At 41.8% G+C, this 72,089-nt stretch overlaps 4 protein-coding genes across 7 annotated transcripts; 1 reads left to right on the top strand and 3 right to left on the bottom strand.

Moving 5' to 3' along the window:
- Positions 1-23,328: 23,328 nt before the first annotated feature.
- On the bottom strand, positions 23,329-29,425 carry LOC131230939 (uncharacterized). Of its 2 annotated transcripts, none has more exons than XM_058226965.1 (10): positions 29,003-29,425; positions 28,834-28,917; positions 27,927-28,060; positions 27,742-27,839; positions 27,302-27,357; positions 27,110-27,224; positions 26,875-27,029; positions 26,722-26,792; positions 24,665-24,779; positions 23,329-23,677 (listed from the first exon to the last, which is right to left on the bottom strand). In XM_058226965.1, exons 1-10 carry the CDS (start codon positions 29,252-29,254, stop codon positions 23,516-23,518), a joined length of 1,242 nt encoding a protein of 413 aa, XP_058082948.1. In that variant the 5' UTR covers positions 29,255-29,425; the 3' UTR covers positions 23,329-23,515. The 2 variants fall into 2 exon arrangements, with proteins under 2 accessions (XP_058082948.1, XP_058082947.1); XM_058226964.1 differs by having other exon boundaries at positions 27,302-27,390; positions 29,003-29,423.
- Positions 29,426-36,651: 7,226 nt separating this feature from the next.
- LOC131230891 (uncharacterized) lies at positions 36,652-49,356 on the top strand. Of its 3 annotated transcripts, none has more exons than XM_058226916.1 (14): positions 36,652-36,871; positions 37,467-37,560; positions 38,663-38,806; positions 38,930-39,045; positions 39,648-39,802; positions 41,004-41,092; positions 41,239-41,788; positions 41,973-42,149; positions 45,272-45,423; positions 45,597-45,670; positions 46,585-46,696; positions 46,821-46,895; positions 46,972-47,164; positions 48,925-49,356. In XM_058226916.1, exons 2-13 carry the CDS (start codon positions 37,471-37,473, stop codon positions 47,137-47,139), a joined length of 1,902 nt encoding a protein of 633 aa, XP_058082899.1. In that variant the 5' UTR covers positions 36,652-36,871; positions 37,467-37,470; the 3' UTR covers positions 47,140-47,164; positions 48,925-49,356. The 3 variants fall into 3 exon arrangements, with proteins under 3 accessions (XP_058082899.1, XP_058082898.1, XP_058082897.1); XM_058226915.1 differs by having other exon boundaries at positions 45,597-45,676; positions 48,928-49,356; XM_058226914.1 differs by having other exon boundaries at positions 45,597-45,676.
- A 4,070-nt stretch (positions 49,357-53,426) lies between these two features.
- Positions 53,427-55,021, bottom strand: LOC131230873 (leucine-rich repeat extensin-like protein 3). The gene is made up of 3 exons (XM_058226900.1): positions 54,907-55,021; positions 54,132-54,216; positions 53,427-54,044 (listed from the first exon to the last, which is right to left on the bottom strand). Exons 1-3 carry the CDS (start codon positions 54,922-54,924, stop codon positions 53,428-53,430), a joined length of 720 nt encoding a protein of 239 aa, XP_058082883.1. The 5' UTR covers positions 54,925-55,021; the 3' UTR covers position 53,427.
- A 15,018-nt stretch (positions 55,022-70,039) lies between these two features.
- On the bottom strand, positions 70,040-71,984 carry LOC131231118 (major allergen Pru ar 1-like). The gene is made up of 2 exons (XM_058227216.1): positions 71,725-71,984; positions 70,040-70,685 (listed from the first exon to the last, which is right to left on the bottom strand). The coding sequence occupies exons 1-2, from the start codon at positions 71,906-71,908 to the stop codon at positions 70,387-70,389; spliced, it is 483 nt and encodes a 160-aa protein (XP_058083199.1). The 5' UTR covers positions 71,909-71,984; the 3' UTR covers positions 70,040-70,386.
- Between the last annotated feature and the right edge of the window lie 105 nt (positions 71,985-72,089).

Below are 72,089 nucleotides of genomic sequence, written 5' to 3'. Positions count from 1 at the left end.
ACAGATAATAGAGGTGAATTTACTTCTAATGAGTTCAACTAATTTTGTAAAAAATGAATGGATAATACAACATAACACAGTCAGGCATACACCAGAGCAGAATGGTGTAGCAGAACATATGAATCAAACTTTCTTAGAAAGAGCTCGAAACATGTTAAATAACATTGGGCTAGGCAAGTAGCTATAGACTGAGGTTGTTAACACGACCCGTTACTTAGTGAATCGGTCTTCATCTACTTCGATCGGTTGTAAAATTCTAGAAGAAGTGTGAAGTGTCCATGATATTATTTACTTGGGGCTACGAGTTTTTTTATTGTGATGTTAACTCTCATATACCGTTAGTTGAGAGAGACAAGTTACACCAAAGGATTAAGAAGTGTATCATTGTTGGCTATGGTGATGGAGTAAAGAGATACAAATTGTATGACTAGATTACACAGAAGATCACAATTAGTCATGATGTCAGATTTGATGAAGATTCTTTGTTCCGTAAGAAAGATCACAAGGAATCAGAAAAATCAGCAGAAATGAACATTGAAATTGACAAGGATGAAACACAGATTGAAGCTGAGCGACAACAAGAGGTACATGAGCAGGTGGAATAACCACCTGTAAGGAGAAATCCACCTAGATATTGTAGATTACCAGTGAGATACATGGATGATTTGAACATTACATTGGCCCTTATTACAGATGAGGGGGATCTGTCCACCTTTCAGGAAGCACTGGATGACTCAGATGCTAAGAAGTGGATGCAGGCGATATAAGACGAGATGGACTCTTCATACAAGAATGAGACATGAGAGCTGGTGAAGATTTTTGTTGGGCATAAAGCGATCGGGTCCAACTAAATTTATAAAAAGAAACATGATAAATATAACGCAAGGTTGGTAGCGAATGTATCGATTTTAGTGAGATATTTGTGTCGGTTGTCAAGCAGGTATCTATTAGGTTTGTATTGGCACTGGTTGCCCAATACAACCTTAAGCTAGAACAGATGGATATAAAGACTGCTTTCCTTCCTGAGAATTGGAAGAGAAGATTTACATGAATAAACCAGAAGGGTTTGAAGAAAATTGGTCAAAGAATAAATTTTGCAGGTTCTTAAATAGTTGCCTAGATAGTGCTACAAGAAATTTCATACTTTTATGGTAAGTCAGCGGTTTATTATGAGTGAATATGATCATTGTGTCTACTTTAAGACATTGAGTAATGGAAGATTCATGATATTTGTATTATATGCTAATGACGTGCTTATCGCCAGTTAAAGCTTGTTTGAAATCAATATATTAAAGACTTAATTGTTATAAGGACATTTGAAATGAAAGATCTGGAGGCTACAAAGAAGATTTTTGACATACACATACATAGAGACAAACAGAAGAGTAAATTACAGTTATCTCAGGTAGAGTGTCTTGAGAAGGTTTTAGTAAAGTTTGGAATAGACAAGGCTAAACCAGTCAGCATATGTATGCTGCTCCCTTTAAGCTTTTTTAAGAGCAATGTCTCATTATAGATGAAGAAAAACCAGATTCCGATCCTCGGATCCTACAAGGAGGATTTTTTTTGTACATTTAACTCATAATAAGCATAACTACAAGATTACCCAATTCACAAAGGCAACATCATCATCACATATCCACTAATATAATCATTTGAGTACAATCTTGAAAGGGAAAATACATATATCAAAATCAAGCTCAGAATACAACCGCACGCTCCAAGCTCAACCTGCAACCTAATAACACTGCACGCATCTATCGTGCATAAGCTTATACAAAGCTTAGAGGGTGGTGTAAGTGTGTGCACAAGGTAAGTGACAAGTATTCAATACAATGCCATTATCATACAAACTGGAAATACTGATAATCCATAAATCGTACAATATCGGAATAAGCAAGGATACTAGCAAGATCATGAATTATCTAAGTAAGCAGAAATACTCACAAGATTATAAATCATACGATAACAGAGTAAGTGGAAACACGAACAAGTCCATGAGCCAATCAATATCAGAATACACAGTATATAACAGCTACGCAAACGAGGAGTCATAAGGAGCCAAATACCAAATGTCGAGAATGCAATGGGGTATATAATTCCTTATGTGTTCACAAATACATCAGCCATATCTAGACCATGTAAATGCAGAAGTACAGTAACCCAAGATGTCGTATGCCGCGGATGTAATGCAATATGCGGTGCGGATGGAATGACCATGCTGGAGTGTGAAGTCGGGATGGTAGTACGTAGTATCGCAGGCTATGGGGTCCATCACAAGGGACTTCTATCCAAACCAGTCCCATACCTAAATTTGGATAGTCAGACTCAATGTGGTAAACTCCTGATCTCAGGTTAGTCGCGCGACCCAACCGAAATCCTGGCCATTGCGAAGGCACACGTAACAACTAGTTGCGTACCACCAACCCGAGTAGATAGTGAATGAACGAATGCATGAATGAGTATGCAACTCCTGCTCACTAAATCCACATATCAGTACGGTTCATCTCTGGGATCATCACCGGGGTTTAGTACACTCCAAATGGCACGGCCCCCAGCCGCAGTCCAAGTGAGCGTAAGAAACCTCACTATCCGCCGGCCAATAGTCGCCAATACCTATCCGGCACGTCGATAGCGGACCCATTCACGAGCTGGTCAAACTCAGCCTAGTATTGCCCCCTACCCTCGGGCGGGTAAGGCCACACCCCCTCCCAACCGACCACGACACAGTGGGAGACGCGGCCTCCTGGTATTCGGCACTCGGGCGCTCATGCATCCACTCGGTCTCGACGTTGGGGCGTCTCCTGGCCACGGAGGTTTAGGGATTTTCACCTAGGGACATCTATGGCGCCCGTATGCTAAAACCAAACATTTCCGGTGTCCCATTTGGCCATCCACGATATGCCTGTGGAGGCTACGACCCTGATGTCGCTAGGGCGTAAAGTAATCATAATGCGAGATGCATGAGTCATACAATTCAGTCATACATCAATCCTGCGCACACCGCGTGCTCATGTGAGATAACCTCCGCCTATCAGGGAGTTTCATAACATGCTCAATAACATATGCAATGATCAACCACATCTCATAACAAACATGCAGATGATGCGTATGGGCATGTATCATGATGCTATGCTTGTCACATACTCGTGATCAATATCAATAACTGACATCGACAATCAGCCTCGACAATGTGGACATTTAACTAGCATTACCCCCAGGGAATGGCCCACATAGAGCCTAATATATAGTGGACCCATGGCCTCACACGAGGGCCAAATATACGACACCATGGGCCCCACTCAAGAGCTTAATACATACTACGATGGGTCTTTCACATGGGCTTAACATACATCACAATGGGCTCCATCGCCTGGCCCTTAAATGCATCGCAATGAGCCTCATCACATAAGCCTCATATACATCACACATTGGGCCTTAAACACGGGCTGAATACACATTACAACGGCCTCAAATATGGGCCACATATACATTACATTGGGCCCTGATAATCGGAATCGGCAATCGGCCATGAAAAATAAGAATCGGTAATCGGCCTCGATCGACATTTGGTAGTTGGCCACAACAATCAGAATCGATATTCGGCCTTACTAAATGGGTCAGAAACACATCTCAATGGGCCACAATGTATAGGCCGAGTATACATCACAATGGGCCACGACCCATGGGCTGCAACCCATGGGCCTCAAATACAAGTGGGCCACATCAATAGGCCCCATATATACACCTCAGGTGGGCCCTGCTCATGGGCTTCAAATACATAACATGTGAGCCTTACCCATGGGTCTTATACGCATCAAATGGGCCACACGTCATGGGCCCAATACAGGTCACAATAGGCCTTGCATCAATGGGCTGCACCAATGGGTTGCACCAATTGGCCACACAAATGCACAATAGGTAGGCCCTATACACGCAGCAGATGGGCCCCACTAGATGGCTAGTGTGGATATAGCATGCATACATCTAATGGGTCACACGTCCCACGGACGGTGTGGATAAAACATACACCGAGGCTGGCCCTCTATGATCTGGACGGTTAGGATGGAACATATGAGGTGGGCTCTGCTCACGGGCTCTAAATACATACCGATGGACCTTAACTCATGGGCCTTGATATATAAAATGGGTTGCCTGCCCTGGATGACATGGATAAAAATACATCTTGGTGCATCCCATCCAAATAGTTGGACAGTATGGATATAAAACTTATATATCATGAGGGATCCATATATACAACGGATGCATTAAGGTGGGCCTTACACAGATGGACTTCATGGAATAAAATACATATGTCACACGGGTTCCACATCCCACGTCTAGAGATTTGGCGGTGTGGATAAATAAATACATCATGCTGGCTCATACTGCATATGGACGGTATGCTTGTACAACACATATAATAAACGTATAATAGGGAGGGCCCCACTATCTAGTAGCTACTGGACGGTGTGAATATACAATGCATGTATCAAGGTGGGCCATACGTCCATCAAAATGGATAGACAATGTGAATACAACACATTCATCAAGGCAGGCCTCATACATCAAGGTGCGTCCATCTGCTGTGCTGGACGTTGCGAAGATAAAATACATCCAATCAAGGTGGGTCCACACGTCCCACAGACAGTGTGGATCAAACATACATCGAGGCAGGCCCTATCTAACTTAGATGGTTAGGATATAGCACATATCGTGGTGGAGTCCTCACCTTCACAACCTGATGGACGATGTAGATTAATTCATACATCAAGGTGGACCACGTGTATGGGGTCCACGCCCAATACATGGATGGGACGACGTGGATAAAACGCTTACGTCATGGCCAGTCCTACATACAGATGGACGGGGTGGCTGAGTACATACACCAAGGCCCAGTTGGACGGACGGCGTGAATATACAATGCATGTATTATGATGGGGACTACTGTCCACTGGACTGAATGGTGTGGATCAAGACATATATCATAGTGGTCCAATCGGGTAAAACAAGTGGATGGCTTGGGGAAGACACAGATATCAGGGTGGATTTCCACGTGCTTGGCCATCGCACGGTCACACGTGTCACATGTGTAGATAACACATAACTCAAGGTGGGGTCCCACGTTAGTTGGATGAATGGTGTATACAAAACATACTTCAAAGTGGGCCTCCAAGTACGGTGGCGTTGATTAAATCCATTTATCATGGTGAAATCCACCATCCAGCTCATCTGGACGGTGCAGGTATACCAGCCATTCTGCTTCCATGTCAGAGTAGGCCCCACATGTTGGTTGGGTCCCCACCATCCCAAACAATGGACAGTGTGTATGGCCCGCACAAACGTTAGAGGCGAGCCCCACATCTTAGCATAACAAAGTGGAGTCCACACATGTGTGTGGATCCCACACTGCTGGGCGGCAAGGACAAAACACACATAGCATGGTGGTCCCACGTAGGGCCCACCACATTATATATATATATATATATACTAACACCGTCGAGACCTTGATGGCCTGGACTAACGCATACATCCAGGTGAACACCACACCAGGGTGGGTCCCACCGTCCAGCTCATCTAGACGGTGCGTATGCCACATGCATCATGGTGTGGCCCATCTAAAGGATGGACGACTTGAATGGTCCCATGGACCTGCTGATAGTAACAGAGGTTGCACGCTGCAGCCTGCAGAAAACAACAGAGGTGGGTCCCACGGTGCTGGGCTACCCCCCCTTTATAGTATATAATATATTATATATATATTTGATGCAGAGGTGAGTACACCCCACTGTCAGCCAACACTTCACTGTCAGCCCCCATCCACCGTCAGTTCATACTTCACTGATAGCCACACCCTGGACGGACGTTGTGTATATACACCTCATTAAGGTGGGCCCCACATGGCTCACCTGCTTTGGATCCAAAACTTCTCTGAAATCTTAAAAGAATTTCAATGGCAGACGTTAATCTCTACCGTTCCCTGTGATGTGGGCCACCTGCGAACCACATACGGCTGATTTTGGGAGGGCCCACGGTTCTAGATGGGGCCTATCAAATGGACAGTGTTGATGTACGACACACATCATGGTGGGGTCCACGGCTGGGACCCGTGGTCCCAACCCAGTCCTCCCGTCCTTCAGCGAGCAGGCAGCGCTGGCGGCAGCAACTGACGCTGCTGCATTTTTTTTTTTTTTTTTATTTTTATATATTTTTTTTAAATTTCTATGGTTTTTCACGTACATGGCCCGCATCTGAAAAATCCAACCCGGCCATTAGATTCTACGGCCCCTAATCGACCAAATGAGACCAATATGTGATGTATTTTTGACGAATAGAAGAATCAATGTAGGTTTTTAACGGTAATGCCACTATTTCCTATAGTATGGCCCGCCCGAGGTCCAGATAGGTCTCAAATTTTGGCTCAACGCCTAAAATGATCTGAGGAAAATGATGGACGGCTTGGATTTGATTTATATCTCAAGGTGAGGCCTACTTGAATGGCCTACCTAAAAAAAAAACTTAAAAAAAATCTTGTTAGTACACAACCATGCCAGTACAGGCACTCATGTTAGCCGCCTCACGTCCAGCATCCACGGCGTGGATAAACACAGGCTTCATGGTGGGTCCCATATGGACATGGCCCACATTTCATCAAGGTGGGTCTCACATGAACATGGCCCACCTCATTTGAATCAATCTAGTACTTGTGTTGTTTTTTTTTTTTTTTTCCTACCACCATAAGGTAGGGTCTACATGATTTGGACGGTTGGAGAAGATATACATCAAGGTGGGCTCTATCCGAGTGGGCCACACATCACATAAAAATGAAAGAGAGAGAGAGAGAGAGAGAGAGAGAGAGAAGAGCACCCACCTTAGATCTTGGACTCCTTTCACCAATGTGATCTAGAGCTCCAAAGGAACAAAATTCAATGGTTGAGATTGATTTTAGAGGGTTGGATTTAGGGGTGGAGAGCTTACAAAATGGTTGGAAATGGAGAGCTCTAATGGACGTTGGGAGCTCTCTCTCTTGCTAAGAAATAAGAAAGAAAGAAGGAGGGAGAGAGAGAGAGAGAGCAATAAATGCATGTCATAATGAATGTAAGGTAGGGGGTTAGGGGTCTACACTAGCTATAGGTGGCTAGGGGTCTAGACTAGCCATAGGTGGGTAGGAAATTATGAGGATGATGATGTCATGCATGCATAGGGTGGCGTGCCAAGCCATAGGTGGGTCCCACAAATGCGATCAAGGTTCAAATAAAGCGTGGCCTACATCTTTTGATGTACATCTCGGATTGTCATACGAGACGCGGCGTTGGAACCGCAGCGACGATGCGGTCGCAATGACATAGGTCTTAGGTCAAGCCGACTCGAAATTACAGGATGACACTCAAGGTCGCAGTAAATTACAGTTATCTCAGGTAGAGTGTCTTGAGAAGGTTTTAGTAAAGTTTGGAATAGACAAGGCTAAACCAGTCAGCATAAGTATGCTGCTCACTTTAAGCTTTTTTAAGAGCAATGTCTCATTATAGATGAAGAAAAATAAGTTATCTTATGTGCCCTATTCAAGCTTAGTTGGAAATTTGATGTATGTCATGGTCTCTACGAGACCGGATATTTCACATGCAGTCAATGTTGTAAGCGGATAAATGTCAAACCCCGACAAGCAACATTGGGAGGCAATGAAATAGCCACTTCATTATCTACGAGGTATAGCGGACCGCGTCTTTACATTTCAGAAATCAGAGGGAAAGCTTGTTGGTTATGTTGATTCAGATTAAGTAAGGAATGTGGACAACAAAAGATCGACTTTCAATTAGTAGTTTGTATTAGTGGGTGGAGAGGTCAGTTAGATGTTAAAGCTTTAGTTTGTGGTTGCTTTTTCCATAAAAAAGTTCAGCATATGGAAGTAACAAACAAATTCAAGGAATGTGTTTGGTTATGTGAAATGATGAACGAACTCGGAATTCAGCAGGAGGTCGTGACGGTTAATTGTGATAGTGAAAGCGCGATCAATTTGGTGAAGAATTTAGTTTACTATTCTAGAACTAAACATATTAATGTTCGTCACTATATTTATCTGACGAGTGCTTGAGGAAGGCGGTGTCACTCTAGAGAAGATCTACATAAGCGTGAATTCGGCGGATATACTAACTAAGGTGGTTCCCACAGAGAAGTTTCAATTTTGTTCCACTTTTCTGGTTCTAGCAAAATGTTGATAAAGACAGAGTGTGCACAAGAAGCGATAGTGATGGTGAAGCTATAATGGAAACAATTAGAGATTGCACATAGAGTTGTGGTTAGTGACAATTGAAGACATGATGGAAATTATTATAAGATGTCTTAAATTCGTCTATAACTGGATCTATCGATAACATCGACGAACTACTTGATCTCATCGAGCAACTGTTGATCCCATTAACAACCCACTCAATCTTATCGAGAAAATTCTGATTAATTTCCTTTGCTCGCTGGGCATTGATCTAAAGAAAGTCAAAAATGAGCAGCATGGGATGTGCTAACTAGTTTAGCCTTGTCCATTCCAAACTTCATCAACACATTCAAAAGGTATTCCGCCTGAGACAACTGTAACCTACTCCTCTCTTTATCTTTATGTATATCAATGCCAATAATCATATTTACAGTTCTTAGATCTTTCATTTTGAATATCTCTTATAACTGAGTCTTCAATATATTGATCTCAGACATGCTATAGCTCGCGACAAGAATGTCATCAACATATAATACCAACACAATAAATTCTCCATCATTCTATATCTTAAAGTAGACACAATGATTATATTTACTTCTAGTAAACTGTTAGTTCACCATGAAAGTATCAAATGTCTTATATCACTGCATAAGCGACTGTTTCAGGTGGAACAATGATCTCCTTAACCTGCAAACTTTATTCTCTATTCCCTGCATCTCGAACCCTTTTAGTTGCTTCATGTAGATCTGTTTTTCTAATATTCCATATAGGAATGTAGGAAAGTAGTTTTCACATCTGTTTTTTCATGTTCCCAATTATATTAGGCAACCGATGCCAACATAAATTTGACAGATACCTGCTTTGACAACCAATGTGAATATCTCATTAAAGTTGATACCCTCATTTTGGGCATAACCCTTCACTACCAATCTGACCTTGTACTTATCTTGTTTCTTTCGATAGATTCACTCACATTTAATCATTTTACGCCTAACAAGAAGCTCCATCAACTCCCACAACTCATTATTGTAAAAGAATTTATCTCATCATGCATCGCCGCCATCCACTTTTTAGCATCTTTATCTTTCAATACTTCTTGGAAGGTACACAGATCCCCCTTATTCGTAATGGGAGCAAATGCAACATTTGATTCATCTCTGTATCTCGCTGGTAATCTATGATCTCTCGGTGAATTTCTCCTCACATGTGACTACTCTGCTTGCTCATGTACCTTTTTCCACAACTTAGCTTTTACCTGTTGGGATATAGAGTTTGAAAAATTATTTAGATAAAATAAAATTAAAATTAAAATGAGAAAATAGAAAACTTATCGGTTTGTAGAAGTTGAGGCGTGACGTGAGTCACTTCACTTGAAATTAAATTTGCTCCCCTTGGACAACGTCCTAAATGTAACAGGTTTCCAAATCAATCGACCTCTAGGATACAATGAATACGACCCGATCCCAGCGGTGCACTCACTGTACGCGAGCTCAAACCACTCGTAGTCTTAACTCGAAGTAGAAATACTTAAACACATTTTTAAAGAGAAAACCTGATTTTCTAATACACCTTAAAACTAAAAAGTAGAAGTCTATTTGTAAACTTTAAGACGACACCTTTAAGGGTATAGAGACACCCTTTCAAAAAGGTTTGTTACTACTGAGTTTAAACCCAATTGGTGCGACCCGTAGACTTAAAAAAAATAAATTTTCAAAACAAAATATGAAAGGATGCAACCTTTCGGACTGATGTGAAAAAACACATCCGTAGGGCACGTGCTTACTTATGGCCACCGCCACGGCCCGTCCCGACGAAAATCGTTGAAACAGTAAATTATTTTAAAATTATTTAAAATACAACAATTGGTGGGTGGCACAAGAGATCATGTATAATATGTGTCACCAAAATATTCCTCATTGGACAATCTTACATGTCCAACTTGTGGACTGCAAGTGGATGATTTACTGTCCACTTTATGTCTAAGAAATTCAGATGAGAGATTTTGGGAAGATATTTGACTGCCACTGATGGTGGGTGGTACAAGAGACCATGCATAATTTAGTGTTTCAACAATTTTCATCGGGACAGGCCATGGTCGTGGCCATAGGTGAGCACGTGCCTTACGGATGTGTCTTTTCATATCAGTCCGAAAGGTTGCATCCTTTCATATTTGTTTTGCAAAGTTGTCTTTTTAAGCCTAAAGGTCGCACCAATTGGGTTTAAACCCAATAGCCATAACCCTTTTTGAAAGGGTGTCTCTACACCCTTAAGGGTGTCTTCTCAAAGTCTATAAATAGACTTCTACTTTTTGGTTTTAAGGTGTATTAGAAGATCAGGTTTTCTCTTTAAAAATGTGTTTAAGTATTTCTACTTCGGGTTAAAACTGCGAGTGGTTCGAGCCTGAGTACAGTGAGTGCACTGCTAGGACCGGGTCATAATCGTTGTATCCTGGAGGTCTATTGCTTTGAAAACCTGTTGCACTTGGGACGTTGTCCAAGGAGAGCAAATTCGATTTCAAGCCGAGTGAGTCACGTCACGCCTCAACTTCTACAAACCGATAAGTTTTCTATTTTCTTTTATTTTATCTAAATAATTTTCCAAACTCCATATCCCAACATTACCTATGTCTCACCTTTTTCAATTTTAACGTCAATTGCCGCCAACTTTCCCATTTCCTTATATTCATCCTTAAGGAACGAGGAATCCTCATTAAACCTGACGTCACGACTTATAGTGATCTTTCGTGTGACCCAGTTACACAGCTTGTATCCCTTCACACCATCACCATAATCCATAAAAGTATACTTCTTCGCCCTTTGATCTAACTTATCTCTCTCAACTAATGGTACATGAAAGTAAGCGTCAAAACCAAATACTTATAGCCCTGAGTAGTCTACATTATGACCACTCCACACTTCTTTTAGAATTTTACAATCAATCACCGTAGATGATGACCGATTCACTAAGTAAGAAGCCATATTGATGGCGTCAGTCCATAACTCCTTGCCCAATGCAGCATTACTCAACATGCGTCAAACTCTCTCTAAGAGAGTCTGATTCATCCGTTCCATCAAACTATTCTGCTTTGGTGTATGCCTTACTGTATTATTCCTTATAATCTCTTTATCTTTACAAAACTGATTGAATTCCTTTGAAGTGAATTCACCACCATTGTCTGTCTTCAACACTTTCAAGTTCTATCATGTCTACTTTTTCACCATCACCTTTCACATCTTAAAGGTGGCAAAACATCAAATTTATGCTTCATGAAGTAAACTCAAACTTTTCTAGAGTAGTCATATATAAATGAGATAAAACATGATGACCTCCCTCTAAAAATAACAGGCGATGACCTCCATACATCCGAATGCATATAATCAAGTACCACTTTACTTATATATTTTTTAGACTTAATAAACAACCGTGATTATTTACCATATATACAATACTCGCATACATTAAAATTAAGACTTTTAAATGTAGGTATCAAATAATGATCAGAAAGTGCCTTTATGCCGTACTCGCTCATGTGGTCTAGGCATGCATGCCACAAATGTGCCGATGTAGACTTCGCTATAGACATTATAGCTCCACCCAATACGGTATTCCTAATCAGCTTATAAAGGTTACCGCTTCGATGTGCATTTATCACAATGACTGCCCCTTTTAGGACACGATGAAATCTAATGGACTTATACCCAAGTGTCTTGAGAGCTCCAAAGATATCAAATTTTTTCTTACATGAGGAACATATCTCACATTTGTCGGGATACGCTCCATCTCATCAAACATTCTGATGTAAACAGATGCAAGTCCAACTATCTTACAGGCATAATCATTGACTATAAGAACCAAACCACCATCATACTTGTTGTATGTGGTGAACCAACTTTGATGAGGATACATGTGATACGATACCCCCGTATCTAAAATCCACTCATTTTTACATTCATCATATAATTGTTCAACCTTGGACACCGACAATACATCACAATCACTTGTACCTACATTAGATTTCGCTGAATTGGCATCCCTCAGTGATTTATTTGATTTCTCTACTTTTTGGGCTTTAGGATTTCAACAATCCTTCTTTATATGCACAATCTTTCCATAGTTCTAGCACTTCATTTTCCCTTTACCCTTAGACTTGGACCTAGATAGCGAATCGAATTTCCCATCTCCCGCTCAGAATTTCTTCCCCTAGCTAGCAACACATCCATAGAGGAACTCCCACCATTGTGCTTCTTTCTCAACTACTTTGAATGAAAGGTTAAGATAACAGTTTTGACATCAATGGGTTCTCTATTGTGGCACACAATGTCTACGAGACTCTCATATGACTCTAAAAGAATTAGAGCTTGATCTTCACCTCCATACTCGTCAACTTGTAAAATAACTGACTAAACGCGTTGATGTGTTCATTAATATCAGATCCTTCCGCATTTTCAGATTATACAATTACTTCTTTAAATGCAGACGATTTGATAGAGATTTCGTCATGTACAAGCTTTCTAACTTCATCTAAAACCTACGATGGCCTTTTGATCAAGGACATCATAAAGGACGTCATTCGTTAAATATAATTGGATTAAGATTTTTACCGTCTCATCCAGTTCTTTCCACTCTTCATTGTTCAATGCTTCGCTATAACAAGGAGTGCTTGTTACAATCCTTATCGAACTAGAAGGCCCCTCATCTTCACCTTCCATAGTTCAAAGTTATTTTTCCCAGCGAACTATTTTTCCCAGCGAACTTCTCTATCTCATACTTCATGCTAGATCCATTCATCTTCATGTTTTAAATTTAAACTCGAATCCTAACATATATTTCTGATACCACTTGGAACCGTGGAAGCAAATCCCAAATTCGAATCGCACAGAAACAAATGCAAATAAAGTATTCACAGGAACACATGATTTTACGTGAAAAACTCTTGCGGAAAAAAACCATGGCACAAAGCGACAAGTTAATCTACAATGAAAACAAAACTACAAGAGATAGAATCACTTACTGATGCAAAAACCATTGTTTTCTCTCTTCAAAACTCTAGAATTAATTTAACCATCCTTGTTCTATCATAATCCCGCAATCATACCCATATATGTATGTATGTGTGTGTGTGTAGTATTACATCTGAAATAGGAAACAAATTGTACAATTAGGCAAAACTGCGTGCATCATCGATCTAAGCATCAATTGAACAACATCGATCGAGCTCATTATGTTTGATCAATTGAACATGCTCAAAAGAGTCCAAAGAGTTAAAATGAATTTTTCAAATTTTGTTAATCGCTCGAATCTTCAAGGTCGATCGATCGTAAATGTCCAAAACTGTCCAAAAACCAAATTGTTTGATCCAGGGTTCACTCAATCAATCAAGCAACCTATTTGATCAATTAAACTCTACTATTTATGCACATATTGAAGACATCCAGACAACAATTTTCTATTAATTGGGAGATGGGTACTATAATTTATAATCATTTTAATTTTACAATTAATTACAGTCGATCACAACCATCCAAGCAGTCCAATAAGCTGAATGTTTGCCATTAAAAGTTATGAATGTGTGTGTAGGTGCGGATCATCTATGTTGAAGGCACAATGAATTCCTGTGCCGCTTCTTCTTATTAATCCACGTCACCACTCATTATGTTAGGTGACATCAGCTAAAAAATATTAAAAACATAAGGTCATTTACATATTTCCACATTTGTTGCCCAACTCTTCTCTCCTTGGTATAGCTAGGCATCGGACCAAGTCAGATCGGATTGAGTCCAACTCGACTCGGTTCGAAATTTGTAGGGCCTGAACCAAACCCGATCTGATCCGGGACCGAGTCCGGGTCATCTAACCCGAACCGATCCGAACTCCTGCTGGCCTAAATCCATTCGAGTCCGACTCAGTTGGGAAAACCAAGTCGGATCGGATTGGGTAAGATTCGGTTTGTTCATTTCTTTCAACGGTATGAAAATCATTATTCTCAGTCTTCTATGGTGCGATCTACTTGATTATTGAATATACTTAAAATTTAACATCAACCCCTAAAGTGATCTGAAAAAACTGATGGACGGTGTGGATAAACTAAAAGGTTCAAGATGGGCCCCACATGGTTTACTCAGAGAGATAAAAATGTACAAATAGCTTCTTAAAGAAGCTTTACACCTGCCACATAGCTTCTTGACGAAGCTTTATAAAAGTAAAGCCTGTTGCCTGTCTGTAGCGAACGATTCAAAGGAGATCAAAGTTACATGGGCCCCACAGTGATGTATTTATTATATCTACACCGTTCATCTATTTTTAGAGATCATTTTAGAGCATTATCCAAAAAATGAATCATATCCAAAGATCATCTGGACCACACCATAAATAGTGGCGGAGATAATGATTTTCACCGTTAAAAAATTTGTTGGCCCACCGTAACGTTTATTTTACATCCACTCTGTTCATAAGGTCACAAGTACTTGATTGAAAAGGAAAAATAAATTTCATAAGGTCACACGTACCTGAATGAAGAGGAAAAATAAATTTCATATTATCCAAAACTTTTCTGACCCTAAAAAGGGTTTCAATGGTAGACGTTCAATCTCCCACTAGTTTTTGCAGTGTGGTCCAGTCGATGGTTCGATCTGTCTTATTTTTTGTCTCAAGCCTTAAAATGAGATCGCTAAATGAATGGACGGTTTGGATATAAAACATATCTCGTGATCTGTCTCATCTCCCACTAGTTTCTGTCGTTTATTTTTTATCTCCATGTCTGTCCGGCTATTCGTGCACTCTCCATATTTGTCCGCAGTCTGCTTTCTCTTTCCCTCTTTCTCTCTTCCAACAGAGAAATCCAAGCTCTAAAACCCAACGGCAGAAAGAAAAGGATTTGATCTACGGGACATCTAGCTAGCCTTCTTCTTCAACAGAAAGAGAGAGACAGATATAGAGAGAAAATCAAGGATATAGAGAGAGATAGAGAGATAGAGTTGACATCTAGCTAGCTCAAGTGTACATTGGGTGGGATTTTTTGGCGCCGAACGTAAAGCCTAGGTGGTAAAATATATATATATATATATATATATATATATATATATATATATATATATATATAATCATATAGTATCACAATTGAAATAGGAAACAAATCCTGTATTTACATAATTCTGCATGCGCGCTCGATGGGACTTCGATGGGATTACGCTACCCGATCCTAACCATCGGTTCTGTTCGAATCGGGTCGGATCGGGTCTGATCGGTCCGGATCCACCGGTTCGGGTATGAAATGCCCAGCTCTACTCCTTGGGCCGAATCAAGTAGCGTAGAGCATAACAATGGACTTATTGATGTGGCAAACTTCATATGCCCTACCATGATGTATGTGTTATATCCACACCATCCATCCATTTTGCAAGATCATTTTAGGACATGAGCTTAAAAATGAGGCAGATCCAAAGTTCAAGTGGACCACACTACAAAAATCAATGGAGACAATAACACTCACCATTGAAACCTTCCTATGCCCACCGTAATGTTTATTTGGTATTCAACTTGTTCATAAGGTAACACAAGACTTGAATGAAGGGAAAACACGACAAGGGCTGTCAGTAGGCGAGGCCAGTACTTGGAGCTCTTTAGGGAGGAATTGGCTCTTTCTAGTTCTCTTATTTTGTTTTTGCTTATCTTGTTATATGATGGGTGAGGCTTGATTTTTGTGGAGTCCACCTGAAATCTTCGCTTTATATACCCTCTGTTCATAAATACAAAGGTATATCATTTAAAAAAGAAAAGAAAAGGAAAAACATAATTGAGAAGTTTTGGAGCTTTAAGAAGTTTTCGATGGTAGGCGTTCGATATTCTTCAATTTTGGTCTCATTCCTTGAAATAAATTGGCAAGATGGACACCGTGGTGGGTCTCATAAGTCCTTACACCACATGGCCATGTGGTGTTGGGTTCACCACGCAATCCGCCTCCATCAAAACCCATGTCTTTAAATGACTGAAGTATCCAAAGATGAAATTCTTAATGATAGTTGGTTGTAGTCACTGATTTTCGCAATAATATTATGTTCCACGGCAGGATTAACTGCAATTTATATGCTTCGGATGTATTTACTTACTTTTGAGGGGCACTCACACATTCGGATTTAAAATTACAGTGGCAATAAAAATAGCTCATTCTGTTCAATATCTATGCAAGGAAAAGAAGGACCAAAATCAGTTAACAAAAATGTACTTTTCTCAGTAACAGAAGTTTGCGGGTTCACCACATGGGATACATATGCATACGCATCCTGAATCTCTATAGATATATATTGAATCCATCCATATAACTATCTACAGTATATATGTTTCTATATGTCTAACTGTTACATATGTATTCTAAAACACAATAATAAAATGGTGGTTCTGATTTGGATTGTTCATCACCTTAAAATGGTACATTTGTTGTACATGTCATGACGGTGTTCTTGCTTCAGCAAATTGTATTATCCAACAAAGTTCAAAATTGTTCCATAATAACATACAATATTTATCAAACGAAGTTAATGTTGGACGTAACAAACATAGACTTGAATTTTTTGTTTTGGACCTTTAAAACAAAACAAAAAAAGAGTCCAAAATAGTGTGTGTGTGTGTGTGTGTGTGTGGGAAAAGGTTCTATACAGTAGAGCTCATGGGGACTCCCCATGAGGTCGAGCTGTGTGGGCCCCACCATGATGTATGTCGAACATCAACACCATGCATTTGATGGGTCCTCGTTAAATTATGGAATATCGCAAAAATCGGCTGTATACGGAACTCTGGTGGGCCATACCATCTAAAATCATGTGAAGACATGCCTAAAACATATAAAAGCACTTGGTGGGGCCCACTTGAAATTTGGATGTGTCTGAAACTTGGTCTGACCCCTCATCCAAGTGGGACACACATAATAGATGGGCTGGATTTGTGAACCACATCTCGGTAGACCCAACAAATGATTATGAATGTTTTAATGGGAGGGTAACCCTTCTCAACTTTTGTATATGGTGTGACCCACACAGCTCCACCTCATGGAGAGTTATAGGGAAAAGGTTCTATACGGTCGAGCTCATGGGAACTGCCCATGAGGTCGAGTTGTGTGGGTCCCACCTTGATGCGTGTTGAACATCTAACCCATCAGCCAGATGCACCATTCCATGGTGGGCCACGAGCTTAAAAATCAAGTCAATCAATGACTTGGGTGGGCCACACCATGTACAAAAGTTGAGAGGGGTTACCCTCCCATTAAAACATTCATAATCATTTGTTGGATCTACCGAGATGTGGTTCACAAATCCAGCCCATCCATTATCTGTGTCCCACTTGGATGAGGGGTTAGACCAAGTTTCAGACATATCCAAATTTCAGGTGGGCCCCACCAAGTGCTTTTATATGTTTTAAGCATGTCTTCACATGATTTTAGATGGTATGGTCCACCTAAGTTCCGTATACGGCTGATTTTTGGGATATCCCATAATTTAAAGGGGACCCATCAAATGCACGGTGTTGATGTTAGACACGCATAACTATGGGATCCACACAGTTTGACACTTCGCATTAGCTCGGCCGCATAGAACCATTTCCATATATATATATATATATATATATATATATATATATATATATATATATATATTAGAATCTGTTCCATCAATTAAATTGTTCCCCCGACACCACATGTCCGTCACGGGTAACGCATGCCATGCATACTAAGCATTCACTCCACTAAGGGCCTCCTTGCTTAGGAAGTATGTACTGAGTAAAAGTGGCACACATGTATTCTACGGAACATTAGAAATCACAATAGTTGGATGATCCTATTCATTAAGGATTTTTACCATTTCATGTCAATTTTGGGTTGTGCTCTTTCTTAATTGTCCATTTGTAAATCCTCAAGAGTCCTCCAATTAACGGCTAGGATCACCCAATCATTGTGACTTTTATCATATAACTTCTGCTCTCTCAGGGATCAATGGACATTGACCTTAATTACTAAATGGGTCAGGTCCAAATTCCCTTAAAATAAACTCGACTCGATATGACCTGAACAGTGTTTTACATGGGTCTTATTTGAGCCATACTAAAATGAACTTTCTTCTTCTTATTTTGAGCAAGATTATAAGTAGCTCACCACCTTTTGTTTTCAAATGTGTTTACCCATCTACTACTTATAATAATCTGTACTATGCAAATGGTAGGCCTTGATATTAAGGAAGAAAATTCTAAAAATCATATTGACTGAACAACCCTAACAATTCGATTTTACTTTTGAATGTAAACCGTTAGTCATTTTTTGGACATTATTTGTGTGGAAACTCATTTGTAATATATGTATCTTACCCAAACCTAGGGGTGTACACAAACTAAGTTAGCTCGGTTAGCTCACTCGACTGGACACGAAAAAGCTCGATTCAACTCGGTTCAAAGCTAAATTCGAGCCAAGTCGAGCTGATTTTTTGAACTCGACAAAATTTCGAACCAAGTTCGACCTTTCCCGAAATCGACTCGGATCGAATCCCAACTCGAACTGAACTCAAATTGAACTAGTTCAGTGAAGTATTTGCTGAAATGACTCAACAAAGTGTCGGCTAGTAGCAAGGAAGGTATGTATAAGAAACAAATACCATTTTTTCTTGATTTTGATGTTGCCTATAAGGTGTTTGATGAAATACTTGTAAACAGTTGTTGTTGTTTTACATACAGTGAGAAATTGAAAGTGCACAGCATGTGTTTGTGAAAATGTGCAGAGGCTTAATTTTGGTCAAACTTGGCTCAAACCGGCTGACCAACCGAGCCAAGCCAAGTTCAAGCTGGGGTCACCTACTGGCCGAGCCGAGTTAAGATGAGGCCAGCTTGACTTGGTTCGACTCGGTGCACACCCCTACCCAAACCCGGCCAACGCAATAATCAGCACAGGCCATGGATCACATTAAATACCTGGGTCAGCAATTTATTTTTATTTTTTTACTTTTACTTTTAACCCAACCTAGACCCAACCCAAATTATAGTGGGTTGTATCTGGGTCCAAAATTCCAACATGATTCTTAAATGGGTCATGTCTGGCCCACCTTCCACCTGACCCCACCCAACCCATTTGTATCCTTAATGTTGCATCTAATTGATACTGTTTACTGGAAAAACCCGCAGAGACAAGTTAATAAAATCTCCAAAATATTTACATTTAAAATAAATAAATAAAAATGAATGAATGAGTGAAAAGAGGCCATCCATATCCTTATTTCAACTGAAGCTTATTGTAATCAGCAAAAGTTAAGAAGAAGAAGAAGAGAAGAAATACCTTAATTCCTAGTAACAACCTCTACTAGCTGATCATCTGCCTCACCATTGCAATCGACGAAATGAATCCGGTGTTTGATCTCCCATGTGAATTCTCTTCTCGGCCTTGGCAACCCTTCTAACTGATTTCCATCCTCATCAAAGTATATGATCCCCAAAAAATTCAATGGCTGACATCGCCTACCCATCAGAATCCTCTTCCTCCAAATTTCATTCTTACCATTCTTTGTATCCCGGGACTTCATCGGTAAACATGAGCTCTTAACGATCCATTTCATGCGCTCCAACTTCGTCGGAACCCTTGAAGATAAGTCACTTTCTCCATCACTATAACTACTACGACTAACAATGCTATTACTACCATTGCTTTCAGTCGAACTGAAACTGGACTTAACAAAATTCACTAGTTTTTTCTTGCTAGAGAGATTGAATGTAGCCAGTGACAATATGATTGCTACGAAATTTCGTTGTCCTCTTTTTTTGTACTTTACGACGCTGAGATTCTCAATATCACATCCCACCTTTTTCACACCATTGTCTTCTTCAATTACTGAATTGAGTACTGTAATCGATTGATTGCAGCCATCTGAGCTAATTTCACTATCAAGACTCATTCTTGAAACCAAATCAATCCAATCTTTGCCGTTGATCTTTTGTTTGTCACATCTTACTTGGGACTCTTCTGTCTTTAGACTGCCAAAGCTACTGCTCTGATCAGAAACAGAACTAGTTAGAGTATTTTTATCGCTCGAGTCATCGGATTGAATAGAAGGCTGATTTGTTGGAATCTCTCTTTGGTCATCTAATCTTGTGGGGGTTCTGACAATGATGAAGCTGTTGCTTCTAAGACTTCTTCTCTTGAATGGTTTGGGTATCTTGAGTTTGAGGTTGGTGATTGATAGGAGATATGGTTTTTTAGTGTTTTTTGAAGTTTTTGGGTCTGCAGATGGGTGGCTAACATCTTCAGAGCAGATAAACGAATCAGAGATGTTCGAGTCTTGGACGGCGTCTTCTTGATCTTTGTCTTCAAGATAGCTGGAGAGTGATGCCATTAGAGAAATGGGTTGGGTTGGGTTGGGGTGTGATGTGAGTATGGATTCAACGACAGATGGATTTGAAGGGTTTTTGGTGAGGTTTGGAGAAATGGGGAAGGGAAGATATAAACGAACGAGAGAGAGAGAGAGAGAGAGAGAGAGAGAGAGAGAGAGAGATAACAGAAAGGAGAAATCTGAGGAATTTGAATTAGCAGACTTGGGTTCGTCCCTGACGTTAAGATTGGCGCGATTTCAACGGGTTAGGACCCTTGATTTTGAATTCCATTCATCGCGATGGACGCGGATTGCATACTGACACTGCCAGTTGACTGGCTACTGTACGGTGCTTGTGGGTCCCACAATGATGTGTGTATTTTATCCACGCCGTTCATCCATTTTAGAGGTCATTTTAGGGCATAGGAAAAAAATTTAGGTTCACCCGAATCTCAGTTGGACCACACCACAAAGAAAAGGTAGTGATTGAACGCTCATCATTAAAATCTTCTTGAAGGCCACGAAAATTTTGGATGAAGTTGATTATTTTTTTAAAAACTTAATCCATGTTTTTATGACCTAATCAATGGGTTGGATGGAAAATAGAAATTACAGCGGACCGTAGAAAATTTTTAATGGTGGCCATTCGATCGCCTTTGTTTTCCTGTATTGTGGTCCACCAGAAATTTATATCTGGAAATTTTTTGGGATCGTAATCCGAAATAATCATCCAAAATGGATGGACGGTGTGGATAAAACATATACATCATGATGGGGCCCACAGAGCACCGTCGTACTGTCAAATGTCAATATGCAACCCGCGTTCCCTCGCGATCGGATGATTTCGAAATCTACTCAGCAATTTCCTGCGGATTGCTCTCGCACGTGCAAGGTTGACTGGCCGTCAATAAATAAGGCCGTTGATTGGGCCATCTCTATTGGCCGCATCATCGGATGATTCCGACCGTTGGTCTCCACTCCGCTGATCATAGCTTGCTCAATGACAAAGTCCATCGATCGTTGGACAACCGTAATTTTGTATCTGGGTCCATCCATGTAAGGACCCACCAGTATGACGTGGCCCCATCTTGACCGAGTGATCAACCTACAGCACAGTTCACGTACGAGTTTTGCTAGTTCCCAAGGTGACCTGGCAAGTGTCGAACATCTGATCCGCCTATCATGTAGGACCCACCTTATAGATGATCATGCTTCAACTGTCTAGCAGTCCATACACGTCCAACTGAAAAACCGGAGGCAGATTGGTCGGCGACCCCAGCACCACTAGGGCTCTGTGGGGCCCACCGTGATGTATGTGTTTCATCCATTTTGCCAACTTATTTTAGTGCATGAGCCGAAATAAAAAGCTCAAGTGGATCACAACACAATATATAGTGGTGATTGAACGCCCACCGTTAAAACTTCCTGGAGCTTAGTTAGCCGGCAAACGAGGCCGTTAAATAAAGGAACATGACCTACCATTGGTTCACATTCAACATGAACCTGACAGTCTGGTATGGATGGCTAGGATCATCAGGCCACTGGGATATTTGTACATGGCCTATCACGCACGCCAGATCAAAGGTCCAAAACAGCCTAGATACTGGGTTGTTTTGTCGCATTTGAGTGCGAATGTATGGCTTTCCTGCATCTACATGAGTGCATATGCTTGTAGGTATGCATACCTAACATTGGTGTAGGTATGTATCAGACATGATTAGTGTCCTGATGCGCCGTTGAGTACAAATGGGGCCCACGATCTGGTTATCCAGACCATTGATGTTGAACTCCATACTTCGGATGGAAGATTGGTCAGAAAGGGAGAGAGAAAAAATCCTAGATTGAAAGGCCCCTAACACTTTGATTTCTGGCCCAAAATACAAAAAAGGCCCACCAGCAAAAAGGCCAAATATCTGATGTGTATGATTTTCCAAACTGGAATATTTTTGAGTCATGTCCTATCTGGAGTGGGTCCAATAAGATCAATGGTATGGAACAACGAACCTTGGGTCCCACCTGTATGAAATTGGCACATCAGGAAGCTATTCACCTTGCGTTACACTTGGCCTATGGGGAGCGGACCCTTACAGTGTGGGACCCACCTTGATGAATGTGATGCATATCCAACCTGTTCATCCGTTTTTCCAGCTCATTTTAGGACTCGATCCCAAAAATTAAGTAGATCCAAATCTCAGGTGGACCACACCACCGGAAACAGTGGTGAATAACCATTAAAAAATTCATGGGCCACAAAAGCTTTGGATCAAGCCGATCTTTGTATCTTCACTCCATCCAGATCTGGTTGACCTCATCAAAGGGTTGGATGGCAAATAAACATTACAGTGGGCCCTAGGAAATTTTTAATGGTAGGCCTTCAATCAGCTCTGCTTCATGTGGTGTGTTGCGCCTGAGATTTGGATCTGCCTAATTTTCGGAACCACATCCTAAAACGGGCGGAAAAAAATGGATGGACGGTGTAGATATACGAAAAATAATTAAGGTGGGCCCGCCATGAGGTTAACACCTAATCCACTCCCCCTCAGAAAGATAGGTTTGCCAATTGGACGCACGCAAAGCTTACAGTCCCAACCCCTATATAGACAGCCAGATATGCCGAGTCGGGCATGGAACATCCAAACCATCCAGTCATCTCATCAGGCTGGCCGTATGCTGGTCCTCTACATCGTAGGGTCCACCACAATGGATTCTAAAATTCATCTCATGTACATACGTTGGCAATTGTGATGGCATGAACAGGACCGGCACTGCAAACACTTGTTGGAATTAGCAAAACTGAAGTTGATTATCCAACAATCTCAAAAGGATCTTCAGAAATCCACCTGAAGATGTCATTCCACTCTCTATCATTGCCGCACTTCGTTCCACGGACACCAAAACCACCAAAATCCAAAAGAAGAAAACATTCACCGATTCAACTAATTATCAATATGTTTGTATAAGATTATCACTGTTATATAGCCGAAGGAGATGAGAGCTGAACCCAAGCAAATTCCTCTTTGTAACCTACGCTTGCTTCACAAGAGGCTGTGCAGGTATAGACAGCAATGGTCGCCCAATCAAGAGAGTCCGTATTATTTGTCACACCAAAGTAATAAAGCAGTTGAGGCAATACCTGCAAATGTGGATAACATAATAAGAAGAAGAAAATAAAGCAGAGGTTTGTCAGAAGACATCCAAGCGTATTGCTGCAGGCCATTGGAATCTTCAAGATTGGGAGATTGTAAATTTTGATCAATGGCCCCCTAAACAACGGTTAAGGAGACTACATATTCAAAGGAAAAGAGTAAAATGGTCAAAAGTGTTAGGGGAAAAAAGCCTCTACAGCTAACAGCATGGGCTTGGGTTAACCCGAGCCCGAGTGACCCAACCTGAGTTCGAGGCGGGTTGTAAGGTTCCTTGGGTTGGGTTAGGGTTGGAAAACGCCAACCCAATTTGAAATCGGGTTGGGTTTGTGTTGAGAAAATTTGGGTCAAGTTAGGTCGAGTTGGTAATAATGACTAAATTCGGATCGGGTTGGATTGGGTTTAGTCAGTTAAAGGTTGAGTATAGAGGAATTCAGGTCAGGTTTGGGTTAGGGAACTCAGGTTGGAATTAGGGTCAGGTCAGGTTGCAGGTTGGGTACTGTTGAGATTGGGTCAGGCTCCGCTTGCTGCTCAACCCAACCCAACCCACCAGAGCTGCACCTCTAGCATCCTCCATCCATGATGAAGCCCGTTGTGTAAACGGTTTGGATCGCCAAATATGAACCCAGATCCAAAGGCTACGGTCACGATGTATCCTAAAGCAATACGTCAGTATGTCTTATAGCAAAGCTCAGCTGCAAAATGGGAACGGTAACAGGAGGGTTTGGGGCCATTGCCAAATTGTTGCTGGAAGGGCTCCCAAAGGCGACTTATGCACTTTGCACTTGCAGCAGTGTAGAAAAGCAACCCGCATCAAGTGGGCTAGCATTTTCCCATCACCTCTGACCAAAATTGCAGTTGAGATGATGATGACAACAACAATAACAATAATAAGAGCTTTTGTTTGCAGCATAGCTGGTTACTAGGAATCTGTAGTAGTGAGGTGAACAGCCAGGTGAGAGAAGGGATCTCCATACCTGGAATTCATAACATTGAGGGCCATTGCAGTAGCTGCAATTTGGAATATCGGCTTTAGATGGCCGGCCGCTTGACATAGGCCATAGTGGCTTTGCCTTTGCATCTCGACAATACCTGTGAAATGTCCACATAGTGCTAATGGGTCTCTCAGGAATATCATGTACATGCAATTAGATTATGTTATGATTATCAGAGCTCTTGTAGAAAAGTTCTATGAAAATATCATCGAGACACAGAAGCAGAACTTTTGAGATCATTGTTGGCATTGCAGTCAGTGTGGTTCCTTTAATGAGAATGAATAAACAGCTATTCTGGTGAGACTTGAGAGCAGGTGATTGATGAAAGCATATTTGCCTGAATTTGGGAAGCCCTGGCACCCTTTTCCCAGCTGAATTTTGTTGTACACTTCAAATTTATCTATTTTATCATCATCATAATCATCTAAGCCTGATCGCAACTAAACCAAGTTGGCTACAATTTTTTTTTCTTCTTCTTTTGTTAGCTTGTTAGTACACCCACTGTCAGTTCACACTTCACTGTTAGCCACCCCACTAGGAATCGATACCAAGACCTCAGTGTTGAAACGAGGTTATCTTTCACTCAGTCTACCACTTGAGCTATGGATCAGGATGTAACCAGGTTGGCTACATGAATCCTTTTCTGCCATTCCACTCTATCAAGGGCTTTGGAATGTCATACTGTTCAGATTCATGTTGGAAGGTATGGCGTAAGTTTGATGCCGGCTGCCAACTTGATGCTACCCTCCTTTGTCCCGGCTGTGGACTGGCAATGGGAGCATTAAACTCCCACAAGCATAATGTAATAGACAACTACATAGGCTGATTAAAATCAAGTGCTATCTAACAGTCTATTACATAGATTGATTAAAATTAACAAGTTGATTACAATCAATAAGTTTTATCTATACTATACAAAAACAAAAAATATTTTTTTATAAACTAAGTCATGTATTTTTCTGTACTTTTACATGACCACAATACCCCTAAGACTATAGTTATACATGAGGTCATATTTGGGTGCCGCACTGGTATCTGTGCTATCATAATAGTAGTCCTATGATGGATGGAGCATATGCCAAAGTTGAAAATTGTCGGATGATCCTAACCAGCCAATAGGTGGTCATCCGCTGAGGGGTAGACATAAAGGGCTTTGCTACGTGCATATGAATGTGCAGTAAAGCTCATGTACATGCCAACATGTGCTAGCATGAAACGACGGGTCCGAGATCCAATCCATCCATCAGAAAGGCACCATTATATTGATGCCCTAGCCCAAGAATCAGGTTGATCTAAGCTGGCCAAAAGTTTGCAAAACAAGGGTATGCCTGTGAAAAACTTGAATTTTTCTAACCCATCCAAATATGTTTAGAATTGGGGCTCACATGCCGAGTGGACAACATTTATTTATGGCAATTATGGGAAAATTTGTACAATGTCGGACACATCGAAGCACTCTAATGCATCCAAGAGAATCCTATTATGCTAGAATAGGGTTTTCAATGAAACGTCCCAACACATCAAAGCACTCTATAGAACATTGTACACATATGCACAGCCACTATATACGTAATATACATGTATATCAATCTGAACGGGCAAATCATCCAGTGTACTTTGTCTCCTTTCAAAAATCAAAATAATACTAGTAATAATTGCCCAGTGTACATGTCATACACATGCCTGCTTATTTTGAACCACTCAAAGTGGGTCCCATTGTGGATGGATCATAGCTCTAAATCACACTCAGACATTCTTAACCATCTGATTTAACTGCTGAATTTGGACCATAAAACATTTTCTTTTACCATCAATTTGATGGTTATCATTTGAATGGTTAGGATCATACAATCTATGTAATTTAGACATTGGGACCCATGATTTGGACAAGCCAGATTGGCATGCATGTATTTCACGTGCACAGCAGATGAGTTGCTGGACCAGAGAGGGGACTAGTTTGCCTGATTTTACCTTTGCCCTTCTTCAAATTAGTTAAAAATAAAGCGACTAGCAGTATCAGAATGCATGGGAGCACTAACCTTAATACTTGCTCAGGGGCCTTAGCAATGCGCTCTTGAAAACATGCCCAACTTCTTTTATCGTCATTTCCCTGCATGGCGGATCCAAAAGAAGCACATGTAAAGATCTGAGCATCTTGAAGCATAATTCCAAAATCAACCATGGAGTCATACCTTGAACTTGTCCAACAAGGATTTGAACGTTTCATCCATGTGGTCATTCGAAACTAGTGAAATTGCCTGGCCGTTGGTTTCGGCCTCCTCCGTATCAAAAACACATTCATCCTCACAAATGATCTCATACTCTGGCCATAATGTGTTGCAGGCAACTAGCAAAACAAAATTCATCAGCCCTAGTGATCTAGTGATTTTTGAAATAGTTCCTCCTTCCCAACACTATGTTACTGACCTTTGTCTATCTCCGCCAAAGTGTTTCTGCTATTACTGTCAGTAGAGCTGGGAGATTGAGAAGAAATGCTTATCCGTCTACAATCAACCTTATGCCCTGAGCGCCAATGCATGACCTAAAAAGAAAACTATATTTTTTTGGCATTGATTCCAAGGAAAACTAAGCCAAATTGATTCACAGACTCATGAATACCTGATGTTTCTCAGAGCAATATCGTGCTCTCCTGCAACTACTACAAAGCTTCTCTCCTTTCCATGTGCCACACCAACAACAGAGTGCAGCTAAAACAAACCACATGAGAGTAATGGGATCACCAAAAGGAATGTAAAATGAATGCAAATGAATGTGTGTCCACGTTATATGTACAAATCTTCATCATGCTGCACGCATTCAAACTACTTTATCAATCGACGTAGTTCAAGATCAATCATATACCTAGAAACCAAAAGCTACAGAAAACGAGCATTGGAATGCGTAGGGGTAAAAAATAAAAATATAAGCAAATCTAGAGTTCTGTGTTCCGCTTCAATTGTAACATAAATTCTGTAGTAATGGTTTGAATTTCTGGGGGAAAAGATCCGCAACGTAAGCAATGCAAAAAGAAGAAGAAGAAGAAGAAGAAGTCAGATTACCTCCGGCTCCAGATGGTTTATCAGTCCCATCATGCTTTGGAGGATTGCTTGAGTAGAATGCATTAGAGCGAGGTAGCTGGCAACGGAAAACCTTCACACTTAGAAACCATCCAAGCATCAGAGCAGTGGAATTCAGCAACGATGAGAATCAATTTTGACTCTTAAGTGTACTAGTTTCCCATTACCTGCGAGATGGCTTCTCAGGTTTGCGCTTCCATTGCTCATGCTGGTCTTGGAGGAGGCAAGTCATAGATGTGCACATGAATATGAATAATGTCCGATGAAAAGCAGATTCCTTCTCAGAAATTGGTGCATAAACCTTCCATGAAATGAAAATTGTAAAAATAAAATAAAGTCTATCAAGAGAATGTTATTCCTTTTCTTTGTAAAATATAACTCTACCAATAGTGGAAAGAAACAATAGAGAAAATAATGAATCGAAAGAGGAAAAAAAAAAACTCTAATGGGTCAGAACAAGGGAGATTGATTCCCCTCTAGCTTCTAGACTTCGAGCGAGATGGAACAACATTCATCTTTTCCATTCCAAGAGAAACACTTTTGCAGCCAAAATAAATGATCCCCAGTGCTAGATGAACAGTGGGTAACAACATAAGCAAATATGAAAGGAACGATTCCCCCAAACAAAATTGAAACTAAATGGCCTAAAACCTCAAATTTTGAATATCTCCTGAGAAATTTCTTGCCCGAGAAATTGCCGAGAATGAGATTTGTCACTATTGGTATGCATGGAAAAGCAGAAAGGATGGGTGGTATTGGCCTGATTTTCACACCAGGTGATCTTCATATCAATTTCCACCTTCTGCTCATGTCAGATGCCCACCTGCACATACGACATGCTGGCGGGAGAAAAGGTACAGCTTGGACAGCTTTGAATGCCGGGCGCTGAGCCTCAGCATTTGATCATTCCTCAATTTAAAAAATAACTCTCTCTCTCTCTCTCTCTCTCTCTCAGTTGAATTAGTTACTGAATCAAACTCAAATCTTAAAAATGCATCATCCAAACAATCCATTTCAACAATTGCAAGAAAAAGGAAAAAAATTTTAAAAAAAAAGTTTACAAATTTTAAATACCTGAAGCAAGAATTGCAGAGGCTCTCCACAGAATCCACAGTTACGGGACTTTTTCGACGGTAAATCGACCGGATCCAACCACGCCTACAAACAGAGACCCAAAAAAAAAACTCAATTACTCAAAATCTAGAAAATTGGGAATTTGAAATTCCACGAACTTGCAGCATACCGGCACACCTCCCGCCTTGCTAGGAAATAAGTGTCGGAGGAGCGATTGGGGATTCTTCGGCTTCTCGACGAAACCTAACGTTACAGCCACGTCTTCTTCTGCTTCGTCTTCATCATCGTCGTCATCATCGGCTTCTCCTTCTTCTTCTTCAATTCGTTCTCCAATTTCCTCGTCTTCTTCTTCTCTGAGTGAGGAGATTTGGAGAGAGTTGAGGTTTTCTAGGGTTTTCAGGTCTGTGGATTCGGACTCCATTTCTCTTTTGGACGTTTTCTAGGATTCTCAATCCGCTAAAGATGGAAGCGTAGAATCCGATGGCAGTTCTGTAATATCGCTTTGCTTTTTTTATGAGGTTTGGCCCCAAAGGCTACTCCACTTCCCGTTTTTAGGGTTTTTGAAGGAGGGAGAAAGTGGGAGGTAATGGCCGTAGGGGTGGGAGAGGTGGGCATCGGACCGAGTCGGATCCGATTAGGGCTAACCCGATCCTGTCCGAAATCTAACTGGGCTGTCCCGAATCCGTTCCGATCCGGACGGAGTCCGGAACATAGGACTCAACCCGAGACATGGTTGGTCTGACCCGAACCGAGTCCGACTCGTTCAGATAATCCGAGTTGGATAGGGTTAGATGCGATTCCAAGGGTTAAAAATGGTGAAAATTATTATCCCATTGCTATTTTTGGTGTGGCCATTTTAGCTTTAGATATGTTTTATTTTATTTTTTCAAATGATTTAAAATGATCATGCAAAATGGATAAACGGTATGGATATAATAAATACATCATTGTGGGGCCATATGAGATTGATATCATTTGAGCCGTTCATACATCTCGGAGCTCGAGGCGTAGCGGTGAACATGCTTTGCACGGCAGCTCACGAAAAGATGTCTTTATGTTATGAAGTTATGTGGGTCTGATCATGGAATATGTGTTATATCCAAACCGTTCATCCATTTGGCGAGCTAGTGTTAAGGCTTGAGACAAAAAATAAGATAGATCTAACTATCAAGTAAACCACACTGGAAAAAGTAGTGGGACCACACTGAATGTGGTCCAGATGATCTTTGGATATGATCCATTTTTGCAGATATAATAAATACATCACTGTAGGGCCATAAAACTTTGATCACCTTTGAACCGTTCGTACAACTCGCAGCTCGAAGAGCACCTGCACCAGTGCACCGAAGACGGGACGGATTGGCTACTCCCCCTGACACCAGCCTCGTGGGCAGTGGTCAGTGATCTGTGGGCCCCACCATGATGTATGTATCTCATCCCTTCCATTCATCAATTTTTAAAGATGATTTTAGGGCTTTCTTTGAATTAGTATAGGGAGATAAATCTCAGGTGGACCACACACCATAGGAAAACAAAAGTGATTAGATATCCATCATTTAAATCATACTAAGGCCCACTGTACTATTTATTTGACATCCAATCTGTTGATTAGGTCATAAAGACCCAGATGGAGGGAAAAACCAAAGATCAGCTTGATCCAATACTTTTATGGGCCCCAAAATTTTTTTAATGGTTGACGTGCATTCAAAACTGTTTCCTATAATGGTCCACTTGAGATCGGGATATACTCATTTTTTGTATAATACCACATAATGATCTAGAAAAATAAATGGACGGCATTGATGAAACAAATACATCATGGTGGGGCCCACAGAGCATCGACCGCCAACCATTGGCTAGTGGTGGGGGAGTAGTGAATTCGTTTCCACTTTCCAATGAGTCGTCTTCGCATGACATGTACCTGCAACTACCTGTACATAGCTGTGTGTGGTACACCAGCAAACAAGAGAGTACACAATAAGTATTGTTGGGGCCCACCTTGAATGCGTGTGGTTTATCCATGTTGTCCATTCGTTTTTGGAAATCATTTTAGTCGTTGAATCCAAAATTGATGCATATTCAAAGCTCAAGTGGACCATATCAAAGGGAAAAGTAGAAGTATCAATAAGAGCTACTCCAAATCGGGTAGGTTCGGATCGGTTCGGATCTATTCGAATCGGGTTTTTGGGTCGGGTCGGGTCGGATCAGATCAGGGGTAATACGAAGTCGACCCGAAAGATTTCGGATCTGGATGGAGCTACCCGATCCGCACCAATCTAGACCGTCGGTTCGGGTTGGATCAGGTCTGGTCGGGTCGGATCCACCGGATCGGGTCTCTTTTGGCAATGGACCGGGTTTGGGCTGGTCCAGGCCGGGCTAGGCCCGACAATTAAAGACCGAGCTGGGTGTGATTTTTCAGACATGACCCATCTATAACCGGCCCAGTAAACGGATGGACTGGATTGTATGAGAAAAGTGGATGGCTGGGAAACAGGAGGTGCGATTAAATGCTCGGGCAGCAGAGACTGTACATGTACAGTACAGCTGGGATTTGAGTTTGCACAAATGGAGCCCGTGGACGTTTAGGATCTTTCCATTGAATGGCTTTGATCATCAACGGTGGGGCCCATAATCTCAATGGATTGGATCGCTGAAACAATGAGTCCCACTGGAACGAACTGACAACCAGAACGTACGGTGGATCTAAAAGCAAGCCAGCCCACTTCCCGAGTTCAGGGCTATCGAAGCGGGCCGGGGTCGGTTTTGTGTCGTTTAAACTAGTTGGGCCGGGCTCATGTCGGTGGTGAATGCAAGCATGTGGCCCACCCGATGAGTGGACTAGCGTGATCTTGTGTAGAAAACAAGCTTACAGTGCTCTCTATCCGATGAATGGCTTGGATCTCGCACACCTACCCCAAAACTCTCTGTCCATCTAAAGCGAGCAAGTACACTCGCGGTCTTTAAACCTCAGTCTTTACTGAAGGATGCCAAGCTTGTGACCGTCCGATCAGTGATATATTTGGAACAAGGCCCATCCATGCATGGCTATCAAAGTGAACCCAAATGTCAGATGACAAACAGAATCGTAGTACAGCGATTTGATGGGAACACCAAGTCCAATCACGGTGAGGCCCATCATATCAACGGTGTGGATGACTGAAGCATTGGGATATGCCACTAGAAACTGCACTGTCTCAAGTGTTCGTTTGGCCCTGTTGTGACTCACGATCCAGCGCGTTTCACCGACCACTGTGGTCCACATGCTGGATGGTCTGATGATCGGAACTGTTCATGTTGTGGAATCTTCGCTGTGTGGGCCACCGTATGGATGATTGCAAACACCACCATGAATATAGAACAGGGAAAATAAGATTTTCAATGGCTAGCGTCCAACTCTAAAATCAAAGGCTGTGATTATCACTTAATCGTGATTATGAGAAAAGACCTTAGCTGTGTGACCTTTATACGAGCCAAGCCCAACCGAGCTTGACCCAAGTTTGGTCCGGCAGCTTCCAGCCTATCTTAATGTTTGAGCTTTTAGTCCATATCATGCCAGATTGAGATTGGTTTGGTTTTATCCAGATATCTTAGTTAGGTTGAGCTAAGTTAAGGTTAACTCATTTTTTTTTGTTAAATAAACGTTATATATAATATGAACTTTTCTTATACAGGGATAACACTATAAATTAATATTAAAAAATATTGATGCAAAAATAACAACACTAAAATGAGTTGAATAAATGGATGAGCAGCGTGGATATGCATCGCATACATTGAGGTGAGCCCCACCACAGGAAATTAATATTGATCCAAACTTTTGTCCCCGATGAGTTTGGATCCTGTGTTGTGGTCAACCAAGGTTTTGTATCTTCCTTATTTTTTGTCTGGTGCCATAAAATGGGTTGAAATTTTTAATGAACTGCCAGATAAGATGCATGTCATTGTGAGGTCCAAAGGGGGCGTTTGCCGCATGGTATTAGATGGGATTAGGTGGGATGGAATTGCATTTTGGTCCATGCCAATTCCACTCGGGCCCATTTGGCCAGGAGGATTGGAAGGGATTGGATGGTATTGGAAGGGGTTGGAAGTTAAATCCCGGGATTGGAGGGTGTGCCAGACAGATTGGGTAATCTGATCCCGAAATATATCAATCCAGCAGATCTTAAGACAATCCACTGACAATGCATCATTACCTTTAAAGCCCATCCAATCCACCCAAATACGTTCAAATTTGCCTAGACGTGTTTGGTTTGAGGGATTGGAAGGGATGGGAAGGTTTAACCCTGGGATTGGCCAGCTTGCCAAACATATTCGATATAGCAATCCCAGGATATGGCAATTCCATGGATCTTAAGACAATCCACTGGCAACACCATCATTACCTTGAAATCCATGCCATCCACACTAATACCATTCAATCCCTTCCAATCCACCTGGCGAAACGGGCCCTCAATGTTTGAGAAGATTGGAAAAGCTTGGAATTAGATTAGATGGAATTGCATTGGTCCTTAGCCAACACCACTCAATGTTAGCAAGTTGTGTAGGTCCCATTATGATGTGTGGGCTATAACCACACCGTCCACGCATTTTTTGAGATCATTTTAAAGCATGGGCCAAAAAATTAGGTAGATCTAAAGCTCAAGTGGACCCCACCATAGAAAGCAACAGGGATTGAATACCTGCCGTCGAAAACATCTTTGGGGCCACATAAGTTTTGGATTTGCCTCATTTTTAGGCTCATGCCATAAAATGAGGTTACAAAACAGATGAACGGTTTGGATATAACACATGTGTTAGTTTCAATAGTTTCAAATGATGGTGGGTACATTCATTCAATGTACCACCATATTACAAACATAGCAAGGAATTTAGTTAATCCCATAATAACATGGGACAATCCCTGCCATATGTTATAATTATGTTTTTTGAATCTCATCCCACCTTTTACATAAGCTATGTGATGAGTGTTGAGGTCACCAAACAAATCGAATCATGCTTTAGCATATTGAGAAAGATATGTGGACCACGGTCATGTGCATGTATTATCCACACTGTCTATCTATTTTTACATATTATTTTAGGAGATATCCAAAATTGAATCACATCCAAAGTTTAAGTGGAGCAAACCACTTGAAACAGTGTGCATTTATCTATATGTATTATATATTATCCACACCGTCCATTCGTTTTTACATATCATTTTAGGACATGACCCTAAAATTGAGTCATATCCAGAGTTCAAGTGGATCACACCTAAGGATGCATTTGTATATAATCTATCAGCTGAATCAAGCTAAATCAAGTTGAGCTGAGGCAATATTGCCTTAGTTTGAGCTTGGTTTGGTTTTTTAAGAGAACTTTGGCTATGAGATTTGGTTTTGTTTAAAATTCTATTGAGGCCAATACCAGCTGATCTTTTTAAAAACAATTGAAGCCAGGCTTATAAGTAGCTTGGTTTATGTCTGGCTTGAACTGTGTCAGTAAAGGAATATGAGTAGTTGAAATCATCCTATCATTTTAACACGTGGGAACCTGTGGGTGGCAGCTATGGGACACACTTGAGTGGATCCATGGATCACCAAGGTCGGTGAATCCATGTGTGTGGGACTCACTGTGAATTATTTTTATCGTATCCACGCCATCCATCCGTCTCTCCAACTCATCATGGGTCATAATCCCCGAAAGTATGGCATATCCAAATCTCAAGTATTACACCATAAAAAATAGTGGTGATTAACAACTCACAATTAAAAACTCGATGGAGACTACCAGAACATTTATTTGCCATCATATGCGTTAATAAGGTTAGAAAGATATGTATGAAAGGACCATACAAATATTAGTTTGATCTAAAACTTTTGTTGCCCACGATAAATATTTAATGGATAAACATCACTGCTTCGAGTGGGGTGGGCAACTTGAGATTTGGATTGTTGTTTATGTCTTATGTCTATTAACAACGTGATTTGTCAATGCTATTGAGTGGAGGTCGATGCTATCAGAAAAATTCAAAAATCTCATTGCTGATTGATGGAATGTTTTGGTATTGTTACTTTATGTCATTGAATTAAGTTTGATACCAGTGGCAGATCTTTAATGGGTGGTCGATTTCATTAAAGTTTCATTAAGTACACATAGAGTTGCATAAGTGTAAAATTTATTTCCTATTCCAATTATAATACTTTATATATCGGGTGTAATCGGAATTTGAGAATAGTAGATGTGTTACAGAGTTTTCTAAATTGTTATTAAGGGTCTATAGGGCATAGATAGAGCTTATGAAGTAGATTTGAGGCTTGTTCTGACGCTTTCATAGTGTATACTCAACACTTTGTGTTGTCATTATTTTATTTTTTATTTTTTAAAAAGAATTTTTCTACCATAATTTGTACCCAGGCTTAGTTGTATGATTATGTGTACTTTGTTTGATTTGTCTACGTATGCTTCCATGGTTCTCAACAAGTAGCACCAAAAACTGATGTATTGAGTTGACAAGAGTGCATATAGGAAAGATATACTAAGGTATGTGTTACCTTGTCAACAGGTTGGATGGCAAATAAACATCACACTGTAGCATGTTTTTAAGGGTAGTCCTTCAATTATCATTGTTTTGTTTAATATGGTCCACCCGAGACTTATATAAGCTTCAATTTCGACTTCATGCCATAAGATGAGTTTGAAAAACGGATGCACGGAGTAGATATACAATTCACACATCGTGGTGGGCCCCACCCACATGCTGGCTCCGGGATCCCGTGTCCGACCCCAACCGGGCAATAATCCGTTCGACCGGGGGCTCCCGTGGGCCCATCGTGATGTATCTGTTTATCCACGCCGTACATCCATTTTCTCAAGTACTTTTAAGGTATGGCCCATCATGATGTATCTGTTTATCCACGCTGTACATCCCTTTTCTCAGGTCCTTTCAAGGTAAGAGCCCAAAAATGAGGTAGCTCCAACGCTAAGTGGACCACAGCAGAAATGACTTTCGCATTCAATGCAACCCAAGCTCATTATTTGGTGTGGTCGGATCCGCCTCATTTAAAGTTTCCAAAATTAAAATGATACGAGAAAATGGATGAAGGGCGTGGATAAACAGATACATCATGGTGGACCCCACAGCAGCCCTGGTCGGACGGAAATTGTCCGGCGGAGGTCGGACGCAATCCACTTCCCAGTTAAGTCGCGTCCGGCAAAAAACGCTATTTTCCAGCGAGGGCAATTTTGGAAAAGAGAAATAGGCAGACAAAAAGGGAAGCAGATTGCGTACTGAGTAACTCCGTACGCTAAGCGTAGTGAGCAAACTTTGTGGACCCCAATTTCATTCATGCATTGTATCCACTCCGTCCATCTCTTTTAACACATAATTTTATTAACTTATCCAAAAAATGGAATATACGCAAACCTCAACTGGACCACACCACCGGAAACAGTGTGAATTGAACATCTACCGTTGAAGAATTCATGGGGGCAGCCAAAGTTTTAGATCAAGCTGATATTTGTGTTTTCCATTCATCCATGTCTTTCTGGTCTTATGAACAGGTTGGATGACAAATAAATATCACTAAAGGCCTTAAAAAAATTTCAACGGTGGAAATCAATAGTTCCACTTTTTCCTGTGGTATGGTCCAATTGAGCTTTTTATATGCATCAATTTTGGGTTGAACCCCTAAAAGGATCTGGGAAAACGAATGGACGGTGTGGATAAACCACATGCATTCACGGTGGGCCCAACAGAGTTTACTCAGTACGATAAGAGCGTACTGAGTTACTCAGTACGCAATCCAATTTCGACAAAAAGGGCCGGAGCGGGTTCTGCTAGGGTTTTAGTTGAAGAAGATTTGAAACGGAAAACAGACCGAAGCAGCTGCAGCAGCTCGAGCTAAAATCAGAGGGTTTTTACTCTCTCTTTCGCAGCGGAGAAACCGACTGTGATTCTCTTTCTCTCTCAGCAGAGAAAACGAGTCGTGACTCTCTCTCTCTTTCTCTCCGAGGAGAAAAGGATTCCTGATTTTTTCTAACCAGAGAAAATTTCAAGGTATGTCATCCATTTGTTGTAATAGATGGATTTTGTTTAGTTGAAGTGCAAAATAATTTGATCCAGGCTGTTCATTTCTTGGACCTCGATCGTGTATGTGCTGTGTTACGAAATCGGGTCGGTCTGGTCATTATGTGGGCCGCTCTTGTATGAATAGAATGGTCGTCTAGAAAAAAACTGTCTTGTCATTCAGCGTCATGTGTATCCCTTTTGATGACTCTAACAATCTGATTTCCCGGCCATGGAAGATATTGAGTTGAAACCCTGCCTGATGAATGGATTGGATTTCTTACATACTGTGCTGACCCAAGTATTCGGACTTGCACTCGTGTACGGGATCCACTAATCAGGTGGGCTGCACTTGTATGTTGAATCTGGACTGTTCGTCATGCTCATCAGATGGTGGGCACCATGAATGTATTGTATCCTGAAAATAGAGAATTTCCACTCATCAGGTGGGCCACAATTGTATTTTGTATATATACTGCTGATGTGTAGACAGGCCTGAATGGACTCGATCGCTCCTATGTTTGCCACATGTGGCGTGCATGATGATCTCTTCTTGCTCAACTGTCTTTTTTTTTTTTTTTTGCAGGATCATGGGCTCACCGAATATCAAAGACCTCTTTACATCATTCAGTCCTTCGTTGGACTTTTTAGCCATTACTTCAGGAGATGGTCGGATTAAGGTTAGTTGCAAATTCCTGTTGCATTCTGCGGCAGGCCATGCATAGGTTAGGATTCACAGAAAGTGCTAGAGATTTAGAATATGCGGATTGCTTAGGCACATTTGGATGTACCTGAAATTACTAGGCGTCATCCATTCTCCCAATCATTTGGGACAGCGGAAAACCAGAACTGCATTTTGCGGGATATGGGTGTTCTTTATTTTTCTGCCCCATATAGATGCCCAATGCATCTCAGATCAGTCCTATCTGAAATGCATTGGATATTAATTTGGGCAGGCAAGCATCCCATCCAACTATCTTTCTCATGATATTCAAATGTATAGATAATGATGGTTGCTAGAAGTATTTGCAGTGAATTCAGTAGCTTGTTGTTTGTAATGATGGTCCTTGTGACATGATTTTGTCTTGTTAGAGACAACCTAGGCCGGACCATGTTTGTGACTGCTGGCCCTTTTGGTGCCAGTAATTCAAATAAGGCAAAATTAGAAGCAATTAAAATTGGTCGCAGCTATATTTGGATTTGCTTGGTTCCTTGGATTTGGTTATTGACGCCTGAGGATGTGAAAAGTGCTACGTCATGTAGTCATGGGTCTGTAGCATAGTTAAATGATCCTTGTAACCATGGATATGAATATCGGTATCGTATTGGCCGATATGGCCGTATCATATCTGTATCGGCACGAGATGATACGCGATACGGGATTCTATGGGCCTGTACTTCAGACTTATGCTCATGCTCCTGTTTCCTGGCTATTTATACTTGCTAACATTTTGAAATAGACACTTGAATATGTTTCGGCTTTGCTACACTCTTCATGCAACTATACTCTCAGGAACTAGGCATTTCCCTTGAAGGGCTAAAACATTGATGTGATTGAAGTCATGGATATATGCGAACACAATTCTTTTTTTTTAAAAGGATGATATAAGCAAACATAATGCATTTTGTTCCCAAAATAACCCTTTATGTCATTTTATTGAGATTTAGAACATTGACGTGAAAGCTATTTTCTGGAAGGAAAGTTACGTGGATTTTTTCAGTGGTTGCTTGTCACATATATATTTTTGATGGGTAACGAGCATTGCCTTTTTTTATCGCCAGATATGGGACACTTTGAAGGGACAAGTACAGACCGAGTTTGCAGACATCACATCAACTGATGACACAAATCTGTCCAGTAAGTCTGAAAGCGGGCATCTTTCACTTGATTACACTTGCATGAAGTGGGTGCATTTCGGGCACAAGGTTCGTGTTCTAGATAAGCTTGGATGTTTAGGATATTATTCTTATTTTTTAGCCTTTTGGATCATACCCAGCATTTTTTTTTGGACTGGCTTTGTGTAATTTGGTTCTGTTTATGAATTTTAGAAGAAAAGGAAACCTGCGCATTCGTTGTTAGTGTTAGGGACGGGCAGTGGTGATGTTTTGGCTCTGGATGTTGCAGCTGGTCAGCTGAGGTGGAGAGTAAATGACTGCCATCCTGGGTGAGTTTTTCATAATATCTTTGACACGGAATCTGAGTTTGAGAATTATTTGCCAGCATGGCTGCCTAACTGGCACCGCCAAGAACTAAGTTCTAGCTGATGTTTGTCTGGTTGTTGCGAGTTGATGTGATTGTTTTGAGAAATATTGACAAGAACGAAGAAACATAGTGAAAGGAACACCATGAAAGTAAGAAAAGAGGAATAAAATGTCATGTTTAGTATTTAAATGTATTACCTAAATTGTTAGACGTTGGCTCCTTAAGATTGTACTGGAAACCCTATTTTACTACTGTAAACGTTGGGCAGTATGTGTGAAGCATGTGGAGATAGAGGGTGTGTTCATGCATTATTGCATGCATGTGAGCCTCTGCAAGATTCCCTGGGCTGAGGATAATATAGCTCATCTTGTATTACATTCCAAATTTGTTTCTCCTGTCTAATATTTTTTCTTCTAATGATTGATACAATGCATGTCAACTTTGGAGTGTTTATTTATCTTTTACTATGCTGACACTATCATGTGTGATTGTATGGATGTCATAGCTAGCAATCTGGCTCAAACTTTGTATCAATGGCATCTAACTATCTTTGATAATGGGCAGGGGTGTCAATGCCATTTCTTCTTCTAACAAGGGTTCATGCATATATACTGCGGGTGCTGATGGTATGGTTTGCCAGATTGATTTGTCTGCTGGGAGCCTATTAGGGAAGTTTAGGGCATCTACAAAGGCGGTGTCCTCTTTGTCCATCTCTTCAGGTATGAAAATTGTTTGAATGACTTCCTACTTACCCTTTTGAGCTTTAGATGAAGTTCATGCTCTGATATTGTATTTTAAGTGGTTATGTTTTTGTCAAGAAGTCAAGATATATTCCACACCAAAGCCTACATTGTGTGTGATAGCATCAGCACTATTACGTTTTATTTTGTCGGGGATTCGTTTGTCTAATCTAGTGCTTAGATGGAAATTCTGAATGTGTTTAGACATTTGGTTAGTCATCCGTGTTCATTATCTTACCCTTTTTATGCTTCTTTTTGGGACTTTCTATTCTTTTCAGTTAAATGAGATGATTGAATTGAAGAGTAAGACGGAGGCAACCCACTAGTTTGATGATGTTTTTTGCTTGTAGGATGAGAATTGTGACTTGGAAATTATTCACTTCTCTCAGCCCTTTAAAGGGGTTTAACACTCCAAATTTAGGCTCAATAACAGAGCTGCATCTGGGGTTGCTTGCTATTTATTAGACTTTTTTTTTTTTTTTTTTTTCCAATGGGACTGGTGCCATGTTTCTCATTTTGTTTGCATGTTTTCTTCTGTCCTGAACAATTTCAATGCTGATAAACAGAGCATGAACTAGTAAAAAAACCATGGTGTGCCGTAAAGGGCGTCACGTAAAGGAAATGGTGGCAGCCGTTACATGTTACGGGGTTGTAAAGGCCGTAATGGCCGTTACGGAAAAAATGACCCATAAAGGCCATGATAGTCCTCGTAATGGCCCATTACGCCTCCTGTAAAGGCCTTGATGGCCCCGTAATGGACTGTTACGGGGCCTATACAGTGTTTTTTTTTTTTTTTTAAAAAAATTTTCAATTAAAAAAAAAAGGAGACCATGACCCAGTATTGTAAAGGTAATGGTGGTGGCCGTTACAGAATACCTTGAAAAAAACATATACATGGAATGAAATGGATAACATCATAAATTTCATCTATGCCATTGTTGTCTGGTTATTTTTCAAATTTATTATCTGATTGAATACCGATTGAAATCATTGAATTGACTACATGCCTTGCTGATTGGAATTGTACCACTTTTTGTTGCTTGTTTTCTGGAAACGTCCCAACTCTAAATGATTTTCTCTGGTTATTTTACTAGTCTATTGCTAGTTTATTTCCTTATTTCAGCTTTTTTTAATTGCTTAGTTTATGGATTAAATTGCTAAGGTAATTTGTCCTTGTCAGATGGGAAAATATTAGCCACGGCAGCTGCTCAGTTGAAAATTTTTGATTGCCCTGATAATAAAAAGATACAGAAGTTTTCTGGCCATCCTGTGAGTGTATACCATTTCCTTGTATAGTTTTTGTGCATTCCTTTCTTTTATATTGTTCTTTTGTTGTTTGCTTGTATTTTTCTTTGGTTTGCTACTTGACAAGGACCGCTGATTTCAATTACTTTGTGCACACTACTGTCATATAGGTTGCTGTTCGTTGCATGATCTTCACCGAAGATGGGAAGTACATCCTATCTTCTGCTCTTGGTGAAAGATACATTGCAATGTGGAAAATAGATGGTGTCAAAAAGCAATCTGCAAGCTGTGTGCTTTCGATGGATCATCCCGCAGTCTTTCTGGACAGTAAGGGCACAGAAAGTGGGGAAACAGATGATGAAAGTTTAAATGTTTTAGCCATTTCAGAGTTAGGTGTTTGCTATTTTTGGCATGGGAAGAACATCGAGGAATTACGCAATTCTAAGCCTACAAAGATCTCATTATCTCCTGAGGCATCGCTCCCGAAGAATCACAAGGGTTCGGTACCTACCATATTTGCTGCAAACTTACAAGGCATTGTGAAACCTGCCTCTGGGCAAGTGTTTGTTGCTTATGGTTCCATAGTAAAGCCATCATTTGAGAAACTCCTAGTTCAGCGTGGTATTGATGTGAACTTAAACAGCTCCCATGATGGGGTTCTTTTGCCAAAAGATTGGTCTTCTTCCAAGTCCCAGAAAGGCCATGTGTTGCAAAATGAAGGTATGATGTGTAATGGTAGATTTTCGCATTGAAAGGAACTAAAATATGCCTAAATTTCTATTTATGTCACTCTTTTGAAATTTCCTTATTTCATTTTCCAAAATGTCTCTATATCATACCTTAGATTTGTTGAGAACTTTTAACAGTTTAAAATGCACTTACTACTTCTATTATGATTGAACAGTCATCGCTTTAGACCGTGCAAATGCTGAAGATGCGGTACTTCCAATACCAAAGCTACATGATGTTCATGTCAAAAAGAGAAAGCACAATAAGATGCAAACTACCGTTGATCATGAAGAAGTAATGGCTGATGTTGTCGTTAGCAGGAAGAGTGAAGTTGGGCCCTTGAGCATTGAAGGTAGGCAAAACATTGTATTTTGGAAGATAGTTGAACCCTAGCTGTTGACATTTGCATCTTCTTATAGTGTTCAAAGAGTGATAGAATCATCATTCGCATTTTATGATGCATAAACATCCTTAATTTAGTTCTGCATCGATCGAAAAGTTCAGAGTATGTTTATGACCAAACTGCTAAGTATTCTCCTTAAATATACATATGGTAGCATATGTTATTAGATTTTTTTTTTTTTTAAATTATTATTATTATTATTATTATATTTTTTTTAAGGAGGGGTTAGCATATGTTACTAGTTGGAACTTGTCTAATAGCAACATGACACATTTTAGGCATGCATGTCTAGCACATGTGTGTAGTTATATGCTGGTGGCCTACTGTGAGTGGTGTTGCAGCCAGCAGGAGACCATCCGTGTGAGAAAAAAGGCGGGTGGCCTGGGTGGGCCTCACCATGATATTATGTGAAATTTAATCCGATCATCATTTGTCTCACCCCATGTCTAGGGCTCAAATATCAGACCCATCCATGATTTAGGTGGACCACATGATTGAAATGAGTGTATTGGGGGACGCCCACCTTGCAAACTATTTCCCTTAGTGTGGCTCCCCTGAATGACAGACGGGCTTGACTTTTGGGTTCCCAGGTCTAACATTTTGTGTGGCATCTAATGGTTGGAGTGGATTTCACACACTCAATTTGGTGGCCCTATAAAAAATCAAGGGTGAAAGTCTCTCTCTCAATTGTTTCCGTTAGTGTGCACCTAAATCACTGGTCAACCTATTTTTTTGGCTTTAGACCTAACATGGGATGATGCTTATAATGGTTAGAGTGGATTTTCACATACACAATGTTGCGCCCTGCCAAAAATCAAGTGTGTGTATCCCCTCCCAACAAAGTGTTCTGTATGTGTTACAATACGGTCGTAAAGGCCGATAAGTATAGGTAACGGCTGTGATTGTCACGCGATACGGGGGTGAAATGGGGAAGCTGGTTTTTTGGGACTATATTGGCTGTTATGAGGCATAACGATCGTTACTCCAATAACGGTTGAAAAATGAGCACTTTTTTTTTTCCGTATTTAAATCCATTTTTCTCCTCATTTATTATTATTATTATTATTATTATTTTCACTTTTCTCATTTAAAAAAGCTTTCCTAAATTATTCTACAATAGATTTTGACCACTCTTGCTATAGTTTTTAGGATTAAAATCGTAAATTGAAGTGATTTGGGCAAATAGAAGCTCGAAAGGCTATTTTTTTTATTTATTTAAATAATTTGAAAAAGTGATATTTATGCCTTTTTTTTCCCCTTCGATTTCTAGTTCTAATGCTTGCTTGTAATGTGTAAATATTATAGAGACATAACTATGTTCATAAATTTACTAGACAACTAGATACAATACTCACCAAAGAGTGGACCGTTACATTACCATAAACACATTCAAAATAAAAAATGAGTACATATTTGGAATATTTACATGATTATGAATTTTGTAAATGTTTTTCCAGAATTATTCGGTAATTTTTTTTCCAGCCGTTACGAGGGTCGTAATGGTCATTAGTCATTATGCCCCCCGTATCAGTAATGGTGGTGACTGTTACGACGACCATTACCGATACAGAATACCTTGCTCCTGACTGTTTCCCTTGGTGTGGCCCACCTAAATCATAGATTCTCCTGGTTTTCGAGCCCTAAACCTAATGTGGGCTACGCACCTGATAATTTGGAGTGAATTTCAGAAACACATGGGGGTGGGGCCTGCTTGAGCCACGCAACCCTTTGCTCGCAAGAGACCATCACTATGAGGTTGTTTGGCAACTTGTATTTGAAAGGAATTAAGGGTATTTGAGAGTTTTGGGTGCATTTGGGAGTGTGGAACTGGGGGGATTTTGATTCAAGTGTAATCCAAATTCCTCCTTTTGACACTTTTGAAAACACGGGTGAAAGGTGAGAATCGAAATCGATTCGGCTGAAATCCTTCTATGGATATGATTTCGACCCTTGAGGGGCCCCCATTTAAAAACGCAGTCGCACCTCTCTCTCTCATAGCCTCACCTCTCTCTCTCTCTCTCTCTCTCTCTCTCTCTCTCTCTCTGCGTCATGATTCCGACAGTGTTTCCAACCAACAGTGAGCAACTCTGTCGTCTCTGATCACCATGTCACTGTCGAACATGCCATTGATTCCGGCATCATATCCGACTTGGACCAACACAGGAATCCATTTTGGCAACCCGATTCCACTGATCAGGTTGGGTGAAAGAGAGAAAAAACCCATTCTGATAGCCCTCATTGTCTGTCATTGCTTCTGTCAATGTCATCAACACCAACCTCTCTCATAGCCACACCTCTCCATCCCTCTCTCACAACCCTCTCTTTCTCTGTCACAACTTCATCATCGAACCACAGCTCTTATGCTTGAGCATCAAGATCAATTTGGAAATTTGTTGAGAATAGGATTTTGAATCTAACTTTAGTAAGAAATGGACTTGTCTCAGCACCTATTTATGACTGTTGAAATAGCTTGATGCTTCTGGAGAGATTGTCGTCTTATATAAGTATAGAGCTTCGCTAAGCGTGCACACACATGCACTAAAGCTCGCATACAGGCCACACGTGCCAGCATGGTACATAGGTGCAAGATCCTATCCATCCATCAGGTTTGTCCGGCATTCTACATGTTTTCCCAAAAATAAATCTAGTCCACTCAACATGTAGGGCCAATGTTGGAAACATGTGGATGGGTTAGAAAACTTTAGCCAAGTTTTTCAGAGCCATGCATTTGTTTTGCAAACCGTAGCCCACCTGAACACTGAATCAATCTGATTCTTTGGCTATGGCATCAATATACCATTTTGATGGATGAATTGGATATCAGACCTGTCGTGCCATGGCACACTTGTGTGGCATGTACATGAGTTTTATTGCATGTGTGTGGGCCTAGCAAAGCTCTATAAGTATAAGAATGGCATGCAAATGTTCTTTTGGTTTAATGATGTATTAGTTTGACCATCCATGGATTCCTATGCATATATTATTCATATAACACTTTGATGTAATAAATCTTTCTATAAAATTTGGAGGTTATGCTTGGTCACTTTTCTTCCTGTTATTTGTTTGTGCAGATGACCGGGAAAAGGTTGAAGAAGATCCTGCTACAATATGCATGGAGGACAGGCTTAGATCACTAGGAATCCTTGCTAAAGAGGAAGATCTTGGTAAAGAGAATTATCTGGAGATCCACCGATTGGTTGAAGCTAACATGCCAACAAAGAAGGTTGGTGTCTTCAAAGAATAGGTAAACCATGCATTTAGATAAGGAGGAATTGCGATTTTTGCTTCTACAAATGATATTTTGGATCTTCGAGCGAACTCCCTCTTGAGACACACCTCTTTAATGCTTCAATTGCCATTTCTGAGTTCTGACTAAGTCACTATCTTCTCCATCAGATTCGGGCTGTTGTCTTATCTATGAGCCCCAGTGATGCGTACAAGTCTCTGAAGGTCTTAGTGGCTGCATGGAGGTCAAGGTATTCAGTCCCTATTTTTATCTTAAATATACTGAGTCTTGAGAAATGCTCCAGTGCTCCCAGAACATTATAAAGTTATAGTGCTCCTAGTTGCATCAGTTCAGTTAGTCCAATTGATCGATCTCAACTGTATGTTAAGTCCAGAACACATTTCTAAGGATGCTGTGAAAAATTCGTACTGATCTGATGATCCAATTCATCCTTGATTTGGCCTTATTTTTTGTAGCCATCATTTTTCCAAGCCATGGATGGGATGGCTAGGATTGCCTAGCAAAAGTGACGCATTAGAATCATGAGCAATCCATGATGGTCTCTAACAAATAGATAGATCAAATTGTTGACTGGATCTATTTTTTGTGTAAATGATCTTGACTGACCGTATTAAAGACCATTGATCAGTGGTTAACATTTTTTTAGATTGGTATGATGCTTGCATGGTTACTCATGAAATGTGCATTGGACCTAGTGAACAGTCTAGATTGATGGACTGGATAGTTCAGGTGTCCCATGCAACTAAATGCAACCAGGAGCAGTATAACTTATAGTGCTTTGAGAGCATTGGAGCATTTCTCTTGAATCTTCTAAGATTGAGGTGGGGTGATGCCATTTTAGAATTAGAAGAGGGTTAAATATATTGGATCTTTTAAGATCAAGGTAGTGTGATGCCATTTTAGATTTAGGGCAGTGATGCAAAAATCTCAGGTGAAAGGTTGTACTGTACATTTTGGGTTTTTTTGGGGTTGTACAACTTTTCCAGGGGTTTTTTAGGCAATGGCATGGAGGGGGTAATAGTAAGAAGGGTAGAGAAGTGTGGTGGATGGAACTTTTCTAGAATAAGCTAGAAAAGTTGCAGAGCAACTGGCCTCTTAATCTGATTACATCTTAATTTAAACATCTGTTTTCAACAGGTCAGGCAGTGGAAAATATGTTCTTCCATGGATATGCAGTATATTAGTGAACCACAGTCGCCATGTAATATCTCAGGAGCCGTCTGTACACATGCTTGATACCTTATGCGAGGTATATGATCTTAAAGTCATTTATAGCAACTCTTATCTATTAATGAAGCAAAGTTATGTTCCTCATCTCTTGTTGCTGGATTCGCAAGAGTGGCCCACTAAATTCCTGTAACTAACTATTGCAGATGACGAAGTCCAAATGTGCAGCTATTCAACCTCTATTACAGTTGTCTGGCCGTCTGCAGCTCATCATGGCACAGGTCAAGAGCTTCTTTCTTCTTATCCTTAATAGCAGTCTCCTTGTACACTGATTGATGTTCTCTCTTATGTTTTCAGGTCGACAAAGCAGGACAGAACACAGGTCCAGCACTATCAAACGGTCATCAGGTGGATGAAAGTGACGATGAAGACGAAGATGAAGATGTTGACGAAGTCGTTTATGGACAAGAAGAGGAAGAGGAGGAAGAAGATAAATCCCCAAGTGATAGCGATGTTGATAACTAGGCGCATCGAAGATCAAAAGCAAAAGGTACCTTTCTTTGTTAATTGCTTCTTTGTATCATCTATCACTAGTGATACATCTCCCTACAAGGTACGCAAAGTGGTGGCAACATGCCCAACTAGGCTGGTCTGGGGTTGGTCCTAGCCCTACTTCCCTAAACCCGGCCTTTGCCTAGCCTCTAATACCCTAAGCCTGGGCCTGGCCCCATGGGCCTGTAAGGCAAAGGTGTAAATGATCAAAGGTGTGAAATAGGCAAGAATATTCTCCCTAAACCTGGCCTTCGCCTAGCCTCTAATACCCTAAGCCTGGGCCTGGCCCCATAGGCCTGTAAGGCAAAGGTGTAAATGATCAAAGGTTTGAAATAGTCAAGAATATTCTTTTAGGGCATTCACTGTGTTTGGCGAGTCCCTTCATATAAACGGTTTGGATCATGGAAACATGAACTGAATCAATCCAGTTTCTTTAAACTACACTTATGGTGAATGAGAAGTGACCACGAGTGTCTTTAAACTGTCCGTTCTTTTTGTATAATGGTGCCCCACTAGATGATCTCACTTTGTCATTCATCATTGTCTTGGGTTCAGCGCAGCTTGGACATTGGGCCTAGTTTTCAAGGCCGGTCCCCGTTCTTTGGCCAAGCTTAAGGGCTCAATTTGTGACTGTACAGGGTAAAGCTGCTTAGATCGGGACCGGCTCAGCCATCTTGGGCCATGGCTTGCCCTAAGCTTGCCCTGAGGCTTGGCCCCGTGTTGGGCTGGCCCTGTATGGCTTAAAATCGAGGCCTGCTGTCCTAAGCCCATACAGGGTTTAAGCGGTATATGGCTTAAAATATAGGTCTGGTGTTAGGCCCAGGCCAGGACCAATGATGAATGGCCCTACCTGGTCCGTTGGTGGTGCAGTCCAATCATTAAAGACATTTGTGAGTGGTCCTGTTCAATATACATGTGTATTTCATCTTTCAATTCACACACGACGGGACATGTAGATGGAGGAAATGCCCCTAAAATTCTCTAAATTTGGACTCATTTCAAACCTTTGATCATTTCACTCTTCTCCTCATGGAGGCGACCTAGCCCGGCCTGGCCTTGTAGGGTGAGGGCGGGGGCCTTTTTAGCTCGATTTGGGCCAGGAACAGGCTCGGGTGAGGGTTAGGCCACTAGGGCCAGGCTAGGGTGAGCCTTAGCCTGGCATGGCCTTGTAGGGTCGGGGCTAGGGCTCTTTTAGCCCGATTGGGTCTAGGACCATGGCTTAGGGGACTAGGGCTAAGGCCAATCTGGCCCCGCCCTTGCTAGGTCCATTGTCACCTAGGTACGCAGACGTCGACATTTTTTAATGTTTTCTCTGCTGAAAGTTTCTTTTTCAAGTACCTTTTATAGCATCCTCAAGCCTTGTGCTCAAAGAATGAGGTCGGTGCAGTTGTCTGGATGGCTGATCTGATGGGTGCTACCATAATGGACCATGCAGCGAAAATCTCCAACACTGGAAGATCCTAGACATCCAATTTGTCGTCTTATTTCCATTTAAAGTGGACTGTTGCTACTATGTTACTTTTCTTAGGCATCTATTTGCAGGATCCCAGTTGAAGGATCAGGTTTGTTGAATTTTGGGCTGGTTTTTTGAAATGGTCCATCCTCAGCTGAGGCCCATCAGATCAGCTTCCCACTTACGGAAACTCAGGGCCAAAGGATATTGGACGTATCCACAGGCCAGGAATCATATACTTGGTCATATTTATACATTTGTACTGATTTGAACCTACCTGGCTCATGGTCCATTGTTCTTCACAGTAGAAGTCACGGCGGTGAAAAATCAAGATGCATGGAACAAGGTTCCAGAAATCACCAATCAACTCGCAATTTGCAGTCACATGCTAATCAGTTTGTTGAGAGCTGCTCACGGATCTCTTGCTGGTTCGAATTTTGGTAACTACGAGTTCAATCTTTTTAGTTCGGTATTTCTGATTTTTTCAGGCTCTGTTGACAGATGCCTGGATTTTGGTCTTGCTAAGAGGTACAAAAATAGCTCCAACTGATATGATGGTAAAAAAGAAAATCCCATGTCTTCAGTGTAATAGGCATTATTTATGCTAAAATATAATATCCTTGCTGCCGTCTACACAAAATAGAATCTGATTGGCATTGGTTGATATGGCTAGCAGCCACAACTGGTGTTGGAAGCAGTTCTTTTGACATTGGCAATATTCTCTCTTCCTTCCTTTCTATTTTTCCATCTTTTCTTCTTCTCTTCTTCTTCTTCCTCCTATTTTTCCTTTCTGGTGGCCCGTAGTTTATAAGCGCTACACTCCTATGTTAGTTTTGCACCTTTTAGAAATTGGTGGTGGCTCTTCAAACGTATGCATGGCATATGGTTGTACGGCAATCCAGATTGTTGCTGCAAAGACCCAACTACGGATGGAGCTTAACTGATTTTTTTTTTGAACGGTGATGAATTTATTCAATAAAAGCCTTAGACAAAAAATACAAAGATGAAAACTCAAAAGAAGATTACAACTCAGCCCAATTATGTGGAAACTCCCCGATAATCTTTTGATGCAAACACCTATTCCTTAAAGTGAGCTATTGCCTTTTGAAAAGTTGCCATGACTTATCAGCTCCCTTTCTCTTTCAATATCTCTCTCTGCTACCATAAAAGAAAAAGTCGACTTTTCGACATGCATCGGCTGGAGAGTAACTCCTGCTGCTTCTTCCCTTGCTGTTTTGCATTAACTGCGTCTGATGACTCCAACTTTTTGTTTCTCAAGCCGCCATGTGTCGTGCCATCAGTTGATTCTTCTGATGAACCTTCTGATCAATAGGAGCTGGGCACAAGAGATTTTTGACTTCCAGTGCTCCTCGAGAGCAGCCTCTCTGTGCACTTTCACTGCAATTTTTGCTTCCCCTACTCTGATATAATCTGATCATGATTATATCTGGGATTGATTCAAGGTTTTTTTTTTTTCAAATCCAAATTCAGGCATATTGCAGCTCGTCACTGTCATCCATTTGAGAGTCGATCAAAACTACCAAGCCAATACACACTCCAAGCACTTGAAAGATTTCATTAGCCCAAAACTCCATTGGAATGCCCCAAAATTGAAACCATGTCTCCTCCCAACCGAAGACAGACCATTCTTCCCAATGCTGAATACTCCCTATCACACCCTTTTTGTTCACTGAGCAAGCTGAGAGAACAGATTCAATGTAATCTTTTGCCAGTGAGAGAGCAAGAATTAAGTTTGTTTGAATCTTTCTAACACTATTTTATTCATCAATACCATTACAATGGGTCGACAACCATTCCATTATATCATCTTTTTGATGTTCCTGGTCTAACTGAAACCACTAAACTGAGATTAAATGATGGATTCTGCCAGAACTTTCTCATGAATATGTACTTCCGGCCCTTCCACTGATTAACTCCCGACATATGCATTTTTCCTCAACCGATTCCAGTGACTACTCTCCCTCTGAGTTTTGCTTAGTCCGCTACTTTCTACTAATCTCCTTTAGTTTGAACAGCTTTCCCTCTCCCCTTCTGATTTGTGTGCTAGATCATCCTTTGTGATAATGAAGTAGCTCCCCTCTTTTCTCATCCATCCTTCCTATGAATTCCTCAGTAACCATCTTCCGATTTTCCCCTTGTTTATATATATATAAAATCGCTGGCTCATACCTCACTCTTTGAACGTGTCGTTTCATCCCTTTGAACCTTTCACCATCCAGCAATTTCACCTGCCTTGTCTACTTTCGCTTCCGAAAACATTCAAACAAAAGCAATTCATTTTACTTTTGCATCCAAACGCTCCCCAGTGATTTGAATACAAAAAAAAAACTAAAAAAAAAAAAATGCTGATCCTCAGATTTCAGGCTCTTCACAGGTGTAGAACTAGTTCTGGAATCCGCAAATGATGCTATGACCGCTTCTTTCATTATATATATATATGGACTCTGGAAAACATGACGTGATTAAAACTGCTGTGGGCTTGTAAGTGTATTGGTCAGACCCCAAAAATCAGGGCTAGATTATTGTAGTCATCTGGCAAGTGATCTGCAGCAAAATGGTTCCAGCAGGGGCTTGATCAGTGGTTCACATTGAACCATTTAACTACACAAAAATTGGATGGTTAGTGTTGTTCAATCGCTGCAAATTTGGTCTCCTAGACCATCCGTGCAGTAGCCCATCAAATGAACGGTCCTGATCATGACATGTTTCCCACTTGCATTTTAAAGAGGGAGCTGCATGGTTCTTATGCAGGAAGTTTTTATTACTGTGGAGTTTTGCACCTGTGTGCACTCTCTATGCATACAGCTAATGCAGGAACAGTTGCGAGGTTTGTGAAATCCAAGCCGTTATCAGGTAGGCCTTACCATGTGGATCATCAAACAAATGTTTTCTTTTTGCTTTTTTAAATCCATGCCCCCTTACAAGTGTCCATTTTCCTTTCACCTCTTTGACGAGCAGAGCCGCTGGATTTTTGGGCAGGGCATTTTCACGGTAGAGTCTGCCTGATTAAAGGTCAGAATGGGCCTTGCTTGCGTAAGACTATCAATGGTCCAGGCCCTATGGTACATGTTGATGCAGATATCTGGTTGTCCTTACCAGACCTGTCCTAACCAGGCCCAAGTAAAATGACGACATCTCCTGGCTAAAATAGGGGACCTTCCATTGCCAAAGTTAGACAGAGAATCTGGGTCTATTTGCATTAGGGTTTTAGTGCATACTTTTCTCTGTAGATTAGGACTATTTATAGCCCCGGGTGAATTCCATAGATGGAAAATCCCCTCATTCGGTAGGTGTGTTACGATTCCTATGATAAAGTCGAGTAGTCGGAACTTGGGAACTTGAGAAGACTGTAGTAGATAGCTAAGCCCGACCAACTAAGGTCGAGCCGTGGGTCTAAGCTTTGATACTGTCCTAATATTGATTTTCTAGAGTTAAATGTTCAGCTGGGATCAAATTTGACCCGTATAGTAACTCATTGGTCGTAGTAACAAGACCTTGGCGGCGGCAGGACTCTTCGCTTGTGGTTGGGTCGTCGAGCTATTCGTGGAGATCGTGTTCGGTCATGCGACCCGGATTACCTTCCTAGGGTCACTATTCTCTTATACTGATCGCCTTAGGTTGGTCCATATTTACCCATAACAGTACCTTTAGTTGCACCAGTCAGGTTTAGGTTTTGCTGGTCATGGTCCTTTATGGATCCAGGTCTGACCCAGATCTGGTCCCGTTCAGGTACTGATCAGGTCTTTTGATCGAGGTTCAAGTGCCATGAGGGCATTTGTTTGGCACCCTCCAATGGATGAATTAGATTGCACAGACATGTGCCACTTCGACACATCTACCAGCATTTCCATGATATAAACGTCCAAGTACTTTCATTTTGTGTGATGATGGCCCACTTGATGATTGGATTAGGCCATTCATCAGTGACCTGGGCTTGGCCTAAACACTGCATAGATCGGGAGTGCGACTTGGGCGGGTTGGGTCGGATTGAGGGTTAACCCAAGGCCGACCTCAAGAGGACCCAACCAAACCCGAATTCCTATTTGGGTGTGTCTGTGTGGACACACACACACACACACACACACCTAATTTCTATCATCTCTAACCCTATCCGCCCCACCTTACCCCGACCCGATTCCAAAATTTCTCTCCATCCCTTATCTTCATCTTCCAAGTCTGGCAATCACCCACCACCATCACCCTCTTCTCTCTTTTCCACTCTCTCGGTCTCTCCCTCCCTCATCTCTCAATCCGACTCAGTCCGGATTAGTCCAGGCTAGACTGACTCGGATTGAGTCAGGCATGCTGGACTCCGTATTGAGTCGGATCGAGTTCAGGTCAGGCCTATTTCAAAACCGGATCGAGTCGAGTCAGCCCTATCTCGGTCTGACTCTACTCGACGCCCACCTCTAATTAGAGGTGCCCGACCCAAAGACCTGGTGTGACCCATCCCACCATGATTACATGCTATTATTTCCAACCCAACTTGAATTTGCTCAACCTCAATCCAACCCGACCTGAATTCTAATGGCCTAGAAGGGGCATCCCATTTCTGTACATGTGTGGCCACATGACTACATAATCTCCAAACGGATGGCTGAGGATTACAGATATAGAATCAAAGCTTCTATAGGACTCTCTTCAAGACATGATTGGCCAGAAATCCATAAGTGGAATCACATCCTCAGTGACATCATTACATTGTTATTATACTAATTACTGTCATTAGCTTTCTACTCAATACTATGTTAGAAGCAATACAAAAATTGCTTCTTAGTCGCCTCTTCTTATACTATCCTGCATGCATTTGGATTCTCATCACTGAACATTGATGTTATGAGGGTCCCACCACCGTTCCTGCGGCCGCGACGATCGTAGTCCATGTACGGTTCTGATATACTGTACTGTTGTGGCGACTGGGGATACCCGTATTCCATCGCATATCGGGATACGTAAGGCGACGGTTTGTAGCTGTTATAGCTGTGAGTAACAATGTGCGGGGGTTCGTGCCAGTGATGTATGATGCGGATTGGTTCGATGTCTTTAGGTCCTGATGGGCCCACTGGTTGGGCTGCACCAGTGTCAGTAGGCACTGGTGATGGTGCCACCTCTGGTGGTGGATTTTCGGTTGGTGGAGATTCTTTGGTGGGCTCTGCTGGTGGGGCTGGTTCGGCAGGTGGGCCGTCACTTGAGGGCGGGTTGGTGGGCTCAGGTGCAGGGGCTGGTGGGCCACTCTCGACTGCTGGTTCAGTGGTCTGAGGCACTGTGTTCTCTGGTTCTGTGTGGGCACAAATGGTGGCATTCTTCCTTTTCTTGTTGATGGCTTTGATGACCTTTTCCGGATCGGCCCACCCTACGATGGTCAGTTTTTGTTGCCCCGAATCGACGTATAAATCATATATGCCTGTTGAAATCAAAATAATCAATGAAGATGATCGAAAGTCGTCCAAGTATTACACTAATTAACTAGTCTGATAACATGATCTATTACCATTAATGCCGTGCAGGGCCTTCTTGATCTTTTGTACACAGCCTTTACAATCCATCCGAACCTTTATCTCCGTGATCCGAGGCTTCTGTGATTTGAAAAAAAAAACACCAAAAATCCAACGTCTGAGAGAAAGGTTCATAGACTGTTACACACACATCACACAGCATTTCACACATGCACCATGCCTCACATGTTCCAGTTAGGATGCAAACGGCCACATTGTGGATGCAATGGGTCCCATCCCAACTAGGAATGACAATGGGTTGGGTTGGGTTAGCCCATGGGTCAACCCCCACCCATGGGTTAACTTGCCAGACCCGCTTTTGATGCGGGTTTGGCCAGTGGGGCAGGCTTGAGTTAGAAAACGTGACCCATTTAAGTCAATGGGCCAAGCTCACATTAAACCCAACCCAACCAAACCATATAGCTTATCAATGGGTTAGGCCAGATGATTCAATCCGATCCACTTGAGCTTAACCTGACTAGACCCGAACCCAACCCGCTTTTGATGCGGGTTTGGCCAGTGGTGCAGGCTTGGGTTAGAAAATGTGACCCATTTAAGTAAATGGGTTTGAGTTCACATTAAACCCTACCCAACCCAACCATATAGCTTATCAATGGGTTAGGTAAGATGACTTAATTTGTTTCCCTTGAGCTTAACCCGACTCGACCTGAACCTGACCCATGGCTGCCCAAATTACCAAAACAAAAATAAAACACACACAAATGATTATAAAATGTAGGCCATGGTCATGACCATGGTCCAAAAATATACCTCCAAGTCAGGAACCATGAGTGGGAGAAATGGGAGTTTTTTGTATGTAGTGGGAAGTTGGTGAGTATGAATGAAGAAGAGTCCCAAGGTGGTTTGAATTTGTACATGAAGAGAAGGGAATATATTGGAAAGCTGGAAAGAAGTGGGCCATAGAGAGAAGGAATCATGCGGTGGAGAGAGAAGGGACCTTGGAAAGAGGTTTCCCCCTTCTACTTTCTAAGGTCATTGTCGTATCTAATAAGAGCATGAGCTGGAAGGAAAAGGGGTCGGTGTTTGTTTGGACTATATGTGAAGATAAAGAGCACTTTGCTTGTGTGGCCCACCTACAATTGAGCTGTGATTGGAATGTCCTGACCGACCATTTAAAGGTATGAGAATGATCATGGCACATTGGTCAAAAAGAACCCAAATCACTTTTGGGTAAGGATCTCCACTCTCTACGGTTTAGATAGCACTTTGTTAATCCCACACACACGTAGAAGGCAGCTCGTGTACACGCCACACGTGCTCATTCATCTGAGATGTACCACCGTAGATGCTCTCGTTCGAGAATCAGGTCTGTCCACCCATTGGGTGGGACCCAGTTATTTCACTACTTAACAAATGGACGGCTAGATTTTAAGTTGATTTATTTGTTTATTTTGTGCAGAAGAATTGAGTAGTGTTTAACAGCTCAGATGTGATACACGTATCTCATATTGTGACATGTGTGTGTGAATGGGCATCGTCGCGAAAAGCGTGTGGAATTATCACACGTCACTATCCATGCATGTGACAACCCATGCGGCGAATGTTTTTATGAAAAGAGAAACTTTGATACTCTGACAGTCGATGATACACAGGCACTTAGAAATTGCTTACGTGGCATATAAGAAAGTCGAATTGAACCGTCAATATGGTTCCCAGTTTAGTTGTATCATGGACCAAAACGCAAGCTTATTTGATTATCTATCTAATTTATTGGACGGTTAAGAATGAAAAAGATCCAATGGTCAGATTTCGACGAAAAATGTCCACGAATCGAGACTTAGGATCAGTAAAAAAGTTTGATTTTTGGAATGTGATGTAGATGCAGTGTTTTCTACAATTCAGTCGGTTTAATTTTATTTAGTAAATTCCGTGTGTACAAGTTCCGAGTGCCTGTGTATCAACCGTCATATACTGCTGACTATCATAAAATTTTTGGGGGAAAAAAAAAACAATAGATCTTGTTCCAGTACTAAGATTTGAACCTATTTCACCTAAAATCCTTGTCCGATTATAGATTTATAGGATACGAAACCAAATTCCAGTATTATATCCTCTGGTAATCTCTGGCAAATGTCCCAGTGGCAAATGTTTTTCCCAGTCGAATGAAAAAAGGTGAGTAGTACACTGGGTAAATTTGAGCCCAACCAGCAGATTTGCACATTTCAGTAATCCAGGCAATTGGGTTTTGGGCGGGAAAAAAACATCCATCCGATCCATACCGTCCATCCGGTGGAGCATCAAATTTTCAGCATGGATCTTAAACTAAGTCCAATATAAGAACTATCTGGGCAACACGATAATGAAAAGTGTAAAATCATGGCTAAAATCTATAAATTCACTTGGTGTGGCTCACTATAGATTTTTAATGTCCTGAATTTTGGTTAATCTATTCATCTTGGTCTAAGTATTGAATTAGCCCACCTAAGTGGATTGGATGGCATATGGACAATTTTGGATGATTTCATGGTGGGACATTCCATATAAACCGTTTCCCATGGTTTAGCCCACCTAAGTGTTGAATTAGGATGATTTTTAGGTTCTTGTCCAAAGTCAGAGTAATACACATGATGGACGGTGTAGATCTCATCCAGATGAATTCGTTCCGTCCACGTCAGTGAAATTCACGCCCCCCGTCTGCTTCACGCAAGCGCTTCCATATCTCTTTAAGAAATAGGTGGAAGTTGGAACACGGAAATTATAGAAATCCATGTATGGTGTAGTGATCCAAACCGTACATTTTCTGAGACCTCGCTATGGATGTGGGATGATCTGCAAAACCGTCTTGATCGAATGGTAAAATGATTTAATTCCGTGACCTGAGAATAGACGGTTATAAAAACACAGCAACGTTCAACCAACCGAAGGTGAAAACCTCAAATATCGAAAGGGTACAGTGCTCAATCTTACAGACGTACACGGCATCCCCTGTAAGAAATCTGGCACATCAGATGAACGGTTCGGATCAGAGATGGTGGGCTTGACGGTTGTGATCTATGGTGCCAACGCACCAACTAGAGCACGGAGGATGGTGCATGAGTCGTGATTGTAAATCTCTTCCATCTGGAAATTCCCTCTTATAACTCTGTCCTTCGCGATGTATATATTTTATCCACACTGTCTATCCATTTTACCGATCATTTTATGGCATGAGACAAAAATAAAGCAAATTCAATTCTCAACACTAACAGAAACAACGATGATTGAATGCCCACCATTAGAAACTACCTTGGGCCACGAAGTTTTGGATCAAGCCGATATTTGTGTTTTCCCTTCTTCCGTGTATGTCTAATGCCGAGATTGGATGGCAAATAAACATCACGGTGGCCCCTAGAAAGGTTTCAACCGTGGGTGTCATTATCTCCATTGTTTCTGTTTTGTAGTCCACTTAGCTTTGGATCTGTCTTACTTTTGAGCTTATGCCCTAAAATGACTGAACCTGTTCATGAGGACACATAGATAGGGGTGTACATTGAGTTGAACTGAGTTGACTTGGCCTTAGCTTGACTTGGCTTGAACACTGGTTGACCTCAGCTTGAAGTCGGCTCGGCTCGGTCCTCGAGCCTAAGCGGCCACTTAGCTAAATTGGATCAACGGCTCAGCCGGCTCAAGTCAAGTACTGCCGAGTTTGCCATTGAAGTATTTTCACAAACACTTGGAGCAACTTCAAAATCACACTATTTTATAAACAGAGGCAATTGTTTTATAAGTGTTTTATCAAACACCTTCTACATAACATAACAATGAAAAAAAAAAAAGGAAAGAAAAAGAGATAAAAAGTATTGGTTTAATGGCCAAACCTTCCTTGCCCACACTTAGTTGAGTTATTTTATTAAACGGTTGGTGAGCAACATCAATGGTAAAATATTGAGTCACCAAACTAGTTCGTTTGGAGTTTGATTCGAGTTGCTTTTGATCCGAGTCGAGTTGGTGGCATGCCCGATCTCATTTTCGAGTTAAAAAATCACGAACTTGGCTTGGACTCAACTTCGAACCGTGTTGAATCGAGTCTTTTTCGAGTCGAGCCGAGCCAGCTAACCGAACTAGCTCTGTTCGTGTACACCCCTAGGTGTAGATATAAAATAAAAACATCAAGGTGGGCCCCGCACAGTAGGTCATCAGGGAATCCGCTTCCGTTTTGTTTGTTAACTTTCACATGCAACACTTTCTTTTCGTGTGCAGGACATCTGAGCCGTTCAAAAGGTTGGGTTCACCTTTAGAGGTGAAAACCAGGATGGTCCACTCATCAGGTGGGGCACACTATTGGAATCAATGGACAACCAATGGTCCTACTCAACAGATGTGTGGTCCATTATATTATGATCTGATCCTCTATTTCAACGGATACGATTTTTATTAAAACAACATATTAATATAAATTTAAAACGTTGTACGTGAAACTTACTAGAGCACGGAGGATGGTGCATGAGTCGTGATTGTAAATCTCTTCCATCTGGAAATTCTATCCATCTGACATGTGGCCACTAAAATGGACGGCGTAAAACAAAATCAGTTAATGGTCCATATTGCAGCGAGATCATCTGCAGAAAAATTAATGGGTGGGATTGTCTCCTGGGGTTTTATTTTAAAATCTAATCCATTACTCAATGCCAGTAAATGCCAACTCTAGCCATCTCTCCGCTTTACACGTGGTTGGCTGATGAATGATCCGAACCGCTCATCTGAGTGGGCCCTATTATAGATGGAAATTGGTTTTTAACATTCATACAATGATCCAATCCATCCAAACGTTCGCCTTCAAACTGATGGAAGAACTATCTGCTATTTGTCATTTCGAAACATCAGCCATTCAGGATGGGGTCACTATGTGGACGGTCCAGATTGAAATATCCGCCTGCTACCGGTACTCTAGAGAGATGGTCAGGAAGCCGACTGCGTACTGATTTAACTCTGTGGGGCCCACCGAGATGTATGTGTCTTATCCACGCCGTTCATCCGTTTTACCAGCTCATTGATGGCATATGCTAAATGAAAAAAATTCCTCAATAGCACAATCTAAACCTTTGATTCATAGCATATAAATGGATGGTTAACAAGGAAAATACACAGCCACCCACATGTCTCTTAAATCGCCAATCTGAATATTTTTGGAGAATGATCCATCAAACATGGGACTCGACAGAAGAACGGTCTGGATTAGCGAACCATGGGACCAACTTACACCCATCAGGCCGATTCAATTATCATGTGAGACATGGAAATAGAGATTTTTGGGAGGTGCATATTATTTTCTATGATGTGGTCCACAATATGATCAGATCAAACTGATATTTTGGTTGTATGATAATCACCATGAGATTCACCTTTTTGAGGGACATGATACACAAAAAACATAGACCACACGATACTGGCCCACCACTCTTTTTGGTTGTATCATATACATTTTTTTCTTCATATCTTGTCATGTCTGTCTTCTAATTCAGGACTGTCTTCAGATTACGTATGGATACACATGACACACATGTAGGAATTCCATAGGCCCAGATCCTGGGCCCCCCTGTGGATGGATCATAGCCGTTAAATCATAATAATTGAAAATCCAATGGATGGTTAGAAATTTTGTAACCAAGGAGCCAAGCTAAATGGATGAAGTGATCAGACGGTTAAAATTTCCTTAGCAGTGTGATTTTGTGGCTATTAACAATCCATATCGGGTCCTTCAATTTGGACGGTCCATATTCCTATAAATGCCACGTGTGAAGTTGGTGAGCCACACCCATTAATTATCACTTTTTTGCCGTCACTTTGGTAGATGAACGTTTGATGGACTTCACACGAACTTTTACACGCATCACACATGCCAAAATATCAAGTGTGTGGGAAATCTGAACCGTGAGTAAGGTGGTCCAAATTTCTTTAATTTTTTAAAATTTAATTAACTTATAATATTAATTATTAACCATTAGCACTCAATGTTAGTGTATACGGGGTGGTACAAGTAAAGAACCGCACCAGTCATTTAATCACCGTAGGAAGCCAATGAATCCGCGATCACTTGAACATCGGGTGTAGTGTAACATCCCGCCCAACTAGAACAGTGTCCTGGGCGTCCACGTAGGATTTACCACAAGACCGTTCGTTTAAGCTACTCGTAGTGAGGTATCACAAATAAAATTAGACCAAGATTTGCCCAATTGATTAGGCAAGACGGGTTTGATAGAAACTGGTGTGGGCCTCCAAGCCGGATGGCCGTTTACACTGAGCTACAGCCCGTGTGGGCTTTTCAATGCCATCGAGAAAAATCTAAAAATTTAAGGAACCATAGAGTTCACTGGGCTTGTGGACCATCGCGGACCACGGACCTAGTGGACACCCAGAACTGGGATCTGGCACTGACTAAATGCACCCCACTTATGCCAGGACCGGAATCTCGCTGCTTGAGTATGCAAATCCGGGCGTTCCGGCCGTCGGATCTCTTCTATATTTTCAAGGGAGGTCTAATGAATTTTCCTACACCCGTCCACAAACTCTGGGACCCGAACGTGGAACGGTGACCGTTGATCGCAAATCGAGCCCGTGCGACCAAAATTCAGATCCGATCATCCCCAAATTTTGCATGGCCCTTCATCGGGCCATGGAGCAACTATCCTATGAATTTCATAACCAGAGGGCCACCAGAACCACTCCAATCACCAAAATGGACCCCACAGGGCCATTTGAAGATCGAAACCGTTTACTCAAACCCCATAACCGTTCATCCGTTTGTTCTTAAATTTTATATGGCCCCTCATTGGGCCATAAGGCACCTACACACTAAATTTGATGGCCAAGGGGGTATTGGGTCCGCCCCAAAGCCAATGAGAAATCCTATAGGGTCATTGTGGGAATTCATTGAAACTTAAGGCCAGAGGGCCCAAATATAACCGACCCTTCGCTAACTAATCAAAGCAAGTATGACTAAATTAAAGATCTAACCGGGGCAGAGTCAGATAAGGCCCGGATCTTGAATAATAGACCAAATCAACCGCATTACTCTTTTAGCCTAAAACCGACGGCTTAGAGTAATCATGACTGAATCTCCACTTTCACTAGTTATGAATAGGCCACACTATGAACATAGTTAATCCAAACCCTAATCATCACCCCCAGAAATCTCAATACCTAATTCATTCCAAAAATGCCCTGATTTCCCGAACAAGCTCTAGACCGCTCGTTGGTGGGCCACTAGTTACAAAATTATAGAGTAATATTCGTCTTACTGGGCTCGACGTCCATCGCGGGAGTCGGACCTGGGTAGTGTCCAGAACCGCTCAACTTGAGCCGAAGGACGAGTGCATGAGAAGCGCAAATACCCTAAAGAAAGGAATTGGAACTTAAGTGAATTGAGTCATCCACTCTTATGCAAAGTTGAGGATTTCGGACCGTCGGTTTGCGACCAAACTTCACACGTGGAGTAAGGATATTTCCCTGCTCATATCCGTATAGTCGTGGCCCCGATCGACCATCGGTGACCATTGAACAGATTTCTAATCATATCTGTCGATCGGCGCATCCAAATGGCGGGCCGATCATGTTCATACGTAGATCATCATTAGGGCTAACTATCCTACGGTGTATATCAATATGTATACCCTATAGTGGGCCCTAGATCTTGAAAAGACCCTCCCATAGGTCTAGTATAGTAAAAACCCAACACTTGGGGCCATTTCCACCAAATCTGGCATTATAAAAGGGCCTCATTTGGGCTCTCTCTCTCCCCATACGATTTTGCCCTAGAGAAGGAAAGAGAGAAGAGAGAAAAAGGAGAAGAGAAAGAGGAGAAAGGAGGAGAAAGAGAGAGGAAGAAGAGAGTGAAGGAGGGTGTTGTTGATGGTGGGGCCCAAGGAAGCTCAACCTTGCAACTCTCTACCCTTTCTCCAAGGAAATCCCTCCACCACAACCACACATTCGCTCCGTTGATCGTCTAGGTAAAATTCCTCACCCCTTTTTCTTGAAATCCATGTATTGAGGAGAGATTAGCATGGATTCTAACATACAAATGCTTGCTTTAGGGATTCCGGCCGTTCAACCCCAAAAATCCCCGCTCCTAGGTCGTTCCCAAGCCTCCAACGAATTCGAAGGTGCGGACTATTGCTCTTAGGTGGCCTAGCACCAATTCTAATATGAGATTAATGATTTTGGTTGCTTAGATGTCATATTTGGAGAATTTAGAGAGACCCTAGGAGTTGTAGGTTTGTTGAAATAATATGGAATTGTTGCTTGACTCTTATGATGATTGATTTTGCCTCTCACATGACTTGATGTATGGTTGATAGTATGCCCATGGTTGCTTGATTCTTTTCCTCACATGTGGTGTTACTTTGTGTGTATGATTTATAACCTTGTGCACATGATTTCTTGAGATGGAGGAAGTGTTTAACTTCCTCACACGCTCACACGCACCTTAGTTATTAACAATGTATATTTGCTTGCGAGGATGTCCGTATTGTATGGATGGAATGCATAAGTATAGGATACTATTATGCTTGATGATTTTTGGATAGTTGGTATTCTATGGATCCCCTCACCCTCCTTGGGTTGGTCAGGAATTTGAGAAGTGACGGTAGTCCCATCGGTTGGACTATGCTATGGCTAGACCCATGCATTTGGACGGGTGTGTTCGGGTGGCTGTAGTTCGACTACACGGGTCCCTTGTGCCCAATGTCACTCGCCTCATGCTCGCCGACTCGGGTGGTCTAGCCTAATGTCTGACCAACCTGGATTGTTAACCCTGCTTGTTCATACTTGTATGGAACCTGGAACACCCTACAACCGTTGTAGCTCGTCATTAACCCACTTGAAATTTGGTCCACAGTCTCGTGAGCCGGGCATGGTGGAATGGGACACTGTGTCCGAGCTGTCGGCCTATGCTGGGGTACCGCGCCTCCCCGTAGTGACCGCGAGCGATCCCTTTCTCATGGCACTCCTCATGTGCTTGAAGTCGGGGATGAGGAACCCGACGGGATCACGGACCGCGGGGTCTCGGCCTCACGCATTGGGGGGTCTTGGCCTCGCAACCCGTTTAGGGCATTGATACGTGGGGTGTACCAGATTCTCAAATCTGCTGGATGAATGGACCTAACTAATCACACGGCTAACACGATCATTGCATCGCATTAGTTAGGGTGGCGACTCGGCAGTCGAGGTCGCATTGAGGGAGTGTTGGCATTGGCGATCGTTAGATGGTGTCGCACGAGGGAGCGTTGTGGTGAGGGCATGCATCATGTCATGCTGCATACATGCGCATTAATAAGATTACTTAGACGTATGTGATTGTCTGCTTTTCATTAAGATCATATTATAATTGATGCCAGTGATAACTTAAGGTTAATAGCACCCACTGAGTTGATCACTCACTCCCACTCTGGACGGTGTTTTAAAACACCAACCAGACCCATTCATAGATGCAGGTGACTCAAGGCTTAAGGAGCCTGGTGAGGCAAGCTTCAAGGAGGAGGACGAGTTGTCCTACTTCCAGTTGATGGGCGATTCTCTGCCAACTTGAGAGGCGGGATTGGATCGCTGAGCAGGGGCTCAGTTTTATTCCTTTTTGGAGTTACTATTCTTTTGTGATTTTGTCGGGTAGCATCTTATGCGACCTATGTATTTCCTTTGGACATGTATATATATATATATATATTTATATTTGTATTCAGTCTCTTTCATTTCAGTCCATTTAATGGGGGCCTAAAAGCATGTGTTGTCGTAAGAAACCATTCCAACCATCCCATCTATCCATCCAAGCATCCATCAATGTTTCAGAATATCAACAACATACAATATTTTGTCAAGAAATTGACAACTAGAAAGGAAACGAAAGATTGTGGTTAGAGCTGGGCATTCTTGACTCGATCCGGTGGATCCGACCCGATCAGAACCGAATCGACAGCCTGAATCGGTGCGGATTGAGTAGGATCAATCAGATTCGATCGTCTTTCGGATCGATGCCGGATCTTGGTCCATCTTAACCGACCTGACCCGAAACCCGAACCGAATGGATCCGACCCGAATCGATCCTACCCGATTCGGAACGGGTACTTCTTGTATATAACTTTTATGTTTTTTACCTTCATACTTTTACCGCTCTTTCTTTCTTACCCTACCCATCGAACGAATTTTTACCCTCTTTCTTTCTGACCCTACTCGTTGAACAATCCTTTCTTCTTCTAACCCTAGAGCAATAAGTCCGGCTGTCCCTCGATCCTCTCTTCTTCTAACCCTACGGCAACGAGTTCGATCGTCCCTGATTCGAAGAAGACAGGTACGCTTTTTTTTTTTTTTTTTTATCCTTTTCCCTAAGTCCATAACCGACTGATTCCAAACCCTAACCTAAGTCAGATAATCAGATCTACTAGGTTGGAAGTTAGAACCATCACGGGATTCATCTGGTGCAGAAATCAAACCTATCTGCTCCTCAGGTGGGCCACACATGAGAACAATGTGTAACCATTGATGAATAGAAAAATGTAAATGTGGTCCACCTGATGATTCGATATGGAATTTTTACTTATAAGGTGATCATCATGTTGGTGCCAACCTATTGGATGGTTTGGATGTTGTACATACATGAAAGGTTGAAAGTTATCTACTAGTTGTACCGTAACTTACGGTCCAACCCGTTGGACTTAAGACCTGCATATGTAATTATCAGAAATCGGATTGCGTACTGAGTTACACCTGTACGCTTTTTTCGTACTGAGTAAACTCAGTTGGGCCCACTGTGAATGTATGTGGTTTATCCACACCGTCCATCAATTTTTCCTGCTAATTTTAAGGGTTGATCCCAAATTTGAAGTAAATCCAAAGCTCAAGTGGACCATACCACAAGAAACAGTGTGGAATGATGATTTCCACCGTTGAAACCTTCTGAAGGCCCACAGTAATGTTTATTTGTCATCCAACACGTTGGTAAGATTACAAAATCATGGATAAAGAGAAACCACAAACATCAGCTTGATCCAAAATTTCCGTGGCCTCCAAGAAATTTTCAATGGTAGAGGTTCAATCACACTGTTTCCTGTGGTGTGGTCCACTTGAGATTTTTATATGCTTCCGTTTTGGGCTCAAGTCCTAAAATTATCTGTTAATATGGATGAACGGAGTGGATAAAATACATAAATAACGGTGGACCCCACAGAGCTTATTTAGTACGCAATCCGCTTCCAACGTAGCTAATCCGCGTCCCTCACACCAGCTGCACTGACACGCTGTACGTGTCGTGCGAAGACGACGCCGCACGCGCCTCGAGCTTCGAGTTGTACGAACGGCTCAAATGAGATCAAAGGTACATGGCCCCACCATGATGTATGTATTGTATCCACGCCGTCCATCCATTTGGAGAGATCATTTTAGGGCAAGATCTAAAGAATGAGTTAAATCCAAAGTTCCAGTGGACCCCAGCAGAGAAAACAGTGGGGCAGTGACGCCCACCATTAAAAACTTCGAGAAGTCGTAAGCGTGTTAGATCAACCTGATATTTGTGTTTTCCCTTCTTTCATGCCCTTTTTAACTCCTGAACAGGTTGGATTTCAAATAAACATTATGGTGGGCCGTAGGATAGTTTCAACGGTGGGAATCACTCTCCCCATTGTTTTCTATGGTGGGGTCCACTACAAATTTTTATCAACTTTATTCTATGGTTCATATTCTAAAATGATATCTCAAAATGGATGGACGGTGTGGATACAACACATACATCATAGTGGGCCCACAGAACTTGGTGACGTCACTCCAGTAGCTTAATCCACCGCTAGCCGTTCGTACAACTCGGAGCTCGAGGAGCGTTAGTGCTCGTTTTCGAGCGACACATGCCTAGAGCTGCTTATAGCTGGTGTCAGGTAAGCGGTATGTTTTTTTTTTTCTTTTCTTTTGTCAGCTTGTCATACCTGATTGATAATACTGTACTTGAAATTAAAATTTCTTTGGGAAGCCAACTTGAAACTTCTTTGGGAAGCCATGAGACGTGGTATCTGGTGTGAGCTTGTGTGAGGGCTGTTTTGAATTTTTTGGTTCATCCACACCGTCCATCAGTTTTTCCATATCATTTTAAGGGTTGATACTAAATTTTAAGTAAATCACATCGTAGGAAACAATGAGAATAATGATTTTCGTACCATTGAAAAAATGAATGATTCGAACCTTTCCCAATCCGATCCGACCCAGTTTTCCTAACCGGGTTGAACACGGATCGGTTCTAAGTTAGCAGAGCTCGGGTCTGTTCGACTCCGATGATCCAGATCTGGTACCGGTTCTGATCGAGTTCAGGTCACACCCTACAAATTTCGAATCAAGTCGAGTTGGACCGAATCCGATCCGAGTCGGTCCGATGCCCAGCTCTGAACCGTGAGTAAGGTGGTCCGGACCGTAGAGAAGATCATATGAAAATTGCAGACCTGTCTACTCATAAAACGGGCTGCACATGTACATTGGACGTAGAATGCTGGTGACCTATTTTCTAAACAGTCCATTATGTGAATATAAGGCTACATCAGCACCGCTCATAGCGCAAGCTCCAGCATGTGATGCGTGGGCCGTGTAAAAAGGTAAAAGGATTGGCTACTCCCCCTGCCACCAGCCCGGTGGCTGGTGCTAGGTGCTCTGTGGGCCCCACCATGATGTATGTGTTTCATCCATTCCTGTCATCCATTTTTACAGGTCATTTTAGGTCTTTATGCCAAATATTAGAGGGATATAAATCTCAGTTGGACCACACCACAGGAAAGCAGTAGTGATTGGATATCCACACTAAAATCCTCCTAAGGCCCACTGTACTGTTTATTTGACATCCAATCTGTTGATTAGGTCATACAGATCCACATGAAGGGAAAAAACAAATATTAGCTTGATCCATAACTTTTATGGCTCCCAAAAAGTTTTTAATGGTCGACCTTCATTCAACACTGTTTCTTGTAATGTGGTCCACTTGAGATTGTGACATATCTCATTTTTTGTCAGTTGATGGACGGCTCTCCATCGGCTTGATAGGCAGGATCGGGATTGCTGGGATGTGGGCTCATCCGTATTATTTTTTGACATAGTATTCTTTTGTTGTTTTGGTTGGGCAACGCTTTGTGCGACCCATTTATATTTTGGACCTGTATATATGATAGATCTCTTTCATCTCAGTAGACTTGTGTGGTTATGTTCATGTTCCAGGAAATTTCAGGCTGCGCAAATTAAACCGGATTAAATGCTCATTAATGAAAGTCGGTTATAAGTGACTCTCGGGAACTCGGGAGTTGAGCGCATGCGCGACCCCCGAATTCCAGGGCGTTACAAGTTGGTATCAGAGCATGGTTTGGAAATCCTTGGGCCATGGGTCATGAACCCACTAGCGCGTCCGCTGACTTAAGAATAGACGCAACCGAAACTTAGGAATATATGAACCATCCTAGACCCCGAGCCTATGATCTTAGATGGAGGATAGGCCTTCCAATGAGTTAGGATCAGGAAACAAGGGCGAATAGCAGCGCTAAGAGACGAGTTCGAAAGTCGTGCGGAGTTTTGTGGCGTCGACAGAAGCGAGCTAGAGATCGAAGGATTTGACAGTCGGCGACCAAATCCAAGCCTGAAGGAGCTAGATTCGGGCCAAATTTTATGGTTCCAAACAGTTCGGGGATAGATTCTTAGGGGCGAGCGAACGTTTACCGAAATTAGTAGAATGGGAGAAAAGAAAAAAAGGAATTTTGACCGTTAACCAAGGAGAATCTCGCGAAGATACTGAGCCCATTGCGGAGATCGTTTTCTCCTACCCCAAAATCATGTGTAGCACTTTCTGGGGAGCCATTCTGATGCCCGGGAGCGTCAAAAACAAAAAAAAAAACCGGCGTGCCCCACCAAATTGGCGGGCTCCCCACCGACCCTCCAGAGACTGGCGTGCGCCCCGCCAAATCGGCGTGCTCCCCGCCGCCAGACCACGTGCGCCCTGCTGGTTGTCCAGCAAGCCGCGAGCTCCCCGTCCGTCCGCGGGTTCCCCGTCATCGGTCCGCGTGCGCCTCGCCGAATGGCGTGATCCCCTCCGAAACACCCCTCTTTGTGGGCCATTGCAAATCCGAAAAAGGGGTGGGCCCCACTGCTTTGTGCCCTTAAAACCCAACTACCCCACCTTTTTTTCCCTCATTATACTCCTCTAGTAGCTATCCTTTCTCTCTCATTTCACTCACTCTCCTTCCTCTTCATATAAACCTTCTTCCACACTTCTCCTTTCTCTTCCAAAACCCATCCTATTCTCAAGTTCACCTTCAACATCCATCCTCAAACCCTACATCTTTAACCCAACTTCTTTCCCTTCTCTCCAACCCATCCTCCCCAAAACCCATTTGGTCATAGCAAAAAAAAAAAACTTATTCTTCAACCCACTTCCACCCTTTTCAAAAACCTATTCTCAAACTCCTATCCAAGCTCCATTTTCAAAACCCCGATTTCAAATCCATACCCAACCACATTTTCTCCATCCTTTCACAAATTCATTCCCAAAACCCAAGCTATAACCCCTTTCTAAAGACCCGCTCCCCTTCAACCGAGTAGGATGGCATTCCTTGCCACCATTGCCTCATTCTTCACTATCCCGGTAGTCCTTTCCCTTATGGGGAAGAAAAGAGCGGCTCCTAAGAAGGCGGGGCCGAGCCAAGAGCGGCGTAGTAAGAAGAAAGCCGATCGGAAGGGGGATGCAAGCTCGGAAATCCGATCCAAGAGCCGGAACGATTCCCAAAAGGATGAGGCGCTCGTTGAAGACTTAGAAAATTTTCACGTGCGCCAAGTCACATTCGAGGCTTCCGTGGAGGAACATTTGCTAGATAATAACCCCCTACTCAACCGACTTATGGAGAAGGATTGGGGCCCCATGTTTTATGTAAACGAGCAGGCCGATGTGGGGCGGGCGAGGATGTTTTACACTCGGATTAGAAATCCTCAATTCGAGCCCCTTGGGTTTGATATTTTAGTTCGTGGCAAGGAGGTCCACTTGGGAGTTGAGGATTTTGCTGAAATACTGGGAGTACCACTGGGAGAGGTGCAAATTGATGAAACAAATCTCGACTCGAGAGAAGCCCGCGATGAATGGACTCGCTTCTTGTATGACCGCCTTGTCCCCTGGAAGCGAGAGGTCGGCTTGTACGTAACGTCCCTTACCCCCGAAATCTGCGTCCCCATTAGACACGTGAAATCGAATTGCGTGCGAGTCTTATCATACTAAGTAAAGTCTGTTGAGCCCACTATGAATTCATGTGGTTTATCCACGCTGTCGATCTGCTTTTTCAGATCATTTTAGGGGTTGAGCCCAAAACTGAAGTATATTAAAAGCTCAAGTAGACAATACCAAACGAAACAGTGGAAGTATTGATTTTCAACATTGAAATGTTTCTAGACCCCAATGATGTTTATTTTTCATCCAAACTGTTCATAAGATCACAAAGACATGGATGAATGGAAAAAACAAATATCATCTTGATATAAAACTTTTGTGGGCCCCCAACAACTTTTCAACGGTAGAATTCAATTCACACTGTTTCAGGTGGTGTGGTCCACTTGATCTTTGGATACGATTAATTTTTGTTATAAAACCATAAAATTAGATGATAAAAGAGATGGATGGAGTTGATACAATGCACGAATGACGACGGTGGGCTCCACGGACTTTACTCAATACGCTTCCGTTTAACGTCTCCGTTATACTTCTTAGTAAATGTATTTTTTTAATATATTTAAAAAATCTCATGAAATGGCACTTAAACTGACGTTGACCAATGAAAACGCTGGAGGCAGGGAGTTCCTGCCTCTGGGAGGCAGAGGATCCGCACTCATAATCTTACATTTACTATGATGCATTTGTACATTAGGACTAACATTAGATGAAAGGGTGCGTAGGATTAAAGAAATGAAACCATAATAACAAAGGCCCTGGTCATAACATAACAACAAAAGCTGAGCTGGATGGTTTTATCTCACCATACATCTTTGAAGTAGCATACATGTAAAGCAACCCGGTCCGTTGGAATCATGGCCCCCATCATGGATGGAAAGTATCACAAAAGTTCACTGATGGGATGAACTTAACCATCTGACTTCACACATTGTATTGGAACTGGTAATCATTTTATTCTCAACCATTCATTTGAAATCTGTGAATTGGTTGGTTATGATCATTCATGGACTTTTTATGATATCTGCCATCTCAAATAGGCCCCAAAATTCATTTGGTTTGAATTTCCATACATGTATACCAAAATTCCTGCTTTAGCTATATGCACTAGGGTTTTGAATGAGATAGGTTTCAATGGCCTTGAACATCCCCATCACACCCTCTTTTCCTGAGTTGATTTCCTCATCCAAAGCTTTTACTCCACCACCAGTGTTGTATTCTGCAGTTGTCCTGCAAATGCATCCACCATCCGCCGATGGCTCGATTTTCATGTTGTAAGTAGCTGAAATGACTCGACCGCCAGTGTGCGTGGCCTCTTTCATGGTGAATTTGTACTCCAACTTGTCTTCGTCGAGCACTTCGATGCGTTCTTCGACGTGGCTGAAAGGAATTACTGCATGCCGAGGGGACGGACAATTACATTATTTCAATTTTCATTGATAAATCTAACAATTTGAATCATGGATTATCAACTCATCGAGTCAGGTGCGACTTATCCGAGTCAACTCGGACTCGATTGAGTCTGATCCGGCATCATGAGCCAGCAATGAGAATATGTCCCACTCAGCCCGACTTGAATGGGTCAGGAGGCATTGGGTGTTCATCGATGAACGGTACACTTAGGCCCACCACAGCTGTCCCTATGACATAGGGAAGGATGTGATGAGGTCGATCACCATCTTCCTCAGGGATAACTACTTCAAATTCATGGAGTTCTCTGAATACCTCACAAAGTTTTCACGAGGGATAAAATAGAAATAATTTCTAATAAATTCAAACATAAATTGATTGATGATTTTAAAAAATGAAATAAATAGTGAACTCAAACATATGAAGAAGTTTTAGACTCAAACTCCCTACAAACGTGACTTACGGTAAATAGTAGACTTACTATTTATAGACGGTAATGATTCCTACTAGACTTTATGGTTTTCGGCCATACAATTTGACTGAACCAGGTTATTCTCCTAAGCCATTTTCATGTTGTGGATACCCTTACAACTCAAAGGATCAAAAGTTATGATGGATCTAAAACTTACTATTTATAGTAAAAACAAAAATAAAATGGACTTTTAACCATGATATGATGGAATCTCGCAAATCCGGTGTGGGTTGGTTGGCTAAAGTAGCTTCTCCTACCCCAAAATCATATATGATACATTAAAAATCTCATTCCGGTTTGCAAGATGCAACTATTTTAAGGTTCTGACGGTCCTGATCACTTCCCCCTCCGATCAGGCCTTCTCTAGTCAATCTTTGTTATGAAAGTGTCCGCGACCCCCACTCTACATCACCCCACGCCTAATACTCATAGATCAATATCAAACACTTGTGATATTGATTCCCACCATCGTTCAACTTCCATCTAATCAAATGACTGATTAATGAATTTTCATTAAGACGGGAAGAATTAAAGAAGTCATTCAACTAACCTTCGGTGAACTTGAATTGCCTGACGCTGCCAGGCCCTCCGTCTCCTTCGAGGATACCGGCGCTGGACACAACCTCAGGCTGGATTGTCGGGACGAGATTGTGCCCGTCCACGACTGAGGCCTTGAACATTCGAGCCGGGTCGACCGGCGACACCAGCTCAAAGCTAAAACCGGTAAGACCCATGTGAGAATGCGTGTGAAAGGTAGGAAAGAAGAGACTGAATTGCTCTTGGTAGGCTTTTGAGTTGCAGGGGGAGAGAGAGAGAGAGAGAGAGAGAAACTGTGGTACTTATAGATGATTTTAATTAGATGGTTTTGTCTGGGAGACTCACAAGTGGCCCATAGTTTTTAATCAGAACGGTTGA

Source organism: Magnolia sinica, chromosome 17, assembly GCF_029962835.1.
Source record: "Magnolia sinica isolate HGM2019 chromosome 17, MsV1, whole genome shotgun sequence".
NCBI classification, from domain to species: Eukaryota; Viridiplantae; Streptophyta; class Magnoliopsida; order Magnoliales; family Magnoliaceae; genus Magnolia; species Magnolia sinica.
Note: the sequence above shows the minus strand (reverse complement) of the source record. Positions and strands in the feature narration are given on the sequence as shown.

Coding starts and splice junctions, on each gene's coding strand:
- LOC131231118 (XM_058227216.1), bottom strand. CDS start 71,908: ATGGGTCTTACCGGTTTTAGCTTTGAGCTGGTGTCGCCGGTCGACCCG. Junction 70,686..71,724: donor GCAATTCAAGTTCACCGAAG/GTTAGTTGAATG, acceptor CTCGGCATGCAG/TAATTCCTTTCAGCCACGTC.
- LOC131230939 (XM_058226964.1), bottom strand. CDS start 29,254: ATGGAGTCCGAATCCACAGACCTGAAAACCCTAGAAAACCTCAACTCT. Junction 28,918..29,002: donor GCAAGGCGGGAGGTGTGCCG/GTATGCTGCAAG, acceptor CTCTGTTTGTAG/GCGTGGTTGGATCCGGTCGA. Junction 24,780..26,721: donor GCCCCTGAGCAAGTATTAAG/GTTAGTGCTCCC, acceptor GACATTTCACAG/GTATTGTCGAGATGCAAAGG.
- LOC131230891 (XM_058226915.1), top strand. CDS start 37,471: ATGGGCTCACCGAATATCAAAGACCTCTTTACATCATTCAGTCCTTCG. Junction 37,561..38,662: donor CAGGAGATGGTCGGATTAAG/GTTAGTTGCAAA, acceptor TTTTATCGCCAG/ATATGGGACACTTTGAAGGG. Junction 42,150..45,271: donor TGGGCCCTTGAGCATTGAAG/GTAGGCAAAACA, acceptor TTGTTTGTGCAG/ATGACCGGGAAAAGGTTGAA.
- LOC131230873 (XM_058226900.1), bottom strand. Junction 54,045..54,131: donor GGCCCTGCACGGCATTAATG/GTAATAGATCAT, acceptor TGATTTCAACAG/GCATATATGATTTATACGTC.